This window comes from Lacerta agilis, chromosome 9 (genome assembly GCF_009819535.1).
Source record: "Lacerta agilis isolate rLacAgi1 chromosome 9, rLacAgi1.pri, whole genome shotgun sequence".
Classification (NCBI taxonomy): Eukaryota; Metazoa; Chordata; class Lepidosauria; order Squamata; family Lacertidae; genus Lacerta; species Lacerta agilis.
In genome coordinates this window covers 27,808,092-27,880,180 of record NC_046320.1, presented here as the reverse complement: position 1 = coordinate 27,880,180, position 72,089 = coordinate 27,808,092, and the positions used below count along the sequence as shown (strand labels likewise).

Below are 72,089 nucleotides of genomic sequence, written 5' to 3'. Positions count from 1 at the left end.
CAACCACCCCTGCCAAATAATTCAATGAAAACCCAGGCAGGGGTAAATACGTTTTAAACATCCCTTTAAATATGGCTTCAAAATGTGGCATGTACTATACAGGGGCAGTACACCTGGTTTCACTGCTTGAAGCAAAATGGGAAATGCAGACCACCTCTACCTCTGGGCCCCTCACCTCAGCTGGCACTGCTACTGCACTACTCAGCTCTGCCAGCAATGCCACCCTGCCCCCTCTGCCACCAGCGCTGGAGCCGATGTCCTTTTGATTGACTCCAGCAAAACTCACAACATCTTGCGAGATCTGGACATCCCGAATAGATTTAACAAACATGACGTAAAATTTAACCTCAGCTTTTATGTTTTCAGTAATGTCTCCCTACCCACGTTAGGTACTCCTAGACTACTGGTATAGTGGGTCCATTGTATTCACATACATCTCCCATGCTTGGGCCCCCTGAAGGGCTCTCACATATGGTGTTATATGTGTGATGGCAGGAAGGCAACCCCTTTTTCCTTTGTGCATGTAGGGCAGCCAGTTTCACCCACCTATGAACTAGCCTCCAAACAACTTGAATTGCTTCCTATAATCAGTGGATCCAACTTTGATTACTTAGAGCTCTAAAGGGAAGGCAGTTCCTCCTTCACACTATCCAAGAGATCTTTATCTTTGCTATGACGATATCCAAGGTTATTAAAACCAACCACCCTGAGCAAGTATAATGGGCAGTAAGGATGTTATTGTTTCCTTGACCTTGACTCATAGTATTTTATCCTACGTCAACACATTTTTAGTGCAGTGTTTCACTTGAAAAAATATAGAGGCAGTAAAGAGTACTAGATCTTACTAAAGGCATCTTAATGTACTAGCCAATAAAGTGAAAAACGTCACATTCCCATTTCTTACAAAGAATTCCTGTGGAACTGCAAAACAGAAGGCTTGTCCACACATACATTTCCTCTGCTTTTTCCAGGCACTGTCTGCAATTTAAAGCTCCATTTCCAAGCCCCCCCCCTTGTTGCTCTGGAGCTTTCCCTGTGAAAACCCCCTCTTTAAAGCTCAATCACAGCAAATGTCAATCGGTGAAAAATCTGAATTGATGTCTGCACCAATTCAGCTTTAAAGAGTGGGTTTCTGTGGAGACAGTTTGGGGCAAAAAGAAGAAGTTTGGACACAGAGAGTTAAAGCATGAACTTCTGTCTGGAAAGAATGGGGGGAAGGGAATGGTGCAATTTAGGGCCAACTAGACATGTTAAAATGTATGAAAGCAATTAGCATGCACATTTTTTAAAAAAATGTAAATAGCAGGCGAGGAGTAGCCTGACCCCCTCAGGACCTTGTGAGGAGGGGAAAATAGGAGGTTTCTCCCATGCAAATTGCCTTTCCTTCATGCCTGGGTCCCAATATGAATCAAGGCCAGTGCTAGCTATTTCTGAAAGAAAAATGGCAGACTCAGAGGCAAATCATGTGATTAACTTCATGTGTAGCTTGGCCCTCATTTTAGTTTCTGAAACAATCTTAGAGCATTTTCACACACAAGGCTTAAAGTCAAATTATGAAGTTTGTATTCTTCCTTGGGTTTTTTTAAAGGCAGGTTTATGGTTGCTAGAAAAAGAAGCACCTATTTCTGGATGTATATTTTACAAGAAATGGAGAAGACATAAAATTAGAGAGCAAAGGACAGTATTGCAACACACTAGGTGGTGCTGTAATCCTAATTGGAGTATTGTGAATGAAAATGTAGTATTATAATAAAAAAATTGGAAACACACCTGCTTAGTTTGCATTATATCATTACAAAATATTAGTGTCCCTTTAACTCAGTTTATTGGCAGTAATAGTAAGCATATACTTTGAACACTCAGAAAGCATGACAATAGGGTTCTAGGACATGGACTGAGATAATTCTTTGAATTTCTAGACTAGAGGGTTCACATAAAACAGTAGACTGTCACACACAACATAGAAAAAGAGTGTTGTTTGTTAAAATTATAAGGATGGTAAAGAGATGCCACAAAAATAGTGTAGAATATTTGGAGAAAATTCTACAATGTGGTCTTTTTCTACTTGAGGTGAGAAAAAGAAAACTCAGAAGTTTTCTCAAAAAAACATCATCTGAGAAATTTTGGCTCACTCTGAAAGAAAGATACTAGAATTCTGGCTCTGTTAATGAAGTTAATTAGTTAGGCTCAGGCTGGACTAAATAAGTTCTAAAACATAATTATATCTTGAAATTCACAACTGCAAAGATGTGATAAGTTAGATGGCTGTTTAAAAGATTAGACAAATTTCTGAAGGATATGTCTATGAATAGTAATTAGCCATGATGGCTAAATGAAGTCTCCAAGATATATTTCTCCAAGATATATTTCTCAGTACCAGATGCTGGACACAATCAACAGGATATGATCACCACCTTCATGACCTGCTTGTGACCTTGAAGAAGCATCTGGCTTGCTGCTGCTGGAAACTGAATGCTAGAATGGATAGACCTTAGTCCAATCCAGACAGTTATCTTTTTAAAATTACAGTACCTGGAATATTTATGCTCTTTATTACACTATATACAGTGTATGTTACAAGTCGTAACCCAACATCACTGAATTTTAAGGCCAAAATATTCTACTAAAAGGTTATCTCACGTTTTCTGGTAATCATGTCTACAATAATAAATTGCACTGGTCTTCCAGCATAGCAGCAGATGCTGAACAGAGATCTTTTTCAACAGTGTGTGAGAGTTCTAGATGGATGCAATGCCAATTGCCTGGAGAAAATCGAAAAAGCAGTGAGGTGCCAATGCAGATTTTTATTGTCTTCTCCATTTTGACACAGAGAGGGATAATTTGATTGGTCTAATGTTTTGGAAACTCATATGAAAAGTGGTGATCTTTTTCTGAACAAATTCTTCAATCATTTACAACTTGGAGGCAAGTGGGAGGCCAAAAGCTGTTTGCCAGGGATGAACACTCTCACCTGCACAATAACTCCATCAGGGCATTGTCCTTTTTCCACTTTGGCTCAGGCTTTCCTTGCTCATCCCACCTGATCTATTTGGCATGTGAAGGAAACATTCCCACTGAAGTAAAACATTTTATCATCCTCTGTATCCTTTAGCAGCTTCCTTATCACAGACCTCTTTGTCATATTGAGTTCTCTAGCAGCTGTGTTTATACATGGGCACATGATCATAGTGTGCACTCTGTTCTTTCTTTTAGATTTCACTCACAGCTTCATGTGAGGGAAAGGTATCATAGGGAGTGTAATGAACTTTTGTGATATGTGGTGGTGTGGGAGAGAATGGGATAAAGCTGGCATTCAGAGAGTGTGGAAATATTCAGTTTAGCTGACAGGCAGATATTTGTTAGTGATGTTTGAGGCACATGACATGCCTAAACATCAACAACTTTGATCAGGAAGGGGGATTGTTTTTCATATATTCTTTCCTTAAAAAGATACTAAACATATTAGAAACTATAGAAAGGCACTGAATGTTATGTAGAACAGAGGAAGTGTGTGAAAGAGCTTTGGCTGGTTTTGTTTTTTGTTCTCTTGTCTGCTGGAACATATAAAGGTGCAATATTATATAGAAATATGTGAGCTGTACGTCTGTAGCATATTCAGGTGCACATTGGAGAGATGCTCTAGTTTTTCTGTAGCAAACTATACTGGAAGTACAAAAAAGAGGAAAATAAAGGAAAGCTCATCATCCACACTTCCTTTATATGTTTTTCTTCTGAAGTCTCCTGAACAGTCATAGACAAACTGAATTAAACCTGAACTACTTCTGTTTCTCAAGTCTAGAGTCCACGAAATCCTTACGGATCAAAGGAAATGCAGCTTGGTGTAGAACTTCAAAACTGCTACATAGCTTTGCAGCCAGCCATTAAATCTGTGGCTAGCTGTTCTGTATTTTTCAGGCATGTCCAATGTAGTCACTGAAGCTGACAAAAATGCTTGGTCCCTCCTCTGCACCCAGAATGGAAATGAAGTGAGCTGCCAGAGGTGGGAATCTTGTACACAATAGGGATGGAGCACTCTCCCCCCCATCTCCTCTGGCTATTTATTTATTTATTTTGCAGGTTTGTAACTTTGGGATTATTTGCGAGACTGGTAGCAATACCTTGCCTACATTCCAGACAGTTGAAATTGTTAGGGTTGCCATATTTCAAAAAGTTGAAAAAGTTTTGGAGCTATTTTTGAGGAAATCAGCCAAAATCTACACTGCCGGTATGGGTTGCCATATGTCTGCATTTCCCCGGACATTTAAGTGATTTCTGCCCAGGCCCTGTTTCCAACTGCCTAATCCTGGGTACGTCCGGGAAATTCCGGACATATGACAACCCTATTAACACTTTGTGTTAGGGATTTTGGTTTTCCAACAACTCAGGATCATGACAAATGTATTAGAATGGGTTAGAACGTTTGAAGGACTTTTGACCTGCATAATGACATTGAGTCAATTTCCTGAAAGGCAGAGAGTCAAGGAGACTTTCTCATAGATAATAAATGTGATTCATATTAGCATGTTGCATTTTTCTTCCTCTTTATTTTAATGGGGACTTGATAAAAAGCAAGCATTTTAAACACTTACTTGAATAAAGCTTCCAGTCTTAAAAGTTAGGTTTTCTACTTCTTTGGTGTATAGAGGCTCTGTTTGCCTCTAGAGCTAGATGGTTTGTTATTTCAGCAGTCTTCAAACATGCAATAAATAAATTTCCACTGGGTTGGCACTTCCTTTTTTACTTCCTTGTTGCAAAGCTTGATTGTTCTTTGGAACTCTCCGGGGATTCCAAGGGCTTTCTCAAAATGACCAAAATGGTCAGAAGATTCAGTTATCAGATTCCTCGTGCCATTTTCACACAGAAAATTCAGCAAATGCAATTTGGTAGAACAATGGAGGTTTGGCCAAGCATTGCGATCGCAAGAAAGCCGAGGCGGAATAAAAACCAAACATTGATAGGCATATGCTCCTTCTGGGATTCATTACTCCTTTGGGCTAATGTGTGAACAAATGAAGGCTATTAATGACAGCTATTATGGCTTCTTCAGAAAATATCCCTTACCAATTCATAATAACAAAAGGTAAATAAATAATAAAATCAGTCTAGGCAATATCGTATAAAACAATACAAATAAACTAACCAGGTTTAATAACAGTCCTATTTAGGACTTCTCAAACTTCAGACTAACCTGGTATAAATCACCCTGTACCTTACACGCAGAAGTAGTTGTGCAGGTTTCTCTGTCCTTCATTGGTTCAATTCTCACAACAATACTCTGTATGTTTGTGGTTCTGTTCTTCATGCTCTGCAGGCTGCCATTGTTACAATATTCTGAAAAGTTGGAAATATGGTCACAAGTGGTTACACTCTTCTGCTGCATTAAACTATGGCAAATTCTAAATGAATAGTAAACAAGGTGTTTTCAGAAATTAAGCTATAATAAAGGTTCCTTTTGGGTTATTGCTCTGCTGTGCACAACAGCTGGCTTCAATGATATCTCAGCCCTCTTAGGCATCCCATTGAACAGGTGTTTATTATACAGCCAGTCTATATGTTGTGGCCTGAAGCAGCCTCACTATGGATGTTGCTCCACACTTGTAGCCATAAAATCAAGAGTTGCTCACTATCTAGGTTGGCCAGTTCTATGTCATTCCCACAATACTACTAGATATTGAAGGGATAGAAATTCTCTGCACACAGAAGGGAAAGTTACATGGAGCAGCTGACACAAGAAAGCTGTTTGAAGGAATTCCAGATACAGACCACACCTTAGGTAGCTGCCGAGAGGTGTTTGGCACTTCAAAGCTGAGAGTGATACTTACGTAGGAAAGAAAATGAAAACACAGACACACAATAACTACTATGGATGCTCCAGGAAAATGTCAATTCTGATATGAACAGATTCTGATCCGAAACTTCCATTGTTCTAGGCATGTTTTGTGACAGGAAACTTCATAAACGCAAGCAGTTTCTGGGCTCTGGGTGCAGTACTGCGCCTAAGATTTCAGATTAAAATTGCAACTGTTCCTCAGAAGTAAATCCCAACCAAGTTTAATGGGGCCTCCTCCCAAGTAAAATGTGTATGGATTGAGGACCTGAAAACTTTTTCCTTCTTCAGCAGCCGCAGCATGAAGGGGTGCAGCCGCCTGGCACCCCTGGGGGCGGGGCATCGTGACGCATGTGTCATGACATCATGACACACGCACATGCTGCGATGCCCCGCCCCCAGGGGTGCCTCTTCGCTTCCCGCCCCGGGCAGCCAAGGGGCTAGAAACGCCCCTGTGCAGAAGGGATCCTCTTAAGAATATTAGGGTGGTAGGCAGGGGAGGCATAGCTTTGTTTTTTGCAGTCTTCAGATGAGGACTAGACCATGTGAAAAATGAACATAATATTTTAGCTGCAGTTCATTCATTTTCAGCTTTGTATTCTTGTTATAAAAAAGTGCACCTAGACGTTTCGTTGTTGCGCCCATAACCTATGTTTAAAGTGCCATTTAGCTCCTAGCTTTCAAATCTGTTTCTAAAACTGGATATGAACTGACCTGATCTACACTCTCTGGTTTAATGTGTTCATTGGATTGGATTTCACACTTCTCTGAATTTTGCAATACAGTTCTAATCTCAAAAAATGTACTGAAATGCATTTAAAATATGCATATATAGATATATAGATAACATATATATTCAAATCAAACAATTTCAATATGCATTTTCATGCCACTGAAACATAGATTAATGGGGAAATGGGGAAAAATAGACTTATGAATCAATACATGGCAGAAAATGGAAATAGATTAATCTGCCCAACCCTAGCATCTACCAACAACAATCACATTTCCACGTTGTTATTTTCTCAAAGATGAGTGCAGAGGCCACTTGTGCTAGATAACAATGATGTAGTGAAGTAAGGCTGACAATAGATGCTACACACTGTTGCATTCAATTTCTTTCCTTATATTTTTACAAACTGGAAACAACTTTGGGAGACCATGGATTTAAATAGAAAAGCTCTTGGAAGGATTTTAAGTTAGACAGCAGCCCAAAGGATAGTGGTTAAGTAAGCTACCCTTCTCTGTTTGTAGCTTTTCAAGACTGCATTTGAAATTTAAAAAAAACCCTGAGAAAATTGTATACATAACATACAGCTTTTGTCTAACTGGTTCATTTAGTACCAATCTGATACTGTAATACTGAACAAGGATGTTAATTATTACAGTTACTACTCTCTGGCTTTGTTCAGCTCAGAAGATTTACAAAACTTGTATAGACACAGTAGCCCTTTTAAAAATGATTCCAAGGTAGCCTGAGCTTGTGTCTATTTTGTCTATAGTGCTGGTTGGCTGCTTAAGAATCAGTGTTTTTTTCCTGCAGTGATTATGGTGTAGAAATATGCAAGGGTTAAAAAAAAAATCCCCGTACATTATTTACTTGCTACAAAAAGCTGAAATTAATATTGTGACATTTAGCTCTGAGTACGTAAGGTCTAGTAAAGTAAATAACAAGACTGCTAGATTGAAATTTATAGCTGCATTAGGCCAAAACAATTAGAAGACTTGCCAGAAAGTGTCCTTGCTTGAGAGAGACTAGTGGCAGAAAAATTCTTGAGTGCTGCCTGCAAAATGTAATTGATTGTACAAACATATGCATCGTTGAAAGAGTCACAGAAAATGCATTTGCTTGTTGACATGAGCCGGTTCTTCCAAAACCTATTAACAGCTTAAAGAGTGTGTGTGTGTGCGTGTGTGTGTGTGCGCGCACACACACACACACACACACACACGTATGTATTTAACAGTGTTCAGAGCTGTTCTGTGCTGTTCTGTACTGTTCCATTGCTTTATGGTTTAGCAATCAGATTGTTGGGTTCGAATATGGGAAACACAGATTAAAAACCTTTATAGACACAATGAAGCATATTGGGTGGTACTGGACAACCACTAGCTCTCAACTTACCTTTGTTGTGAAGTGAAAATGCTGTTTTGTGCTTTTTGAACAATACAAACTTAACAAAGAAATTTTAAACTTCTGTTGTAAACAGTCTTAATCGTCAGGAAGTCAAGATTTTGGGAAACTGTCTATTTGCATTTCAGTGCTGTGGTGCAGTCAGTATTTGTTATGAAGCTGCATAAATTGCTTTGATAGTATTGCTTATTCTATTAGCCAAAGGCCTTAGATGTATTCTTTGTAAAAAAAAAAAAAAACATTTTTTTTCCATATCCATGTTCTAGAAGTAAGTACAGCATGTTGACTATATTCTGTTGCACCAAGCATGGAAAGGCTCATAGTTCTGTTGTAGGGCTTGGATTTTGCATGCAGAAGGTCCTGGGTGCAATCTGGGGCATCTGGTTAGGGCAGGAAATGCTCCTGTCTGGGAGCCTGAATAACTGCTGCCAGTCAACGTCGTCAGTGTAGAATTGATAGTACTGTGTTTAATGGACCAATTGTTTGCCCGGGAGTAATGCAGCTTCCTGTGTTCCCATGCAAGGGCAAAATAATGGAATGAACTATTTTAGGAATGTCTTCTTTGATTGTCATGCATAGAAGCAATGAGCAGAGCGGCTCAGACCCCCCAGAGCACATTACCCATTTTTTGCTCATTGTGCAGCCTTAGCAGAAGTGATTGAAAACCCCAACCCTCAATTATTATTCCCATGTCTGGGATTCAGATGCTCATCAAGAATCTGCCCTGGTGAGTAAAAGGGTGGAGGCAGTGCTTAATTTGCCTAACTACCAAGGACTTCTTGTGACCAGGAGGCTTTTGTTCATGGATCCTTCAGTGTATTTGTCTCTTAATTAGCCAAGGCCAATAGTTTCTGCAAGTCATTTATTTCCTTTTAATTGTGGGCAGAAATACAGCCTCACATTTTTAAAAGCTGGGAGCCAGGCTAGGAAGGAGAATATGGTTGTTAACAGAAATCAAAGGACACCTTTCATAAAACACCTTTGTCACCAAATGAGATGGATCCTATTAATATCATATTCAGGCACTGAAAATATTCCAGCACAGAGCTAAAAATAACTTGATGAATATGTAAATATTATATGTGTGATAGCTGTGCTTATCAACCACATACAAATGAAATATTGTTTATGGAGTTGAATTTATTTCTGAAGAATCACACTATAAAACAAAGGAGGCTTTGTCTTCAACTAGAACATTTAAAATATCATTTTGACTTCTTTCCAAGAATCATTTTCCCTTTCAGTTTGTACATGACAGTAACCAGCTCTATCCTTTCAGAGTTTTGAAGTGTAGCAATAGTTGAATTAATGTCAAAAACCTAGCATGAAAACAGCAAAAGAGACCTGGAAAAGATGTTTAAGACTGTTTGACACTTGGCCCTTTTTATAGCAATGTTTCTGGAACACAATTCGCCAATCCACGTAATGACCTGCACTGTTTCAGGGTGTTACAAGTTTCACTGAGTATATGAGAATACATGTATGGTTTCTTGGGAAAGCAAGTGCTAGCTTTTTACTTCTCAAAGAAGGAACATACTGAAGCAGAATTTAGTGAATGAGATGGTTCAGAAGTATGTATGTATTCCAATGACAGTGGTAAAAATGGAAACATCTGGATTTTTTCAAGTCTCTCTGAATGGCTGCATTTTTGTGTCTTCCACTAATACCAGAAAATGTGTGTGAAGTTTGTGAATGGGTTTCGACATGACAATGTGCACGGAGCTTTCCATATCTTCCATTATCAGAAATCCTGCATGTAACTTTACTTTTAAAGTCTATTTTAAATTGGCTTAGTAAGTGAGGCATCCATGTGAGAGCGTAGTTATAAGAAATCACCATTTGCCAGTAGTTCCCACAAAGCAATATCTGAGACACCACAGTCATTTCCTATCTCCAAGTATGGGTAAGACTGTGGTGTCTTTTATATGAATGTGTGGTTAATGCTGGCAAAATTTGCCTTTATTATGTTGACTGCTAACTCTATATTTAATGGAAACAGAAGACGATCAAGCCCAGAAAACAATGTACTATTTTACATATTAAATTTTCCTCCATGTTAGAAAAATGTTTTGTTTTTGTAATAGAAACACAATAACATTTTGGGCTGTGTATGCAGGGTACTGTTCTATGAAGTGGCCTTATAAGCTGTGCCCGTGTTTCGCTCTCTAAATATAATACTGTCAGTGTGCATGGTATGTTAAAGCTATATTATCTATATCTATCTATCTATCTATCTATCTATCTATCTATCTATCTATCTGTCATCATCATCATCCTCATCATCATCTATGCATTCTGAAGTTTGACACAGAATATAAGAGCAGAAAGAAAGGGGTAGCAAGGCCTTGGTGGTCTTTGAAGTTAGGGACAAAGGATTTGTACTGATCCAGGAGTGGAAAGGAAGCCAGTATGGGAATTTAAGGTGGGGCGTCACCTAGAGAACTCAGAGAGGTGAATGATTTTGGAGTTGAGTGCTGAATAAACATGACAAAGGCCAATTTGAGAAAGCCAGGGAAGTGAAGATTGAAGTAGTTTAGGTGAGACGATCAGGCTGTGGACAAGAGAAGGACCATAACCAAGTGGTAGAGCAACTGCTTTGCTTGCAGAAGATTTCTTGGAGGAAACTTATTTCAATCAGGTTTTTGATCCGTTTCAATCAGGTTTTTGGCACAGAAACTGCTTTGGTTGCCCTGTATGATGCCCTGTCTGGAGATAGGGGAAATGTATCCCTGTTAATTCTCATTGGTGTCTCAGTAGCTTTCAATACCATTTGTATTTTTCTGGAGTGGCTGTTAGGGGTAGTTGGTATCACTTTGTGGTGGTTCTGGTCCTACTTGGATGGTCGTTTCCAGCAGGTGATGCCTTCAAGGTTCAGTTTTATCCCCTGTGCTGCTAAGTGGGATAATCCTACTAGTCCAGGCCAACGCATTTCATCACCTCTATAATCATTTGTGGAGAAAAAGAGAGAGGATGAACAGGAAGAAGGAATGAGACACTGTATATTGTTTTTGAAAATCCTGAAGTCCTATGCTGTTGGCTTGGGTTAAAGGCGGTTCCTGGGTTTGAAAAGATGACAGTACAGTATATAAATTCTAGAGATTATTGAAAGAGTAAAAGGAGCAATGCTCAGTTTTGTAAATCCTTTTCCAAATGCAAGATGTTGGCCTTAATAGCATTTATTTTTCCTTTTCAGTATACTGACGGCTGAAAAAACTTTATTAATTTTCCTTTGTTAAAACAGGATTAATAGTATTGGACCCATATTTTTTATTACACGAAAACCTTGAAACATGTTCAGCACAATTTATAGTTAAGAGTCCCTAGAGTACAAACATAACATTGTTTTCAGTGATTTACACTGACATGGGAGGGAAATTAGGTCTTTCACTTAATTATGTGACGTTAGGCAGATTCTTAAACTAAATGGGAAGTGTTAAGAAATAAAGAGAATGGAAGAGAAAACATTTGTTTGAACGGTTCAAATAGCCAACATTCCCTGTTCCATACAATGTTAATAGTTCTCAATAGCCCATTTAAACTTTCTGCTTATTACCTAAAAAACTTGTGTAACAACAACCTATGGGTAAAAGAATCCAGAAGGAAATTTCAGTGATTGTTTATTTGGAGATCTGGTTCTAACATATACAAGATACTGATACAAAGGTTGCATGCCATACAAAATAAAGATAGTTGATATATATAGCAATATTTCCCCCCCAAGACAAACTAGAGATACGAGGATTTCCCCAGTTTCATTTGTTTTCATGTAGGTTGACTCTGTTCAGCTTCACCTTTCTTCTAATTTTATGTGAAGAATTTTGAATTTTAGAATTGGTAAATGTATGAATTGTCTCCACTTGTTTACAGTGTTTATATATGTTTGTCTCCAAGTAATCAATGCAAAGCAATAGTGGATGGTATCCTGTGGTGTCTGTCTGCTGACGGAAATAATCCACCAACCTTATTGATGAGAGAGGTGTTTTTCAGCTGTTCTCCCTCACCTCTGAATCTGCTTTAGGTTTCCAAACCTTTGCAGAAGATTTAGGGGGACATAGGGAACTGCAAGTGGGTGGGAGGTTAATCCAAAATGGTCACCTTCTCCCATTCCATCTATGGATGGACATGATTGGATACTGCCATGTTAGGGACACAGGTGGGCTTGCCAATCGAAAGGTTGGCAGTTCGAATCTGCATGACAGGGTGAACTCCCACTGCTCTGTCCCAGCTTCTGCCAACCCAGCAGTTCAAAAGCATACCAGTGCTAGTAAACAGGTACCACTGTGGCAGGAAGGTAAACACCATTTCCATGCACTCTGGCACTCGTCACGGTCCTCCGTGCACCAGAAGTGGTTTAGTCATGCTGGCTACATGACCTGGAAAGCTGTCTGGATGAATGCCGGTTCCCTCGGCCTGAAAAGCAAGATGAGTGCCACACCCCATAGTCGCCTTTGACTGGACTTAACTGTCCCGGGGTCCTTTACCTTTTTTTTTTTTTACCTTACTACCATGTTCTGAAACAGCAGTTTTATTTTTTTTAGAATTTGATTGTCTGCATGAGTCCATATCTGCAGCAGTTAAAAACCATGGGCCTATTGCAGCAAGTAAAACAAATCTGTACCCCTAATTACAACATTACAATATTAGCAAATATCTATATTTGCTAATATAGCAGTTCCTCCTTTGGGAGGAAGGTTCATATAAAAATATAGTAAGTGAATTATATATATTTATCAACAAGTAGAACTGGATCAGGGTGCAGGTATATGAAGGAAGGGTCACAGATGATGTGTTGACTATCCACAACTGGCGTTCCAGAACTACATTCTTCCTTCCGGTAACAGCTGTTGAAGTACTTTTGCTGTCAAAAGCTTACAGATTTTGTAATAGCATTTGGTGCCAAAATCTTAAGTTCTTGGATGTTCTCAATGATTTTTTTTTTAAATCAGCATTACTTATTTATAGACATTCCTGTTGTAAGGAACACTACAAACAAAATAGAAATATGCACATTCCTGTGTTCATGAAGATGCACAAATGCATTATCAAAAGGTTGCACACAGTATTTCAAATACTTTTGTGTGTGAATGACAGTGAAGGTATAGCAGATAGGAACAGAAAGACCGAGCAAGAGTAAACTGTATATACACAGGGATTTTTACAATGTCTGAAAGTCCTCTTTGAACTAACATTGGGTTAGTAATGCAATGATGCATCTCTTTCAGACACAGGAAACAGAGAAACTAAAATCTGAGAAAAATTCAGAAGAGAACGCAAGCACTACTTTCATAAAGTTATGAAAGTTTGCAGCCCATTTCTTGTACGAGTAGGCCTGTACAATTACTACCTTAACAGAGCTGAGCCACCAAAGTGTACTGAGGACACAAGTATAAATAATTCACTCTGACCCAGAGCCCACTGTGCAGTGCAATGTGCACATGGATTTCCAGCCAAGTGTGGGCTTACAAACTTCATATGCAGGCCCCTTTGAGTTTGTGGAGTTGCTTCCTTAATGGAAGTTACTGGCAATGCTTTTTGCCTACAAGGAATCTGTGGACCAGGTGATTATGTTACATTATGTAACCAGATGCATGAACGCTTCCTTTGGAAGATGTTTTGCATACATAATTGACAATTGAATTGTCTGTTTCATATGATACCCTAATGTTTTTGTGTTAAAAGATGCCCCATGACAGCATTAGATATATAGATGCTCAGAGTGCAAAATCTACCCAAAGATTCTTGGGGGGAATACTTCTAGGAAGAGAAGTAGAGCCAAGGGGGTGGCCCCCAATTTAAAAGGGGAGTGGTTTGCAAACCTTGCTCTGATGCTGTATCGCCAGACTCAAACCTGCATGCAATAGTGGTAGGGCAACAAACTGTTCTGTTAGTCCAAACCTACACTGAATGGCATTGAGGGAGGTTGGATCTCCTTTCCATTCCATATCGGGTCAGTGGTAGGTGTGCAGCAAGCTGTACGGCTAGCCTGAATCTTTGGAGTATAGTGTTGTAGGTAAGGCTGAGCAGTACAGAGAGAAAACATGTTAAGCATCTCCTTCCTACAGTTTGGGAGAGTGGGGTTTTGTCCTGTTGAAGTGTGCGAGTGTGTGGACTGCTCTGTTATTCTAGCACTCTATTCCCTTTCCCCCCCATCACCAATAGGGCACTGAGCTGTTTCAAATATTCTGTTCCTATGGGAGGATTTTGCACATGTGCAACCCCTATTGGGAAGGTGTTTTTTTCTGGGGAGGGGCGGTCTCTTTTTAAATAAGTATCATTGTCCTGCATACTTGGAGAGTCCTTTGAGTGTGTCTAATTTTGTCTCTGTATTTGGCCCCATTTCACTGATCGGCACAGGACAACCAAGTTTGCTCTTAGGGAGACTGGTGAATAGACTCTAAATAGCATAAGGCCAAACTCTGAAGTTTCATTGCTCAAAATATAACTTTTTATATGTTCAGTGTCATAATTATGTATTGCTGCCTCTAGCAGTCTTCATTTTATCTGGATTCCAGTAGAATACTTAAAGTTGTCATTCATCTCCCCCAACTGCAGCTATAGATATTAATTAATGAGATAGTACAGTGAACATGGTCAGCAGCATATAATACAATTTCATTTTATTTAAAACATATTTTGCATAATATAAAAATATTGATCACAGTGAGATTTAACAATTGTTACTGCTATAAACAAGAATGCAGTACAATATTTTTAATGGAAATAAATTATATAGTTATTATCTTTTTAAAAAAATCACAAGGAAGAAAATGTAGGCTGTTTGGTCATAAGAAAAAAAAAATCAAGTTCTTATTGAGTTCTTTATAATGAAGAAAATCCCAGGTTTTGTTTTCTACATTTGCTTTCCACATGTCTTAAGAGCACAAATGAGTCTGTGTCCAATAGTCCTATGATGTCTCTTTTGCACAGTAAATCCAAAATGTTAGCAGTCTTTTAAAGAAAAAAACAGGAAAAATGTACACCAATTTGTCAGATGCTATCTTCTTCACTAATTAATAAGTGGTCTTTTCCAATATGTTGGCACACAACGGCAAACTTCTTCACTGTAATAAAATCCAGGTTCACAGCGTTTCGTTCGAACTGTACATGGTGGTCTGTAGCAGCTGAAAGAAGTTGGGGGAAAAACAGTTGTAAAACTGACAGGAGAAATTATTCTGCCTATTCTGAAATCTACAATGTGCTCTTGGAAAAAACCCCCAATTAATCTATGCAAGGATGCTCTGTAAGGTGCGTGAATGCAAGTGGCTGGCAAATAGAACTGGATACTGTGGATACAGTTATATGTCTTAATAAGTGCTCTGCCCACAGCTGCTTCTCTCTCTCATGTAAGCTCTCCATAAATGGAAAAAACCACATAGAGAGGAGCAAGGAAGAGGCGGGTGTAGTTCTGTGAATTACAGTTTCTAGCATCCAATGACGGAATGGATTTACCAGGGCTCTCTTTTTACTTACAGTCATGTTGCTTTCGGAATAGGAATAGAACATATCAGATAAGCTGTTTCAGTGCTTTAAAAATAAACAAAACTCAGCTACTGTTCCACCCCACCCCACAACTGCCAATTTTCTGGCACCAGTGGAAATACATGGTGGTTTGCCCTGGTCTTTACTGAATTGTGAACTGTTGTGTTGTTGCTGTTCTAGTGTTGTTAGCCATGCTCCAAGGTGAAGTGTGGTGTCAATATGAGCCACCAAGACGAGGCAATCACGTATCTGCCTCACTGAGGTGGGTTCTGAAGCAAATACTTCTGTGCACAGCGCTAATAATTACATAGTTATAGCCACTTGATAATGAGTAACAACTTTCAAATATTTAAAAATGTTCTAGCTATTTATACAGCTACTAACTTTTTCTGGTACTGAGCTTCTACAGTAATTGCCTTATCTTCTAGTCTGAACAATTCGTCTGTAATGAACTATCTTACGGATCAGTTATCTTCTTTCTTTAAAAAAAAGCGCCAATAATTTCTCTCTGAAATAGTCTAATTTTAAAATGACTCAAGCCTGTTTTGCTCATGTAGAGTTCCTGTGACATCAGTGGAAGCAATGTGCAGGTTCAGAGGCTTATATGTATAACATTATGAATTGAAAATGGGATGGAAAGACATCAGTAATTTATAGCACTTCAGTCAGGGAAGTAAAAAAAGTATTTTACTAACCAACACTTCATGCTTAGAAGATAAATATTTTGCATCAGTGGATAATTTGTTTCTACAGGGATTGCAGGACAAAGGCTATAAACAAGTTTGTCATAGCATGATAATTTCTTATGGTTGTTTTTTAAACAGGTTGACCTAACATAACCTCACACTGATAGCGCCAAATAGCCTCTGGTGTGTAATGTAGACAAAGCACTAGTCTTTTGCTATTTCAAACACTGGCAGCAAATCAAGAGCGAAAAGTATACGTTTCAAGTTTCAACACAGCTATATTTTAAATTTGTTTTTAAAATTTGTTTTTATAAAAGATAGCTTAATGATCTCAATTAACATTCCTCCTGATTAATAGCTTATGCATTTCAGTTTACAAATAAAATATTAGATGTCTGTACAACAAAATCCATGGCGGGGGGCGGAGAGAGACTGCCTGGACAGAGAGAGGACACTTTCTTTTGTCTTTGTCCCTACATGCCTTTCCCTGCTCCAATCTAACTTGAAGCCAGAAAAGTGCTTCTTTATCTGGATTTTTAAAAGTAGATTTTCACACCTACCTCCATGGACCCAGCTCTGGGGACAACCCCCATTTCTTGAGCTGGAACTTCCCTGCTTGGGTTTGCTCTGAGAATGTGACTTTTAGAAGACATCTGAAGGCAGCCCTATATTGGGAATTTTTTAATGTCTTATGTTTTTATAACTTTTTATATGCTGTAAGCTGCCCAGAGTAGCTGGGTGGGGTATAAATAATAAAATAATAAAATTAATATTATTGTTGTACTCACAGAGCACATGCTCTTCAAGGCAAACCCACCCCACCTTGCTGTATTTCTTTTCCAGGCAAGTGCCCACCTGCTTTTAGTGGCAGAAGTATCCTAATTGTGTGTGGGGGTGGGGAACAGAGTGTTGAGGGCGTGCATCTCAAGGCACATGCCCTCTAAGTCTAATTCTATTCCCCCTTGACACCCTGAGCCACTTCCTTCCTTCAGCCTTCTATTGATTGTACATGCACATTACTGTCTAGCGCCAATATTCAGAGGCAACAAGAGGGTAGTGCACATGTGCAGTTCTGAACCCCTGTCTCTTTTTGAGGTGGTGACTTTTAAGTATGTAGGAACCTCTGCTGTCCTGTATTTCCCTCCAAGGAATATTGCAGGTGAGACACCTATTTTACTATCAAGACGGAGGCATTTTTAATATGTTTTCCTGAAAATAATCATTACATCCAATTATTGTAATTTTGCTAGTATAATTATTAGGATTTCCAAATGCAGCTAAGGATGGCACGTGCAGAGAAATGTGCGTTTCAATATGTACCAAAAGGTTGTGTTTAAAACAGGAGATTGTATTCTGTAAAAGCAAATTTGGAATTATATGTTTGTAACAGGATTATAGTTACACTGGAGCCTATTATTGCAACAAATTAGCACAGCTATGAGGAAATCTGCAAAGAATGAAGAAGAAACATCCTGGGCCGACCTGTTCCATCTTGTGGTGAGTTTTTTTAAAATAACTTGTCACACTTGTTCAACTCATTTGTATATAATACACAATTCTAAATCTCAAGTTACACAACACCTACTGGAAATTAAAAACAAAACTACCTGGTGCGCACATAATCCTAGAGAACATACTTAAAATTAGATTATAAAGGGAAATAATCCATATTGGATTAATTGTTCAACTTTGAGTTTATTCCTGTAATCCTCATAACCATAGTGTTAATAATAATATCATTTTTCTAGCAAGCCATTCTTTAATTTGCATAAGGAGAATAACCTTGCTGGGCTGGGTATGGCCTGTAGATTGTACATTGTCTAACTGCTCTCTGATGATTGTCAGAGCTGGAGACCATATGACGTTCCCCCTTGAAAAAGCTTCAAACTTGCTGTATAATCCTAATAATATACTTTTCTCCAGGTCCTAGATGACACTGTAAATAACAACTATTAGGTGATTTCCATAATTTTTTTTAGGGATAATATCTGAAATCAATGCTATCTGGTAGGTGCTGATAGAAAATGAGATGATTTAGTGGAGGAACAGCATTGTTAAGAGCTCTGCTTTTGCAAACATCTGTATCATCAATGATGCAGTTGTATAATATTCTCTAATATGGATTACATGGGCAATGTAAGCATACATGACTAGTGTCAAACACACTTTCTGTTCAGGCAGTCCATTCTGTATGACAAGTGACAGGTTTTATCTTCAGACTAGTAAAGTACTTTGCACTCTGTTTAACTCTGATAAGCATCAGACAACTGCCAGAGATCAAATATGTAGCATGATTATTAGAAAACTTGAGAAATTGTAACCAAAGTATTTCAGTTGTTTTACTTACCTGCATGTCTGGTGATTAAATCTTTTTCCTTTTAAGAAGCACTTGTTTGGAGATTCTACACATTCACAAATACACTTTGCAGAATTTAGTGGCTGGTGTTTAGGACATGTTCTTTTACATACACATTGGCACTTTTCTCCATCAAAATCCTTGCTGGGTCCACATGAGCTAGGCAGCAGTTTATTCTTACATGTACACTGGCATGATGTTCTATCCAGTTCTTTGTGAGGTCCACAGCTGGAAGGCCTCACTCCCCCTTTACAGACACACTGGCAGGTTTCTTCATCAAGCTCCTTATTAGGTCCACAGATATCATGGTATCCTTCAGCAGTGTCTATAAACACAGCAAACATTAGGAAAATAAATAAATTTTGCTTCAGGCATTGCAAAAAGTGAAACATATCTGCTAGTTTCACATTTTTCATACCCATGTCTAAATCACTGAATTTGTAATGTGGAGTGAACAAACATGGGTAAATTGTGCCATTTTCTACAAACAGCCAGTTATAAAGGATTAGAGAGTTCTTCATTTTAAAAAGTTTATGTGGATATAATTTTTATTTTGCTTGAATAATGCCACATTAAGCGAATGCAACTTCTGGAGCATATTTGCTTACCGGTATCCCCAAGGTAAGAAGAAAAACTGAAGTCATGCTGAGCCAGACATCTGCAAATCTGATTATTCCAGATGTGATTTTTTGGGCAAGTTTTGTTTGCCACATGACACCTAGGGATAAAATATTGCATTATGTAGTACACTGAAAATGCAAGACAAGGGTTTTTGTGCATGGGTCACAAATACTTCTGCGGACAAATGCAACCTGTTTTTCTTCCTTCCTCATAATACCAGAACCTGGGGTCATGTAATTAAGCTGAAGAGTGGGAGATTTGGGACAGACAAAAGGAAGTACTTCTCATAGTGCATAGTTGAACTCTACAAGAAATAGATAGGAACATCAGCTTGAATGGTTTTAAAGGAGTACTGGACAAATTCAGAAAAGGTAAGAGCTATCAATGGCTACTAGTATGAATCGGGATTTACTGAATTAGAATTTCCTATTCCAGCATGCATTTGTTATAAAGTAAAGTGGCTTTGTTCACTGCCATTTCATTTCCACCCAATACATGCCACATCCTAAAAACCCTTGCAAAGTCCAAAGGGCCATAGTGGAACATTGGGAAGTGGCAAATGCCTATTGCATCAATGAATCCAGTAAATCTGTGCTTTAAACTCAAATTTCATACATTAAAACACTCAGGGTAATGAGCTGTAACACATACAAAATGTCTCCTCTGGAAAATTCCCCACAAACCATTTTATGATTTTTGTGTGTTTTTCCCCATTCTTCTGTATACAACTCAGTACAGGGGCGTAGCAAGCCTCTGCGCTGCCTGGGGCAGCGGCAGCGCAGAGGCACCCCCTGGGGGAGGGGCACGACGCGTGCGCCGTGACGTCGTCGTGATGTCACGACGCACGTGGATGCCGCTGAAAGGGTAAAATTTCCCCTTTCCACGGCTTTTTTTCAGCCTGAGGGGCGGACCAGCGAGGAGGGGGCGTCACGCTTGTCCCTGGCATGACACACCCTCCTCGCTGGCCCGTCCCTCGGGCTGAAAAACAGCTATGGAAAGGGGGGGGAACGGGAAGCAGAGCAGGCACATTCAAGCGCCTGCTCTGCATCCCCCTTTCCATCGCTTTTTTTCGGCGGGGGGTGGGCCAGCGAGGAGGGGGTACCATGCCAGCGACAAGCATGACGCCCACCCCCCGCCGAAAAAACCGCTGGGGGGGAAGGGAAGCAGAGCAGGCGCGTTCAAGCACCTGCTTTGCTTCCCCCTTTCCCCCTTCCAGTGGCTTTTTTTCTGTGCAAGGGGCGGGCCAGCGAGGAGGGGGTGTTATGGCAGCGACAAGCGTGAAGCCCCCTCCTTGCTGGCCCACCCCTCGCACCGAAAAATAGCCGCTGGAAGGGGGGGAAAGGCGGCATGCCCCTGTTCAGGGCCCGCCCGGCGGGGCGGCCAAAGTGTCACCCCCCCTCCCCTGGAACCCGGGTCGGACCGCCCCCCGCCCCCTTCCTACACCCCTGACTCAGTATGTTTTGAAATAACAATTAAAAGAATTAATCAACCACAGTCTGAAAGAGCACACCTCAGACTTCAAATTGATTTATAACACTTTGAATTTACAAGCAATTCACAATAACTAAAATATGTTGTATCGTTGCTTAAAAGTTGAAAAATGAACTCCCCGCCACATCCTGTGTTCCTTATTCAGTATTCAACACTCTGGTAAATGGTTGTGGAAGATGATTCATAATTTAGGTTGAGAATACTTCTTAAAATAAAATAAAATCAAAACAATTGTTTATTTAATTTAAAAACTAGTTTGACTAAATATCTGAAGTGTTGCAGTCCTTTCATGCCTCAAACTGATAAACCACACTTATTGATTTTGATGTTGGGTTCACACTTTGATACATGAATCTGCATGATTTTTTGCATAAAGCTAATGATAGCATAAGCTTGTCTTTTGAATTATTATTTTTTTAAAAATCAACTAAATAACTTTTTCTTAAAATTTTGTATAGCTTTATAATACACACGTTTAAATTAAATACTGGTCACCAGTAACCTGCTTTGTATTCTAGAGTTTTTAAAAGAGTAAGAAATATGCAAATCTATACTTACTGTGTTTGTGTAACTGACAAGGACCGTCTAATGATTGAATGAACTTGTCTGTAGACATCAAGTTTGGACATGCATCGGCAGGATGTATGATTCACGAAACTGATTGTTACTGGTTTGGGACCATGAGACAGTGGCACAGTTATTTCAAACAACTAAACAAAAATAAAAGGGGAAAAAACAGGAAAAAAAGTTTTTATTAAAAGCAAAAATGAGAGTAATGTGTTTGCATGCTGCTTAAGGTTTTAAAATGCTTTTAACTGTTTTAGATTCCTTAAACTGTTTCAGAATGCTTCAATAAACCTGTGGATGTGTTTGATGCTCTGGGCTCCCAGTCTATAAATACAATAAGCAAATCTACCTCTCTTTTAAATCCAAGGCAGCGAATGTCTGGAGGTAGTTGGAGGATGGATGGCAGCTAACAGTTTGAGGTTGAATCCTGACAAGACAGAAATACTGTTCTTTGGGGACAGTTGGTGGGTGGGTGTGGGGGACTCCCTGGTCCTAAAGGACCAGGTGTGCAGCCTGGGAGCCATATTTGTTCATGGAGGTGAAGGTCAATTCTATGTCCAGGGCAGCTGTCTACCAGCTCTATCTGGTATGCAGGCTGAAACCCTACCTGCCCGTGGACGGTCTCACCAGAGTGATGCATGCTCGCTTGGACTATAGCAATGATGCTCTACATGGGGCTACCTTTGAAGGTGACCCGGAAACTACAACTAATTCAAAATGCGGCAGCTAGACTGGTGACTGGGAGTGGCTGGCGGGACCATACACAACACTGGTCCTAAATAATTTCCACTGGCTCCTAGTACGTTTCTGAGCACAATTCAAAGTGTTGATGCTGACCTTTAAAGCCCTGAATGGCCTTGGCCCAGTAAACCTGTGGCATCTCCACCCCCATTGTTCAGCCCAGGCACTGAGGTCCTCCTCCGAGGGTCTTCTGCTGGTTCCCTCACTGCGAGAAGCGAAATTACAGGGAACCAGGCAGAGGGCCTTCTTGGTAGTGGCTCCCTCCCTGTGGAATGCCATCCCTTCAGATGTCAAGGAGATAAAGAACTACACAACTTTTAGAAGATATCTGAAGGCAGCCCTGTACTGTGAGGTTTTTAATGTTTGATGTTTTATTATGTTTTTATACATGCTGTAGGTCACCCAGAGTGCCTGAAGAAGTGTGCATGCACACGAAAGCTCATACCAAGAACAAACTTAGTTGGTCTCTAAGGTGCTACTGGAAGGAATTTTTTATTTTGTTTTGACTATGGCAGACCAACATGGCTACCTACCTGTAACTGGGGCAACCCAGACAGATACATGGGGTATAAATAATAAAATTATTGTTTGTTGTTGTTAATTCTTTTGTGGTATGGATGAGAGGGGTAAGTTCGTTAATAAAGGTGGCAGAATAATTTGTGCATGGGGTTGCTTATAAAAGTGAGGCATATGCTAATGTAGCACCATTCACTTTAACTACTATTTCTTCAGTAAATAGGTCCTCTCCCTGCCCAAGAACTAATAGCAAGCATTCACTTATATGGGAGAAATTAAATGTATGTTGCTCTGCTTGAGCTAGAGCCCAGCCTAGTGAATTAATATGAACAGGACACTTCTAGTTGCAGAAGTGTGTTAAAAATTGGTCAATGTAATTGGCAGGCATTATAGAACCCATAAATACGGGTGTGGGGTGTGTTCTGACTTTTATTTGCCTGGTAAACTGAGTAACATCTTCTGCTTGCTGAATTTCAGGCTCCATTTCCCACTGATTTCAGGAACCCTAAACTGGAAGTTACAGTATTAGGTATGGCTGCCCAGAGCCCCATCTGCCCTTGACATAATGGTCTTATCCACATCTACCTTTCCACACACACTCCTCACTTTAAAGCTCTGTACCCAAGTGTCCCCCCCCTTTTTTTTTGCTCTGGAGCTTTCCCCATTAAAACCCACCATTTAAAGCTCAACGGGAGCAAATGTCAACCCCCCAAAAAACCTGAATTGATGTTTGCTCTGAAGGAAACAGGTTTTATCCCTTTTCAGTTGTTGTACTTAATTCCATTGTACTCGGTGGAAGCTGCTGAGAACTAAGCAAGTTCCTCTTTGCCCTGGGTCCCCGTTTTTTGGTCATACTAACACGGCTTTCTTCCTATTGCAAATAGCAAACATAAGGGCTGCAGCAAGAACAAAGTATAAAGTCTTCCTATGGTTCTGGTCTAGTTTGATTCCTCCCTGTGCCTATTTCTTAAAACACACACACACACACACAAAACCAGCCGTACAAGGTGAATGATGTAAATAATGTCACATTATTGGACATATTTGGACATTCTTCTCACAATTAATACTAACGTGGGGAAGTGGGACCATGCTGGGAAACTGTGCACAAAATGAAAACATACAGAAATAGAAGCCTGTATGTTTGAAGGCTTTCCCTTTCCTTCAAGTGTTTGCTTGGTCACATGGTAGCCAGGGGAAGGGGCTACTCAGTGTGGCCCTGCTTATTGCTTGTGTGTTAGTATTAACTAATAATAAAACTAGGCTCTCATTTGGTCCCAAAATAATGATATAGTGCTGGGAGATCGGGACAGAATGCTGGGATTCTTACAATATGAATGCATTTGTTGTAGAACTATATTTTACAATGTAAACAACAGAACAATGTATTCCTTTTAAAGCAGATCCAAATTTCAGTGAATATTTCAATCACATGCAGACACTGAGAGCTTAAAACAAACCCAGAACGTAGCTGAGGTAACAACCTACCGTTTTACTGATGAAGCTTGTGCTGATATTCATACACTGCAGCCCTTCACTATTGCAGCAACCTCCACATCTGTAGATGGACACACATGGAGGTTTAAAGAAGGTGTTTGTTGTTGCTCCATACTCTTTCCCCACATCTACACATACCTCACGTGGCATGCATTGAGTTTTTCTCCACTCATTATCAATACCTGCCAAGTTACAGGGAAAGCTCATAAGTTATAACACAGGTTTTCTTAATAGTTCAAAATCAGATTCCCCCGAAAGTAGTTAAAACTTGCTTATTACATGGACCATGTTTATATAGAAACTGAGTTCTGTAAAAACTAAACAAAACAGCAGCAGCAACAAAAAAATAAATAAATCAGAGTTCTTTAATGCTAGTTCTCTAACAGTAGTCTTATTACCAGGGCTTATCCACACTAACCTCCAGAGCTTTTCCCATGCAAACCCGCTGTTTAAAGCTGAATTGTGGAAAACCTGGATTGTCATTTGTTGTGCTTCAGCTTTAAAAGTGGGGTTTGTTTGTGGGGAAAACTCCGGGGTGAAAGAAGAGCGCTTGGAGATGGAGCTTTAGAGCATGGATCCATACCTGGAAACAGCAGGACAAAAGGTAAGTGGGGATAAGTCCTTAGGTACGCTTGAGCCACTGGTGCAAATGCTTTGTGGAGCAGGCTAGAATAGTCTCTAGAAAAGGCACTGGGGATCTAAGGCAGGGCAGAGCAAGCAGGGGGTGGGGCTTGCAGATGGATTTAGGGAAGAATAGGAAGAAGAAACAGGGGGGAGAGGTATGGCAGCCAGATACCAATGAAAGAGTATCAGAAGGCAAATCACATAAATTAAGGGGAGGCCAAAAAAAGAGGATTCTGAGAAGGAAAGAAAATCTGACAGATGGAATGGCAGAGAACAGAGGTAGATATGCCTTGGAGCATTAGAGGTGAGGAATCACCTACCGGCTTGAAATAACCAACCAGATATTTGCTTGGAGGTTTCTAGCACTTATAAGTGATTATTGAATGGTTCCTTAGCAAGGTTTCAATAGTTGTGAGAAAACCTAGCTGGAAAAAATCTACAGAAGAGAAGAAAACTGATGTTGCTTACCTTTAACGGATGTTGTTTGAGTGGTCATATATGTAGTCACAAAAAGGGGATCTGTGCAGAGCACCATCCTGGAACTTTCTAGAACTCAAGCCTGAGAGCTGATGCTCATGCCCCTAACCCTCAAAAGGGAGATATATCTCTTTTACATATGCCTGAAGGGGCAGTACGTGCACTTCTATTCAGTTTCTTCATGACTGTTGTGAGAATATCCCACCAAAAGAAAGGAGACACCTGCAGTGGGAAAGGAGGGTGGATTGTGACTTCACAGATGATCACTTGAAGAACATCAGTTACAGGTAAGCAACGTGTTTTTCTTCTTCATAGACTCTGTGCAGCTACACATATGGAAGACTAGCAGCCAACATACATGGAAGGAAGTGCTGGTGTTATTATGGGGGGGAGGGAGTTGTTCAGAAGAGCTCTCCCACAGATTGAGTGAGAGGTTATTTTCACTTTCAACACAATGCTTTATTAAAGTGGAAAGGTAGAACAATATAGCCACTTTACAGAGTTCTGGTGATATTGTTGGCATTCATCTGTCTCAAGAGACAACGGAGTGCACTTCTGGGGGTGAAGTCAAACTGCTAAGATAGCAGCACTGAAGTGACCTACCTGGGGCGCAAGCCTGGGCATTGTGGACGCGTGCCCTGGGCTGCCCAGATGACAAGACCCCTCTCTCGGCCTCGCTGATATAGTCCAAAGGAAAACAGGACAATATGCTTAGGACTAGCTTGGCTGCAAGTTGCCAGAAGGAGGCGTACAAGGCGCCATCCATCTTAATGTAATGAAAAAAGTTAGAAGCAGCATCTGGGGAAATGAACACTATTGGGAGGAAACACAAAAGGCCCCTTTCAGATTCTCATAGCAAGAAAAAAAAATGCTTATGTTGTTGTAAAAAGCAACTGTTCTGTCCAGACAGAAAACCAAAACCCCTCCAATCATCCATGTACAGACAAGACTGGAACAATTAATCCACAAGACTGGAACCATCAAGTCCCTTTGGAGAAGAAAATGTGAAACAATCTAAAGGAGGACAAACCACAAACTCTTCTCTGTCGCCATTCAAATAAGTTGAATCAAAATGCAGAGCACATTGTTCACCAAGTGTCCTTGCCAACATGTGTTCACCAAGAAAGATTCTTAAGAAGAACACATCCTGAAGCTGAAATGAATTCAGGGAAGCTCACAGCAGCAGAGTAAGAACTGAGGGAAACTCCAGGACTGGACACTGATACTGGGAATTGTAAACTGCTAAGACCTTTAAAGGAAAATGTAACAAATGAATGAGCAAACACTTAACATTACTTCTATAGGATGGTGTAATGAAGAACCCAGATGTTAAGACTAGCTAAAACCTGAACAGCAGGTTGAGCATATAATTTAAAGTATGATTAGTGGAGTTTGCAAAAGTAGTAAGAACTGAATCTATTTCATTGTACTGTATAGGATTTCCTCATCGAACAATATCATGGAGCATTTTTGAGATCCCTAAGAAAGCTGTATATTCAGGCTGTTAGGCTCATCATTAGTGCATTTTGGTGCACTAAGGTCAATGGGGATGCAGTTTGTCCTGTTGAGTGACACCGTACGTAGCACTCTTGGAATGATGCAAAAGTGCAGGAAGATTATATATAGAGAGGGAGGGGGGGTTCTTTCAGTGGTGGGGATCTTGATCTGCTCTGCTGCAGAATTAATGGTATTTAGAGATGGTGAAAAGGTCCACCAGGGGATAACCCTTGGGACTGAAGCAGATATGAAAGGTTCAAGGACTTGAACAAGTTTCTGTCAGCTTGTCTCTTTCCAATATTGGTTCCAATATTAATAGGGAATAGGGAATGATGATGTTGAAGCCAATATCATCGGTACTGGAAGTTTTTAGAATTGAAGGAATAAAAGAGGATACTGTTGCAGGAAGTGGCATTGATATTGAAGCTGAAGTTGTAGTCTTAGGGTCCAGAGTTAGGGTTCAAAATGAGATGGTCTGAACAAGAGCAGTCAACAGGTCAGTAGGAGTTTCAGCAAGGTCAAACTTAGAAGTGGTGCAGGGCTTGCCACTTGTGTTGAGGCAAGTGGTTTAGGATGATAGTAGTGTAATGCTGCTTTTCCTTTGATTCATGCACGGGAAAACTTTTTGGATGAAACCAAGCAGTCATTACTATGGTCTTAATTCTTTCCTTTTCAGTCTTTGTCCTTAAGTCTATTGGTAAGCAGAGACTAATGAACTGACACCTGGGTCAGATGGTTAGTAGGGACAGTGCATAAACTGAGATTGGGGACAGATATGTTGTCTCTATGTAGGAAGTCTTGGGTACCATACTTTTTGTGGTCTGCAAAGCTCATTCCACATAGATAAGAACAACAATTCCTATGAGCTTGCTTAGTGCAGTTTTGGCAATGAACAGGAGTCAACTGTTTAGCTTCATAAACAGATCAGATAGCAGTTATCATCCTGCTTTAAACAGCTTGCTATCAGAGGTGGGAATCTTCCTCCCACAATTTCAGCACTTCTTATGAGAGATCAGCTGCACCATAGGTGCATGGGGACAAAATGCAAGGGCAATACTACCAAATATAAATGTAGCTAGTGATTATTATGTTTTTAAAAAAAGCAAAAAGGAAGCTTCTTGATTAAAATAGGGTGAAAGGAAGGACTTACAGAATTCACTGAAGAGCAATTTCCTGAGAAAATTTTCCATTCTGTTGCCTTTGTGGTAGTCAAAAGAGAAATGGGTGGGAAGGCACATACTCAAGGCATGCATAATTAAAAAACATCTTCTGATGAATGGGTGGGGGTGGGCATGATACCAGCTTCTGGCCATGAACTCTAGAAAGTTTCCAAATGGTGCTCAGCTGCAGAACCCATATATGTGCCTGCACAGAGACTACAAAAAACAGGGCTGGAATGAAAGTACTATAGATCCAGACCTATTTCCAGATAAAGGCTTCCTTGTTGTAACTTTCCAGAAGTCTAAAGCTAGCTGTCCGAACTGGAATGGGGTGCTAAATCCTCCTCTTAGTCTAGGACTGGGATGCAAAACTAAGGCTGCAATTTTAACCCCTTAACATTGGACTGTGTGGGTGGGTGGTTGTACTGCATCAGCTGGCCTCTTACAAGTGCAACCTCCCACTTCTGTCCATGAAACATATGGGTGGGCGAAAAACCTGCTGGTAGTATCCCTGCCAGTGGGCCCAATTGCTGTGCCAGCCTGCAGCAATAGTGCCCTATCTGCCCGACCTATTTCCTTTAACTGCTACCACCAAGAACACACATGGCAGCGGCAGAAGGGAGATAGGATTGCTCTATTAAGTTGTTACATCCAGAGACTGCATCAGGAGTTACACCTGTCAAATCATGTGAATCAAATGACTCCTAGATATCAGTAGATAATACTTCCTGCTTCTTTGGTCTGAATAATTTGTCAGACAAACTGCCAGATGAGCATATCTGTACTTCACATTTGGTCTGCCTCCTTTTTCCTAGCTTAGATTTCCCTCCGTCTGCTGTGCCTAGATTGCTGATCTTGGTCTTGGGGAAAAACTGCACACCTCACTTATTTTTTTTACAATATACAGTATTTTTTCTGTATAAGATTGTTTTTGCAAAAAAAAAAAGAGTCAAAAACTGGGGGTTTTCTTATACACAGATGGTGACTGCTCAGGGTTTTTTTCTCCCCCCCAAAACTGAAAAATTTTGGGCGATCTTGGGTGTTGGTGGGCAATGCTTCTTCACTGCTGCCAACACATGCATGCACACTCCCCACTGCTGGGGGTTGCTACACTGGTGCTAGTGCTTTGAATATTTAATAAAATATCAAAGTTGTTCTATCTGATGTTTAAAATATTGATTTCTTGATTTTGGGTTAAAAAGGGGGGTAGCCATATACATATGAGCATTTTATACACATAAAAATATGGTAGCTCAAAAACCTGCAAACAGTTATGGAATTTCTTGTTATTAGTGAGGGTTTTTGGTTCTCAGTATGCTAAATTATGCTTTAACGTAACATTTTCGCAGTTTTGTTTTCAGAGTTTACATTTAATTTTTTTAAAAAACTGATTTACAGTATCTGGTGGACATTAAATTTTCAACACTTACTTTTCAAGATCTCGGGATTGTAATGAGCCGCAGCAAATTTTACTGGATTTGAATCCTCTGATCTTGCATCGAAGCTGGACTGTTCCCTATTGTGTTGCCAGCTCCCTTTCCTCAACTGACATTTGAACATTTTCCAGTATTCTGGATAAAGTACTGTCATGAGTTCATCCACACTGGATACAGACCGCAACTGCTCTTCCAACTCTTTACTTGCATGAGTCTGCTAAAAAAGAGCAAAAATAATTACTTCCCACATTATACAAATGTTTACATACATATTATATATATATATATATATATATATATATATATATATATATATATATATATATAATCAACAGCAAGTAAGGACGTCTCTTTCCCTATAGAGACTTCATTATCAAAAATGCATTCAAGTCTGTCTGTCTACCTATCTTCTTTGATTTCTTAAGGCTGTTATGAAAGTACAAGGAGGAAACAATATATTGACTTTGTTAGCCCAGTATATTGCCATTATTGGTCCAAACAAACTGCCATTGGGGACACTTACACATGAACACTAGTTTTAGGCAAACGTGAATAAACTACAAACACAGATTCAATATCACTTAGGCTGCAAGTCTATGCACCCTTATTTAGAAACAAGGCAGGAAATGCCAGCTAATCTTATAGAGCCTTCAATCATTGATTTTGTGTCCCACTATGACAATGATTTAGCATAAAGTAAAAACAGTGCACTTTAATCTGATGAAAATAAACATTTAAAAATTAACTAAGAACCAGAGAGAGGGGGGGGCAATGCAGTGAAAAAGGCAGCAAGCGGAGGAAGAACTAAAAGCAGTTGAATCATCTTTTCTGAATTTCATGGTTCCATTTTCTATAAGTCTATCATTGTATACTTTTAATACAGTGGTACCTCGGGTTACAAACACTTCAGGTTACAGACTCCTCTAACCTGGAAGTAGTATCTCGGGTTAATAACTTTGTTTTGGGATGGGAACAGAAATTGCGCACCGGAGGCGTGAGGCCCCATTAGCTAAAGTGGTACCTCAGGTTAAGAACGGACCTCCAGAACGAATTAAGTTCGTAACCAGAGGTACCACTGTGTATATATATAATAGTTTTTAAGAGTACACATTTACAATATACCTTCTGGATTATGTTTAAGCAGTCTTTTTGAATTTGCAGTATGTCATGCAATTAACGCGGGAGGGGGGGAATAAAATAATTAACAATATATACTTTTTTCAAGGTAATGGTCTGAAATATTTAATGCCTTCACCCTAAAGGAATTCCAATCACATATGAAATTCTCCTTTATTCTAACTTGTCATAATATAATAGCCCTGCTGGCTAATGAGCTTACAATGAGATTTTAGCTACTTCAGGTGCAAGTAAGATTATTTTGCATGAATAATTGGGTAAAGTATATTCATTGTATATATTGTTACTAAAAAAAACCCAACCAAAAATCCAGCAACTGTAAAAAAACAACCTCAGTTGCTTAATGAAATAAATGCTCAAGCATCTGTCCAACCTAGCAGTACAAACTAAATGTAGTTTATATTTTCACACCATGGCTTTATCTTTAAGTCATCCCTGGTGCCCATTATTAATTATAAAGGTCAAAATACTTAATACTTGGCTGAGCCTGCAACTCATAATTGATGGTGTGACATGCAATAATACAACTTAATGGGTTTATAGTGATCATAGTTGTCAGCACATTTCATTTTCAAGGATTTGTTGTGAGAGCTTTTAATGGAAAAATGATGTCTATAAACCTTTGTGTTCATTTACTTGTATGCAGGACAAATTGGTTAATGGAAATGTATTATTAAGAGGGGCCAAAAGATGTGTTTATATGGTTGGCAGCTGGTTAGCAGAGACAGAATTATAGCTGTTGGTGCTTGGTGTTTGTGGAGTCCACCAGAAGACGACAACAATGATGGAAGAAGGGCATTGGAGAAGAAAAGGAAGGCCTGAGAAACAGGCTTGTTTGCTGGCTTAGTCACAGACAAAGGGAGAACCTGTAATTCATGTGCTGAAAGGGAGCAGTACTGCACCACTGGCTTTGCACCTCCCATGCTACCCCAATTTTGAAACTGCAAAATTTTGACAATCATTTGATCCAATCATCATGTTATTAACTAATTTTATGTAACAATGCATTTTTAGAAATGGAATGTTTTCTGTGAAAAATGTTCTGCCACATATTATTCCCCAATTACAATTCAAAGCTCAAGCTATATGTCTGGTCTTCTGCTTGCCTATGGAGACACATACTAGGGAGGTAAAGTGCCTTGCAGCAGTGAGATGGAAGGCTATCAGTTACTTGACAGAAGGTGGAATGCAAGTGCTGTTTAAACCTTTAAATAGTGGCTTGTGTTAATAAAAGGGAAGCATCTGTTCTTCATCAATTAAAATATTATCTTTCATGTAGTTGTATTATATTTTCATTATGATAATATCCTTATTTACTATATAACATTTTAATTTGTGATAATTTAGTGGCCCACATCTCAAACGAATGTTGCTCATCTCACTTCTTACCACTGTTTATAATATGCTATAAATTAATAAGCAACATTCTTTCTCCGGCATGTGTTTGAATGGTAATAGCTAGAACTTTTGACTAAACAGAAGTAAACTATAGCCCAAATGTTTAACAAGAGATGATCAAAGTATGTGAAGTAAGCAAATATAAAGAGCAATTCTGAAGAAAATCCACCCCCGCCTTAGTCCATGAGCAACATGCAGTAAGTTCCAATGCAAATGCTGGACTTTATTCCAAAACAAATGGAATAATGTCATAAGGCATGGATTCAGAACTGTTAAACAATCCTTGTACAGTTTACAGATCTGAACAGAAATATTAATCGGAAGACCACCTACTTTGTCATGTTGCCTTGTTCTAACAAGTATTTCAAATTTAAGCATAGTAGGCCATGAAGAAAAAAACCTACATAAAAGATTGCCAAGTCAACAAATGGCTCAGTTCAAAAATAGTGAAAAGAATAGTCAATAATGGCAACATAAATTATGTCATTAACATCACTCCCAATGATTCAGTGCACAAATAACATCTCAAAAAGTAAGAAGGAATGTAAAGGTAGTGATAAGCCAAGCATAAACATAAAAAGGAAGACATTTTATTGGATTTGTGTTTTGCTGTAGAAGGCCCTATGTCTGTGGAAACACTGTGGGTTTCACAAGCCTGCAGGTCACCTTATAAATAATCAGGAATGGAACAGTGAAAAAATATTTTTGCCATTTCAATGACATTTTAACTTGCAATCCACAGACCATTTAGAACGGATCTGCCCCTCCCACACAAACTAGTATCAAAGACTCCCACAAGCAAAACCATGTATTTCACAAGTCAGTTCTGAAATGTGTACTTCTAGAAATGATCACGAGTGTTATTGGATTTTCTTTCTTCTTGTAAATGTACCATCTGCTGCAAATATTGAGACTGCTGCTTATATATACAGTCACTTTAAGATACCTTCACTCTGATGATACAAAGGCTATTAGATGAAGGAGAAAACTGGTTTTGACATAAGCATTTGTAATCTCCACACCATACAAGATCTGAACAAGGAGGCATGCAACCATGGCTTTCCAGCTGAAGGAAAACCAAGTGAATAAAATCTCTCTAAATGAGATTTTACAGCCTACATCTTTGCTAACCCAAATCTTATATAATACTTTTTGTAAGGAAATCAACTTCTTTCCTTTTAGGTCATTTGGAACCTTTTCTTTATCATACTGCCAATGGATGGAGACTTGTTTACTGTATAATCTGCATCAAGATCTTCACTTATTTGCAAAGCTAGGTGTCTGTGACTTATTCTAGCCTAAGTATTTTAATGGGGAACATTTGTTTTAAGATGGATGAGGGCAGATATAAAATCTAACAAAGTTTTAATGTGTTGGAGAAATAGCAATTTTGCAACAAGAGAGTAAGGCTCTCTCTTCTAAACCATCCTCTCCAACAGCACTGTCCTGTAATGGAAAGTGCTACATATCCTGCACACTGAAACATAAGCTAGACAATGTTTCTATTTACATTCCATTAACAGGTAGCTACAGTATTTAATAATAATATTTCAGTATTAAAAATTGTCACTCTAGTTGCAATCTTTACTTTTCAGTGTTCACAGAAGAATGTTTTCTGAAGAAAAAATGTGAGAAATTCAGTTTTATTTTACTATTTATTTCAGTTCAAATTACCAGTATTTTCACTGTAAAGGAACATGCAAAAGGTAAAATTGAAATATTTTAATATGTTTTATTTTTCTTTCACGGCTGACTCTAGTCTGACATTTTGATATTTCAAACAACATATCTTTCTTTATAATTCAGGGTTATAAGTATGATGGGTGTGTGCAGAGTTTCAGTCCAGAACTAATTCTGTTTAAGTGTTCCACTTAAATATGCTATAAGCTGCATGATTTATCAAATCCAGTATGTAAACAGAATAGTCTGGTCTTAAGTTGAGAACAGTTAAATATGGTTCATTTTGTAACATGTAAAAAAGTTCAAGAAGCAAATTAAGATGAAATATTTCCATGAGAATTTCTAACATTTTACACAGAGAGAAACTTCCAGGCAGACACTAGAAATATTATAAAAGGTCACTGTGTCAGTTGTTAATTTACCATGGCTAAAAAGTCCAATTCCAGATGTTAATAAGTTCTCACATTGAATATATTAAGTGGTCACTGTGCTTCCTGCATGTAATAACCAAAATGACTTAAGAAACAGCTGAATTCATTAAAAAAATTCTTCAGTTTTCCTTAATTAAAGCTCTGCCCATCATACAAACCAAAGAAAGTGTTAGTGGAACATTTTAATTGAACACCATGTTTACTTGCATACCCAAAATAAGAAAACTAAAGAGAACTAAGATGTGCTAATATCTTCAACCTAGTAGACCTAAATCAGAAATACAGCATTCCATTGTCCAAGCATAGTCACATCATATATTTCCCTCTCTATGTGGCTATGTAATTTCCCTACTTTATAGCTGAAAGGAAATCCTGCAAACGGTAAAGGTAAAGGTAAAGGGACCCCTGACCGTTAAGTCCAGTCACGGACGACTCAGGGGTTGCGGTGCTCACCTTGCTTTATTGGCTGAGGGAGCCGGCATACAGCTTCCGGGTCATGTGGCCAGCATGACTAAGCCACTTCTGGTGAACCAGAGCAGAGCACGGAAATGCCGTTTACCTTCCCACTGGAGTGGTACCTATTTATCTACTTGCACTTTGATATGCTTTCCAACTGCTAGGTTGGCAGGAGCAGGGACCGAGCAACGGGAGCTCACCCCGTTGCGGGGATTCAAACCGCCGACCTTCTGATCGGCAAGCCCTAGGCTCTGTGGTTTAGACCACAGCGCCAGCCGCATCCCTTCTGCAAACTGTAGAAGATAATTATTATAATCAGATGATATACAGGTAGCTCACATCTTATGCAGGGTTTACGTTTCTTGCCATTGCATGTATAAGCAAAACTGTGTAGTAGTAGTCGTAATAATAATAATAAATTATTTGTACCCTGCCCATCTGGATGGGTTTCCCCAGCCACCCTGGGCAGTTTCCAACAAATATTAAAATACATTAAAATGTCACATATTAAAAACTTCCCTAAACAGGGCTGCCGGAATACCCCCCGATAACATGTGAGACCAGCATAGAAAGATACCATCTGGATCCAGCCTTGAATACAAAGCTACTCAAAAAGAAAGTGTCACTCCTGGATCTTTTCAGCATTTCTTGAAAGTTTTATGGTGATTTTTTTTTTTTTACTTAGGATCATTCTGAACACAGAAAAAAGGTGCATTGCAGCATGGTGCCAGCGATTTTTTTTAAAAGCTACATTTGCCTCCAGGCTTCCTCCTGCAAACTTTGTTTGCACATTATTTTTCCTAAATGCACTCATATTCTTGTGATGTGTCTTTTGAAATAGGCATATCTACAAGAAGTAACTGGAACTGAGAGTATGGCCATATAAGGACATCTTTTAATCCTAATCTTCCTTCAATGTGCATTTCAAGGGGGAAAAAAATCTAGGATCACTTACTAATTGGAAATCTGATAGTGGTGTGCTGACAATAAGCACTGCATTGCATTTGGTCTTTATTATTTATTAATTTTATTAATTCTGTATGCCACCTTAAACCCACAGGTCTCAGGGCAGTTGACAGGACAGAATTTGGTAGTCTATGTTTCCTGTTTCGTTGTCTTCACCTGTTCTTCTAAACCCAGTCCAAACTGTTTGGCCCTGCTTTGTTCAAAGTATCATTTGCCAGTTTGGATGTAACAGCAGGCTGTCATGCATAATTAATTAATATTATTACCTGTACTTTCTTTTTAACCACCCTATTTCTGAAGATCACATGACCTTGTAAAGTATGAAAGCAACAATAAAACATACCCAAACAATACAACAAAGAATCTTAAGATGTCACCATATTAGCATAATATTAAAGATTCTATTTCTGGATTAGCATCATATTACTCACAGTAAGGATTATGGAAGGTGAGGTTGGTTTGTTAGTGGAAGAAGATCCATCTGGCCTCCTTCTTTGAGTTTGTTTTTTTTCCATTCTCTCTCCCTCCCACTTCCCAAAAGGGATCTTGTCCTGCAGGTCTCAGCCAAGGATGAGCAGTGAGCATGAGATGCTGGCCAACAAGATATCATAGAATCACAGAGCTGAAAGGTGCCCCGAGGATCATCTAGTCCAATCCCCTGCAATGCAGGAATATTTAGCTGGCCCATACAGGGATCGAGCCTGCGACCTTGGCAACATAAGTACCACACTCCAACCAACTGAACTAACTGGTAGGTATTCAATGGACCATAAGATGGAGCAGGCCAATTCGCAGGTGAAGCATATCCACTGGCTGAATTCAACAGCTTGAGTATATTGTGACCTTCAGGGCCACCTTAAGTGAGATTGATGTTTGTACCAGTGCTCATTTGGTATTTATCAGGAGTTAGAATCACAGAATTGTAGAGTTGGAGGGGACCTCAAGCGTCATCTACTCCAACCCCTTGCAATGCAGGAATCCTGCCCACAGCCATCCCTGGGGGGGGGGGGGCTTGAACCACCAACCTTCTGGTTAACAGCCAGATGCACTGACTCATTGCACTGCTGGATAAATAAATGGTTGTGCAGTACCATGTTGTGCTTATGTACTTGGAACTGAATGGATGCAAGTAGTTTGATACCTCCCCCCCCCCTGGTAAAATATTGCTCTGGTACAGAACTGGGTCGCTCTCAAGTGAGAGCTGGGAGAAGAGTATTAGATGGCCCAATGGGTATGGGGCATGAGCCCATTAGTGCTTTAGAGACGAGGAGAAAAACTTGCATCTGCATGCCTGGCAGCAATCCGTTGTATGTGGGTTGTAATCTTGTTGAGTATGAATGGTTTATTGTGTGAATAGGTAGTATTTGAGGTAGTGAATGACTGTAGTGGTTGTGTGGGATGGGTAGTAAGATTGGAATGGTAACTGTATGAATAATGTGTTTGATTTTAATTTCACATTAAACTGCCTTGTAAAAAGTTAAAGGGAAAGGGCGCCTTGACGGTTAAGTCCAGTAAAGGCGACTATGGGGTTGCGGCGCTCATCTTGCTTCAGGCCGAGTGAGCCGGCGTTTGCCCGCAGACAGCTTTCCGGGTCGTGTGGCCAGTATGACTAATCCATTTCTGGCGCAATGCAACACCGTGATAGAAGCCAGAGCATGCAGAAACACAGTTTATCTTCCTGCTGCAACGGTGCCTATTTATCTACTTGCATTGGTGTGCTTTCGAACTGCTAGGTTGGCAGAAGCTGGGACAGAGCAATGGAAACTCACCCTGTCATGCAGATTTGAACCACCAACCTTCTGATTGGCAAGTCCAAGAATCTCAGTGGTTTAGACCACAGCACAACCTGCGTGCCTTGTAATGCTCTCTGACCTTATTTGATATTGTGCTTATGTATAGGGATATTGCTTCTGTGTTTATGTTTTTTCTTATGTAAATCATTTGACATGGTTTTTATTGTACTTACATTTTTATGATTGCAAACCACTTCAAAATCTTCAGATAATATAAACTATCTATCTATCTATCTATCTATCTGTATGTGGGGGGAGAGAGAATTAAGTTAAATTAAGCTAATGCAGAGAGTCTAACCTCAGAAACTCAAAAGACAATATACTCTGAATAAATATGTCATTAAAAGAGGCTGGAAAGAGCACTGAGGGACCCAGTCATACCTCCAAAGTGAGGGAGTTCCAACCAAGCTATAGGTTGAATACACCTTCATGTGTCTTGAGAAGAAGCAGAAACAGATATGAATCACTTGAGTTTACGGTTCATTCTTAACTCTCTGAACTATAGAAATATTTGCATTCAAGCTTTCCTTTTGTGTCTGAATGCACTCTCTGTTTTATTCATCTTATGCCAATTGCAAGACCTCCTTGTACTTTATGCGTATTTTATGTATTCTGTAAATATAACAGGGTAACTTTTGAACATAAAGCTAAACCACCACTTGACACTATAGGAATGAGCTGAGTAAACCCTGTAGGCTTTCCTACTCCAGCACAGATGAGGGGAGGATATTTAAGTTTTTGCTTTTGTTGTTTATTGTGCAAACTGAGAGTGTTAACTGAGAGAGTGATGAGTGTTCACTACAATTTAGGGCAGAGGTTGTGAACCTGTGGCATTCCAGAGGCTGTCTCATTAGCCACAGCCATCATGGCTAATGGCCTCGTGTGATGGAAGTTGCAATCTAGCAACACCTAGAGGGCCACAGTTTAGCTGATCATGATTTAAGGAAACAAGTTGATCATGAAGTATGGTTTGAAGTTGGCTTCCTTCCTTAAACCTTCACCAGCCGGGTGTCCTCCAGATATTTTGGACTACAGCTCCCATCCACCATAGCTGGAACGCACCAGTTAAGACAAAGCAGAGTTTATCTGGCTTCAGACACAAAGAGTAACTGCAGTTAGTTGAAGACAGAAGCAAAAGCTTCCTATCTCCTTGCAGCAGTACCAGAGGAAGGGAGGGGGGAGCGCCTAAGTTTGGAAAACCTTGCATGTATGCTAAGCCATAGTTTAATATTACATGCAAACCAATATTAAGAACCATCTAATTTATTTGCTAAGCTACATACATTTCTATGGTATTTCCATATGACTAAGACTTCTTGTTGCTGTGAATGTCACTTCCACAAACCTACCGCATTCTAATTTCCCTTATTGAGTTTATTTTGATGAAAATATTTTGCATAGATGCAATGTACCCCTCTCAAAAAAATGAAGGTGAACTTGAAAACTGAGCAATTAATTATCATGTCAATAGTAAACTCCAAAAGGGATTAGATTTAGTGTTTTTTGGTAGATAAAATAAATAAATGTAAGGGAGAGGGGAAATGAAATACATATGGACACAAATGTATTTTGAAAATGCAACTTAGTAGCTAGAATGTAACATTTTGAAGATCAAAATATATTTCCTTAATGGTTTGCAACATCAAAACTGCAATGCACCAATATTTTCCTTTCTTTTCACAACAATCAGATATAGCCATTACTCAAAATATTTTGACAAAGAAGAAAGGAAGTCTCTATTACCATGAAAACAGATTTGGGTCAACTAGTATATTAGATTCATGCCACCTGCCTCCTGACATTTGCTTGGCATATATAATGAGTCCAGGAATTCTAGCTACCATGGCTGTTATGAAATACCAAAATAGATTATGGGTGCCGCAAAAATGATGTCTATAGTAAATGTAACAAAGCACTTGCTCTTTTTGTGCTTAGCTTATTCAGGAATTGTGGCAGAAGCATGCAGTGCATCATGTTGAATGAGAGCTGGTGAGTGCTTAGGGGCCTGTGCTATGAGATGGAAGCTTCTAGTGTCAATCTCAGGTCCACCATGAACTTGCTGGTTGTGCTTCATCATGTCTCACAGGCCTTACTTTATAAGAAAGAATAAAAGTAAGCAATCTTACAAGAGTGTTGCAAGTTTACTGTGATAATGCATGTGAAGTGCTTTGATCAATTATAATTATGTATATTTTTATGTATAAATATTAAGAGGATATACAATGCCTGTCTATAGAGGATTCCCCTAGGACTCAATAGAACCCTGTTGCCTGGGCTGTCCATTGACCAATGTATGCAAGAGACAGCTTCTAGGAATGGAAGCCCCTCATCTCTGCCATGCAAATTATTTGTGCTCCAGAGCAGAAGTAACTTGTAGAGTACAGAGAGGGACAGTTAGATGGATATTGGTGTTCATAGACATTTCATTCCCTGCAATGACATGGCTTGATATGCAGCAGAAGACAGAAAGAGAACCTTATGTGGATCCCCATGCAGAGGACTTGCACCTGTACTCAGAACTGATTGGGCCCTGACCCCTCCCAAAACTGAAAACACTATTGCAATGTGCACTGCAATGTATTTGATATGGGAAGTTAACTGACAGCTGTGTGGAAGGACTGGTGTATGCATATTTTGATTGGTGGGTGCAGGTTTAGAATTTTCAGTTGGATAGCATGATTGGCTGGGACTGGAGTGGAAGAGCCAGAATAAGTTTATGTAACAGGTGAGTGCTACTCAGCAGAGGGAGAGTTAGGGTTGTCGGTGCTTGGTGTTTGTGGAGTTGGCCAGAAGACAACATTGAAGGAAGAGGTTTGTTAAAGAAAAAGGAAGACTCGAGAGACAGACGGATTGGCTTGGTGGCTGAAGACTTGTTGAGTATGGCTGAATCATTTGGCTTAGGTTGAACAGACAAGATTTCTAGGGTAGTACAGGAAGACCCACCTGCACTTCAATAAGTCAGTAAAGGGTTTGGGGGAAAGTCTTCTGGCAAAGTCCTCACTTATAGTTTTGGTGAGGCTTAACTGAGATGGAGAGATTAAAACGGTAATTTGGCTAAAGGGTTTTAACAGGATAATCAATACCTTAAACTACCTTAGTTGTTTAACAATTTCTGAAAACAAGCATTCGGAACAACATGAAATATGAAAACAAAGGGATCATTTTAAAAATGTTTTTAAAACATGCAATAAAAATCACATCACTTAAGCACTTCTTAGAAAGTGCTTGATGTTTGGTACAGTCCCATGATTATATCTGTGATGTGCCTGCGCACTCCATTTGTGAATATCTTTCCAAAATTTGCAATTCAGAGATCAAATATAATGCTAGACTGATATTATTTTCACCATAACTAAATGAGAATGGAATTTTTCATATAGACTTCTAACCTTCCTTCCATTAAAGGACAAAGAAAAGATTCCTAAACAATGTTGTAGAACAGGGGTGGCCAACTCTCAAGAGACTGCGATCTACTTTCAGAATTAAAAACTGGCAGTGATCTATCCCTGTTTTTGGGGGGTTCAGCTCAAAATTGATGAGCTTTTTTTAGGGAGGAGAAAAGCCTGTATTTTTAGGGGTATTAAAAAAAGCTTTTGGGGGGGTGTTCCACTTTTGGTGGGGTTAAAAACAAGGGACAAAGGGGTGAAGTCACTCACAAAAAGATCGCTATGGATCAAAACAGCAGCACAGAGAAAGCTCCATCTTCCCTTACAGAGATCATACAACAATGGAGGGCAGGGCGAGGGGGCATGGCAGTTTTAGCGATGCTAAGGAAAGGGAGCCAGGGATCAACCACAATCTACCAAAACCTCATGGGGATCTAACAGTAGATCACAACCCACCTGTTAGACATCCCCGTGGTAGAAGAACAGGGAGAAGCAATAGAATAAATCTCTACAGAATGTCTGAGGGGATCATTTTTAGATAGGAGAAAGCATCGAGCTCCTAAAGAAGTAGGGCAGAGGTACTAAATAACAAAAGAGTGGGTTGCTTTTTTCTGATTTTTGGAAACGCTTCTACATCTACTCCTAGTGAAATAATAGGCTGTTTTTCCTATCTCTTTAGAAAGGTGGGAGTGGAGTGGGAGAAAGAATGGGAGAAATTCTCAGAGATGCAGGGATTTGGTGTGACATTTACCTTTTGTTGATGACGGAAGGTAGGTGAGGGGTGTGTTCTTTTAACAACAACAACAAGCTGCCCCCCCCAAACACCCCTTGCATAGATCTCTGTAGCCTCACTGGCTGCCACACTTCCTGGAATGCATTTCCCAATGGGGAAACTAATGGACAGCTAGAGAGGCTCCCCCTGGAACACCAATAGTGGGACAATTTTTCTTCTTCCTTTTCTTAAAAAAGAGAGAGAGGTCCATAGTTCTGCCAGGTGTGGGTGGTTATGTCCACAATCAGTACAATTTTCATAATAATTATTTTAAAAAATAATTAGAAATAAGATATTCACTGCCAAAACGAATGAGTGCCATTAAGAAACGATATCTATGTCAGTATCTTATCTTCCTTGTGACAAAGCAGAGTTCCATAGGATGACAGAAATCTACATTAAAATTCCAGACATTTCATCCCATATCTGGAAATAATTAGTTCACTCTATTTTCAGGCTGTTGACTGGATTTCTGTATCTCCAGTTATTTATAGGAGCTGAATGAAAACAAGACATATTATAGATAGTTTTAGGTTTCATGTTCACAAACTCTTATAATGTGAATAGGTCTCTCTATTTAAAATTCCTTTGTGTGGAGTATGAATTTTTGGTCTGTACAGACATGATATATTTATGTTTTTGAAACCCTGAATATGCTTGTAAGAGGCACCCGATATTTAAAGCACCCACAAGGAACTCAGAATGAACAATCCTATCCAAAGTTTGTGAACATGGTGTACTACATGGTAAAACTAGCTGTATACTTAATGAGGTGGGTTTTCAATGGTGCAATGACAGTGTCAAGATTCAGGGGTTTCTTAAAAAAAGGCGAAAACTTCTCAACAAAGCAAGGAAGTCTGCCAGCCACAATCAAAAGGACTTACAGCTACCCTCTGTAAGTCAAAATCATGCCACATGTTAATTTTTTAAGGGCGCTTAGAAAAAGTATATCTTATGCATAAGCACATGCAAATTCATGCATGTGAAAAAATGAGAGATTCTGTGCCTTTATAAGAGGACAGATCTCCAGATCTCTGTCCCTAGGTAAAGCACACAGCCCAAGGAAGAACTGGGTTACCAAACACCTTGGGAAAAAGGTTTTCTTATTAACGTGCCCCCACCTTTCTGCTTTAATTTCAGTTCATGATATCTAATATGTCAATAACAAGATACAATATTCAGAATGAGGTCCAACCAGTGAGTTTACAGCAAGGGGGAAAGTCAGAACTATGTAGCTCTAAACTTACATACATCACTAAAATCTCATTCCACCCACACTCCAGCAATTTAAGATAATGATTTATTGACTAAGACTTGTTGCTTAAGGAAAAGAAAACAAATTATGAAAACTAATGTACTAAGTTCAAATCTACCTCTTATTTTTCACATCTGTTGAGACAAAGGATAATTAATTTTAAAGTGAAAAAATCATAAAAGCCTGTTTTATAAATTCTGTTCTAGTTTTAGGAGCACTATAGTCACAAATGGCTGTTATGGGGGGAAATGTCTTTGGGAAAAGCTGATACAGTATAGGCTTTACTTTCCAGTGCAGTTTTTGGAACTTCCTATTCGGGACAAAATGTCTATCAAAGCTGAAAGGAACTGCTTGTCTGAGCTATATTTCAGTTGTTTTAGAAGTACACAGTACTGCTAAGTATAAACAGTCAGCTGACAAAACATATACAATGTGATATAAAGGAACTTAAAATCATAACATTTCAAAGCAACTTTTATTTATACTGAACATCTGGGTTGGGGTATGCAACCTGTTCAGCTCAGAGAACCATACTGGAAAAGTATCCTCAGTTGGGGGGGGGGGATGCAATTAATTTACACATCAAATTTCCATTAATGTGGTAAGGAAGAACTCACAAAGGGCTGGAATGTTACACATTCTTTTTAACCATTTGAGCAAAGCTAAAAATGACTATTTATTTCTATCCCAGCTTTCATTAAAAGAAACCCAAGGCAGCTAAATAGAAATAAAATAACATAGAAATTATATAAACTACTAAAACTCTGGAGAGTCACAGTAAAAGCAAAAAAAATCTGGCTATTCTATTGAAGCTGTGGTTTTCTTGGTATTATTGGGCTATATCAGCCCTAGCCAGCATGGCCTAACATCAGGGATGTTTGAAGCTGTAGTCAGCAACCTTATTTATTGTAAGCCACCTAGTGAACTTCATGTCATGAGGTGGTATGCAAACACCACAAATAATAAATGAGTATCTCTGATGGGTTACAGGTTCCCCTACCCCTACTCTTACAACTGAAGACCTTCTTAAAAGGGAAGGCTTTTGTACTGTGGTGGAAAGTCATCGTGGATGGGACAAGATGAACCTCCCTGGGCAAGATGCTCTAGAGCCTAGATACACCTCAGAATCCATAAAAGGCTCTATACCTTCCTCCAACCAAACAGGAGTTTGGGACAGATAAGAGGGTCTCTGCCAATGATCCTAATGCACAGGCAGAATAATACATTTCAGATACCAATCAGTTCATTGAGATTTCCACTAAATAATGAAAGTCATTGTATATGCGTGTATATAAATTTACATACTGCAAAATTAATAAGTTAAAGTGCTTAACTGGACAGGGCTGGGACAGTGTGGAAGGGAGACAGGGACCATGTCAGTGTAACAGCATGAATATTGCCAGCAGTCTGGCATTCCCAACTGTGCACCCAACCACATCTGTGGAGGTAGAAGTGATGCCAATGTTAAAAGGGAAGCTTTGTGCCCCACCACACACATTACTATTGGTTGCTTTGCACTCAAAAGCCCAAACTCAGTAGATTCTACAGTAGGTAGGTGTAAAAACAACAACAACAACAACAACAACAACAACACACCTGTCTACAATCCTAGAAAGATGCTGCCAACACTGAGCTAGACAGACCAATGGTCTGATTTGGTATAAGGCAAATCCAGTTATTTTATATTTTCAAACCTTCTTTGTAATCATGAGCACTAGATGCATACTTCTCTGAAGTAGAGTAGACATAGTTACATGTAAAGAATCTCACACTTCTGAGAATAATTGTCAGTCCGCAACAGCAGTATAGAGGGAGGAGTAGTAGGAGGAGGAGGATGAGTTTGGATTTGATACCCCGCCTTTCACTCCCTTTAAGGAGTCTCAAAGTGGCTAACAATCTCCTTTGCCTTCCTCCCCCACAACAAACACTCTGTGAGGTGAGTGAGGATGAGAGATTTCAGAGAAGTGTGACTAGCCCAAGGTCACCCAGCAGCTGCATGTGCAGGAGCAGGAAAGCGAACCTGGTTCACCAGATTACGAATCCACCACTCTTATCCACTACACCATGCTGGCTAGAGGAACACTGCACCTCCCTGAGCAAACTGAATCCTAACACAAAAGATGTACGCACTCCTGTTGGGGTTCTTATGCCCATGACCATCCATTTCCAATTCATACCTTGCTCTGTTTCTTAATCTATTCAAGGAGTCATCCTTGTAGCTGTGCGTCAACAACAATGATGCATATTACAAGTGGCTGCAGAACAAGAGGACATGATTCCGAAAATTGAGGCAGACCAAGTTATCACACAGTAGCTTTAATATTGGCTTCATTCAGTCCTAAATTAAGTTCAACTGTGTTGCTTTCTGTAACAACTAATGGGCTGTGTTTGACTTGTTGGTTATAAGTTAGGCAGTCTTGTAACAGCAAAAAACACATACCACCCATTACACTATATCCAACAAGAAGTTGTGTGTGTGTAGCAAAACAGAGAACTCTGTAACAATAATTACTATCTTAATTAATAGTTTAATTAATTAATTACTTAATTTAATACCTACAGTATTAAAAACTCCTGACATGATATAGCACATGGAAATTGTGTTAATAAGGATACCATTTTATGTTATGATAGTTTTTAGTTGTATACACAGAGATACCTTTGAATTTCAACAATTAGCAAACTATCCACACTGGTATAAGTGAAATATTACAGGACAACCTTGCTACTAAGGCATATCAGCTTCATTGTTCTAAACTATTTTGCCTTCTTTAGCCAATTGCCACCAGCTAGCTGCATCTGACCCTCTGTGCCTGACACCTGTTTTGGGAGCCTAACATTGCCCTATCAAGCCAAACTGGCAACCACCATGGTACTTTGCTGTGCTTTCTGCCAAGATAAATGCTGCACAGCACTATCATGACTGTGCTTGCAGCTCGCTCTCTCTCTCTCTCTCTCTCTCTTACACACACTTTTGGCCAACAGTTGGAAAGAAAGCCAGAATTGGCAGCCACCACTGCATTGTGCTGTGCTGTGCTATATCTTCTTGGACAAAGAAACACAGTGCAAAGCAGTAGAGGTTCCTAGCAATCTAGCAACACAGTTGATCCAAAAAAACTATCCAAACAGTTTTGGATCTCTCTCTCTCTCTGTGCCCTCCCCCTTCTCTGGAACCAAAACAGCAACTTCTCTTGCAACTGCTACATTCCAGAATGATGAAACGAGTAAAAAAGTTACACTATGACACAAATCAAGGATAAAGCCAAAATATCTGTTGAATATTTAGCCAAAAAACAAGAGGGAATTTCATTCTGAAATGTGTACAGAGGTGTCTGGAGTTATGAAGCAGTGTCCTGCTTTTTTACGGGATACCTTTTTTGTGGAATCACAAATATAGTACATAAAAAGCTTATGACAAAAACCGTCCCAACAGCTAGATTTAAGAATGTAAGAACCACCCTGCTGGATCAGACCAAGAGTCTATCTGGTCCACCATTCTGTTCCCAGGTACATGAGAGTTTAAAAATGCAAACATACGGTATATGTCATCTGCACTGCACACATCTATTAAAAGAAACACAGGTGTAACAACTAGTAATAGTGTTTCCCAAAACCATCTTTTGCTCTAAGATGAATCTCAAATGCAGCCATTATGTCTTGAATGGCCACCAGGGGGTACTCCTGTGGCAAAAGAGTATGAGTCAGGAAGTACTGTTTTAGCAGGTTTTTTGCATATGGACAGGGAAAGCCCTAGGTACCAAACTTCTGAAAGCTAATAAAGATGTGGCAACCTAGAAATGTTTTAAGTTGGAAATGCTATTTTAGGTAAAACCTGATGTGTGTGTGTGTGTGTGTGTGTACATGTTTGTATAAGTTATTGTGTAGGAAATACAAAATGTTGTACATCCTTTTGTGGCAGGAACCTGTCTATGTTATCTAATTATCTAATTCTGTAACTTCAATGTACAGTGGTATGCTCTGTAAATAAATAATAACCATAAAGAATAAGTTGGTGAGAGGAACAATTAGGGTGTTGCAACCGAAAACTGGTAATGGATGTTTCACAAGGGTTCATGAACGACAGAGAAGATGTAAGTGTGCAACTGATTCCAGAGCCGGAATTCTTGGTGGTTAACATTAATTAATTAATTAATTAATTAATGAGATTTTAGGAAAGTATTGTGTGGTCTAGACTGGGCAACACAGAAAAAAAAGTTCACATTTCCTGGGCTATAATGCAATGTGCAATTGCTCTGATAAGTGTAGCCTGATATTTTTACATTTAGTGAGTGGTGCAGCCTAGGAAAGGGATTGGACTTGAGCAGAGTCCCAGGCACCAGGCAGAAAGACCTGGAGTGCCACATTCCTAGTGTAGGGCTTTGTTGGACCAGATGACCTACACATTCCAAAGAAAATAAAGCAGAATATTGAAACTGATGGTGTAAATAAGAAATATGAATGCATAAGCATCTCTGCATGCACCCCAAAGTGGGGTTGATATTTGGCAAACACTGCATCTAATTGCTCAAAATGCACCTCCCCTGCAAGACGCCCTTGGTGGAAACTAATTTAAGTCGGTTAGTGGGCCCTTGGGAAGGGATCAGGGACAGGCAGAGCAAATGGTTGCAGGCATTTGAACAGAAGTTCTTCTAAATGCTCATAACATTCCAAAGCAAAGTAATATAATATAATTGCTCACATTGGGCATAGGACCCAAACGTTTCAGCTTCCGAGGGATCGTATTATAACAGAATCAATGAATATACTTAAAATAACTAAGAGCATAACTTGCCCCGTAATGTTTTAATGGAAGTTTGCTGGCATTTGAAACTGGGAGCCTCCACACTGGTTGTCTGCTCAGCAATGTTTGCATTTTCAAAGATTAACAGAAATAACAAATAGATTATCTGTATAGCATGCCAGAAACAAGCCTAATCAAGGCAGCTATTTTAAGCTCCCAGACAGAACGGCTGAGGGTGCACTTGAAGCTACGAACCTCCCCAACCACTGACAGAAATGGAGTTCTTGGACAGAGGAGTTTCACAGCCATGGGCCTCTTTGTTGCAGTGGTGGAAAGCTCCACCACCATTCCTCTGATGGCAGAAGACAATGAAAAGAGGAGTGCTGAGGGTGGATCCACAGAATCTAAATCCAGGGGCGTTCCTAGCCCCTTGGCTGCCCAGGGCGGGAAGCCAAGAGGCACCCCTGGGGCGGGGCATCGCGGCGCGTGCGTGCGTCATGACGTCATGACGCACGCGCGGCGACGGCCCGGCATCCCTGGGGGCGGGGCATCGCGTGTGTGTCATGACGCGTGCGCGCGCGGCGACGCCCCGCCCCCGGGGTATGCCAGGCAGGGGCTTGGGGGCCTCGGCGGGCTGCAAAGAGCCCCGAAGCCGCTGCCGTAGCGCAAAGGGGTGCCAGGTTGCGGCTTCAGGGCTCTTTGCAGCCCACCAAGGCTCCGGAAGCGGCGGCCCGGCATCCCCGGGGGCGGGGCATCGCTGCGCGTGCGTCATGACGCACGCACACGCGGCGACACCCCGCCCCCGGGGATGCCGGGCCGCCACTTCGGGAGCCCCGTCCGTGCAGCGCTGCTGCTCCCGGGGTGATGGAGGGAGCGGCGGCGCGCGGGAGTGGTGGGAGGGGCCGCCGCTTGTCACCCCACGCGCCGCCGCTGCCTCTGTCACCCCGGGAGCAGCAGCACCGCACACACCCGCCTAGGGGCGGGACGAGGGGCGGGACGAGGGGCGGCCCGCCCCCACCGCCCCCACCCTACGACGCCCCTGTCTAAATCCACCCCATTTCCCTGGCATCCCCAACATGGGATGAAAAGCTGCAGTGGCCCTGGAGCTAGTGCTTGTTATTTTCCCTTCCACTGAAGGTAAGTCAACCCTTACCTTCTGCCTTGACCAGTGCAAGACCAGAAAGGTTTAGGAACTGCCTGTCCCTGACCTCCATAGGATTACTCTGCCCTTTATTTATCACACAAGTTTATAAATGATTATACTTTACATCAAGAAACAGCCTAATAATACTACTTCTCAATCTTTATAATCTTTGTAGCAGATCCTTTACATCCCGGTCATCATCTGCTTGATTTACTTCCATCTGGACGTCGCTACAGGACTTCATATACAAAATCGGCCAGGCACAAGAATAGTTTTTTCCCTTGTGCCATTAAATTGTTAAACTCGTAGTTGTATAGCTTAAGGGGAGGTAAAATATGGGTGGGGTTTCTTTGCTTCTTTGTATTGTGAGAGGAACAGTGTCTGTATGTTTACATTCCAATGTAGCCGAAACAAATTCCAAGTATGTTGGAAAATGTACTTGGCCAATAGTAAATTATTCCTATTCCTATTCCTATAATGATAAGCGGAAAGAAGCAAAGGAAGGAACAGGTTATATCACATACGATCTGGCCTACTCACATGTGACTCCATTACTGCAAATTAAGATGTGTAAAATAAAAGCTACCTGATTATATTAAATATTAAGATATTTTTTTTAAAGTGCTAATAGAATGGTCTGTCTCTACAGTAACATCAAAATATGACCACCAAGGAAGAACCTTCAGGACTATTGGAATCGTGCTTGGTATGCCATACTGCATACCAAGACATGAGTTTGGCCAAACTGCGAGAGGCAGTGAAAGATAGGCGTGCCTGGCGTGCTCTGGTCCATGGGGTCACGAAGAGTCAGACACGACTGAACGACTGAACAACAACAACAACAACAACAACAACAACAACAACATGCCATACTGCAGGGACATTGCTTGTCCTGCTCCAACCTTATCAGTGACTTTCACATGTTGCTTTGCTCACAGATGTTGTTGCACTGGGGTTGGGTCCAAGGCTTCTAGCGCTGGCATTATGTTTCTTCATGGACGAGCAAGTTTCCTTAAGTGTAAGCCCATGCAAGGGCATGCTAATAGAGCATTTTCTAGAATGAGACTGCAGAGCACTCTAAATTCCATCATCCATTATAATCAGAAAAGCAGATCAGTTGGAAAGGGGTAGTATTTGTCTTAAGCCTCGTACACTGGGCCAGGTTTTCCTTTTCTGTATATGAAACCCATCATTCTGAGTTGTGAACAGGTGTACTCAGACATAATAAATTTAAAAGTGAAGTAAAATATATATTCCTAGCAGATGATGGTTCCCTCCTTCCAACTCCAAGTTTTTAGGATTTTGAAGGCAAGATGATCATAAATGTATGTACTTATTTATCTTCTATCAATTTATACCCTGCCATCATGTCTGCCACTGTTTACCCTAAGACAGGCAGAGATATCCTAAACCCTGGCTGGAGAGAGCAGAGCAGCAGATCAATTGACATATCATTAGCGCTGCCACTTACGCCAGGCAGGGTGAGCTGGTATATGTGCTGTGTCAGCTCCAGTCCAGGAACCTCTGTAATATTGGAGCCCACCCTACCACCACTAGAGGTCAGTGGAAAGACACCTCCATCAAACTCAACTCTGCCCAGGAGCAGATATCAGGGGGTTAAGAGAACTCTTTTAGTAAACACATGTCAAATATGGAGCATATTTACTCAAAAACAAATCACACAGAGTTCAAGAAGACTAATTTCCTGGAAAGTGTCTTGGACTGCAATATTAGCCTAACAAAATTAAGAACAATCCAAAGAAAAATAGATGCAAGATGCATAGAGGACAAGGTCAAAAATTGCCCCACTGTAATATAAGAATTACAAGTTGAATGACATGTTTGATTATATGTTTTATAATCTCTTTAAACCAAGGGTGGCTAACAGTTTTTGGCCTGAAGGCCACAATCACCCTTGGTCAATGGTCCTCATGCCAGTGGTGTGGGTGTAGCCACCCCACACTCGTTTTATGCACATACTTGTATGTACAAACACACAGGACTCACATAGCTCCCCACCCAGCTGACCCATGTGTCCAGTTATTTTTCTCAGCCTTTGATGTGTACACATCTATTCACACAATGGATCCCCTTCTCTACAGAGTGAGCCATAAAGACTCAGGACAATGCCAAATTGTGTGCCGTATGAAGGCATATGTCTGGAAACTGGCCAAGGGCTTCTGGAAACCAAAGCGTGGCTCACCACTATAAAATTCTGGCTCCGCCTACATTTCAAGTCTGATCTGTCTTCTTTAATTTTCCATATGCTGGTGGAATCCCTCCACTCCAAATGGTTAGCTCACATTGAGAGCAAAATCAGAACCTGTGGCCTATCACTCGAGTCGCTGCTTATGCTCCCACAATTGGAAGCATTCCAGACAATCAAGTGTAGAATTCTAGAGATTGAATTCCAAACCCTTAGCAGCATAGCCAATAAAATCTTTTCCCCATTAGGGTTAGGAATTCGACCCTCGTTTGGCCAGGATACTCCATTTTTACATCACCTTTGTGAGCCCCACCTACGCAGAGCTTTTCCCCTCACAAGATTTAGTGCTTAGCCGCCAGAAGTTTTGCAAGGTATATTCTTGAAAATCCCATATACTGAAATCTACTGCTCTTGTGGCACAAAACAGGTCAAATCCATCACATACATTTTATTTCATTGCTCATTTTATGCAACAAATGTATGATAAGTATCTGGCCCCCTTATTGAAGGAGGGGATCTATCGCACTGACTCTTCCAGGGTGTCCTGAATAATTGTAGGAATGACATTGTGGAAAACGTGCAAGATTTTTTGAGTGACCCATGAAATTACGCCACCATAGGTCCTAAGAGCTGCTTTTGTATCTCACGACGTCTGGACAGTTTTATCCTAAAGTATTTCCTACTATTGTTTTGCTACCTGTGCTGTGTTCTGATCCATGTATATGACACACTCTTATTATGCCAATAAAGGAGATTGATAGATTGACTCAGGACAATAGAAAAGACAGAACTCAAAATCAACAACTACCTACAGTTTCCCCCTCCCCTTAATACAGAACAGAGCTGGATGAAAGTTTCTTTAATTTATCCTAAAACCAATAGGAGTCATACACCCATGTAAATAAGCTAGAATGGGATTCTGCTTCAAAGGAATGGAACAACTTAAGGTGAGAAAGAAAACACACCGTGATTGGTCTGGAAACACCTGATGCTATGCCATTGTTGAAGCCAAGAAAACATGGACCTGATCATTTCCTGGATCAACCATCAGTGGAAGCTTCATGTCAAACTGATCTGTGCTTTTTTTAAGGAAGTATAAGGGGATGGAAGTATAAAAAATGAATAACAGCTGACAGGTTGGCTTGACACCAGTTGAGATACTCAACAGCAGGGAGCTAAGTGTCTCCTCTTCCACCTGTGCCCCACCATAGCCCCTATAAGAACTACTTGTGCTACCCAAGGTTTCCAAAAGTTAGAGGTTAAATAGGAAGGCATGACTGTTCTGATGCACAAGGAGCCACCTTTCTTCCACATGTCTTTGAAATGTTAGAAAAACCAACCAGTGTTATACTATTTTCATAAGTTTATGGCATAACACCTAGAAAAACAGGTCCATGATACCCATCCATCTTTGTATTAAAAAAGCTGCTGTCCATTTGAAGCTTCCTCAACACCTCCACTTTAAATCCTAATAGACAATGTAGAATCTATTAACACAAATGGAAACAAAATTTTCAGTCCTATTTCAACTAAAAATATGGCTTGAATGAGGAAAAACTAAAGAAATCACCATTTCAAACAACCAGACTCGGCTCTACTCATTTTTATCTGAACTGGAAAAAAACGACACCACAATGGCTGCTCACCAGGTCCCAGGGTGGGCTGCATTTGTAGCCCACCACCATCACCCACAGCTCCCTGAGGCATAATGCTCTCACATGGTGGCTAGCTGTTGAGGAATTACCCTGGCCGGCTGCAAGGGATGGTGTGAAAGCCGACCACCCTCAAAATTAAACTGCCCAATCATGGGCAGGTTGGGGGCGGAGTCTTGTGCAGTTTGTTTACACCTGTTGTTGGTCTTGCCTTTCACCCACCAGGGTGGGGAATAAGGTGTGTGGGTCCGCAATCGTACTTTCCTTGAAATGTTTACCTACAGTTTAGTTATTGAATCACATTTTAATTCCTTCAAGAATTTCCTTTTAGCATTCTCTCATCACACAGGGACCAATAAGCAGAATCGACAGGGACCAAATCCTTCCAATTGTTCTTACTTGAGCAGTTCTACTTAGGTCAATGACATTATTCATGTGCATGGACAGCTAAGGTAAGGGGGGGGGGTGTCCTATAAAAACTTGGAATGTGTGTTTAATTCCCTTCCCCTCCTCATGCATGCCTATACACACACACACACACACGGAGCACAGGTGCTCATCCCCAAAACAAAAATATATAACCTACTCAATATCCACTGTTCATTGTCTTTCCAGTCTCACATACTCTTCACTTCCTTCACTTTATTGTCCCAGGTTTCTCGCAGAGTCATGACACTTCAGTAAAACACAGAGCAGACTGTGGTGGAGTATCTACGGTGGTGGAGGGAGTTTAAGACTTCAAAGATGCAATAAATGCAGAAAGCACATACTTTGTTCCACACCATTCATCTTTCACCGAACTGTTTCCTGTGAGTGTATGCTCAATACACTGTAGAAACTATTATTACTGAACATAACTTGCAAACTAAAAGTGGTCACAATAATAAGAAACCAAGTTCATTCTTTGTCAACTGATTTGCATGAGGTAAAACTAATTGAGAAATATGTTTGCCTTTCAGTTTTGCTACAGTTTTGGCATGTATTAGCTTTAATCAAATTAAGGTGATTACCAATTAGAATTGTTCTGTGTTCACATATTAGAAATTGTGGGTGGGGGAGAGACACAGCAAGGCAGCTTTTATCCTACAGTGTGTGTGGATCAGCTGTTATATTTTAAAACTGTCAGCACCAGTCTGAAATGTCCAGATTGTTGTAGAAATAACCCATTAAAAGGGAGATGCAATGTGCAAAGAAACTTTCTTTTATAAACAGTTTTAGGTTTCCTTTGCAAAATATGGTATCCTTGCAATGTACATAATGCAGACAGAGGTAGACAACATATCTGTAACTGACATCTTCTATAAAAACTCTATGTATGCCCCTGTTTAAAGTTGATGCTGTCAAAAGAGAATTATCCAGGCAGCACCGTCAAACACAAAGGTCAAGTTAATTTCCTGAAACCACGTTGCTCTTTAGAAATTATGACTTTCATAAATACCACCACAGACCTTTAGAAAATGGAAAGACAATCTAATGCAATTATTTCTCTTTGTGGATTTACGCTGCAGTTGCACTGCCATGCACACCAGTCTTCCAAAAGCCCTTTAAAGATTTTAGCCAGCAGCTAGTCAGATCCCACTGGAAAGTTTCGAGAACACACACGTTTCACTCCAAGGACACAGACCTCCTCGCTTTCCACAGCTTTGCCCTTGATAAAGAAGCCAGGAATGCATACAGTCAGTGAACTACTTCTAGTAGGGGGGCACTAATACTGCATTCCCCAGACCAAGCCTGTCCTTTGACTAGTTTGTAAACTAACATGACTTCCCTGGGAAGCAATGGTGCTCTGAGTTCTTATCTGTCTGTAACAGTACTTAGAGCCCTATGCAAGCAAAAGATAACAGGGTAAACAACTAGGGTTACGGATCTCCACATCCTCGAGGGGCCGAATTGCTTTCTTTAATTCTGCATGATAGGAATCACCTTTATAAGCTCACTGCAAAGACAGGAATGACCAGAAGTCATTGTGTTCAAACCCATAGCCCAGAAGCAATTACTGTATTATTGTTTTATTTATTTATTAAATTTGTATACTGCCCTTCATCTGAAGATCCCAGGGCCCGGGGAACTCCTTCGAGAAAAATACAAAATGAGAACACAAAATACACAAGAAAACAAAAGCAACAACAAAAACAAACCAGTAACTCCCCCCCCCCTCCCACAAACACAATTAGAAAGCCATATAGGCTGCCTAAGACTTCAGAAGACAAAACTTTCATAGAATCCTTAAGGTTCTGCCTAAATGCAACAACCAACCCCGGACAAGTGATAAACACACATTGTATTGTATGTTAATCTGGAGAATTTCTGACCAGCCTAAAAATACCTACCCACCCCCTTGCATTGAAAGAGGGGTGGAGGGAGGTGGGAAGGCACCTTTCCCTCTCTGTTTCGAGCACCCTGGTTTTATGAGCGGCTGGTATGTATGCACTTCTCGAGGGGCGCTGCATCTGCACCAACCAAGCGCTCGGGGTCACATGACGCTCGGGGAGCCTGAGAGAAGCGAAGTCACGGCGGTCTGTGGCCGGGCCGGGAAGGGCTTGCTGCGCCCCCCCCCCACCCCCGCTTACCTTGGCATCCCCCACATCGGGCTCTTCTTCATAGTAGCCCTGCCCGGATTCATAGGCAGCGGCCGTCGCGGGCTCTCGAGCTCCCAGCAGCACCACCGCGCCAGCAGCCAGATAGCAACCCAGAGAGAAGAATCCCAGCAAGTGCATTGTGCAGAGGGCGGCGAGGCGGGAGCCGTGAAGGCAGCGCGTGGGCAACGCCGCGCGGCTCCGAGCGAGTCCCGGTGGCTCTCTCCGAGGCAGCAGCGAAGCGGCAACTTCCCCAGGATGGAGAAAGGAAAGGTGCGCAGGAGCCCCCCTCCCCTTCGCTGGCCCAGGCGCTCGCTCGCTCGCTCCTTCTCCGACGAGTTACTGGGAGTTTGTCAGGTTAAAATAAGGATAAAAAGTCACCAGGAAACCGGACATCCGAAGCGGGCTCCCTTAGGAGCACGAGGAGGTCGAAGGAGTTCCTGGGCCAGTTGAGAGTAGTAAGGGGGGGGAGGTTTCCTCTGCAGCCACCAGCCCCCCCGGGGGACTATATGCCAAGGAGGGGCGAAGGCGGTGAGGGGCAGCGGCTCGGCTCCGTCTCCTCGCCGCTTCCCCGGGCGTCTGTCAGTGGCAGCGGCGGCAGCAGCAGCAGCAGGGGCCGGGGAGCGGGAGCCTCCTCAGCGCGTGGAGCGGAGCTGGAGCGGCAGCAGCAGCAGCAGCAACCGCAGGGGGCGGGCATGGCTAAAGCGCCCTCTGCCTGTACCTTGGAGAGACTGAGTGGCTGGCCTGGCGAAGGAAGGAAAGGGAGGGAAGGAAGGAAGGAAGGAAAGGACGGAGGGCGCCCGGGACGTGTGTGTGTGTGTGTGTGTGTGTCCCTCCTTTTCCACCGCACACACCCCGCCACCGCCCGCTCAGCTCTTCTCTTCCTTCCTCCCCTTCGATTACATTTTTCCACAAGTAGCCGCTCGCCTCGCAAAAGCCCTTTCCAAGAAAGAAGACGTGGTGGAAATGTGAGACTGGAGGCGCGCGCGATTGCGCGCGCTGCTGGCCCCCCTCGGGAAAGCCAGCCGGAAAGCCACGCGCTGCCCTGGGGACGCGCGCGCGCTTCGTTCGAGCAACTGCGCCTCGCGCGGCGCTGCCCGAGGCGCCAGACCTGTTGCCTCGCTTTCCCGCGCTTTCGCAGAGCGGCGGGTGAACGCAGGGCTGGCTCTGGTCTGGTGTCTGCGGTGCCTTCTTCCACGCAAGATGCCGTGGAAGGCGTTTTGCAGCAATGATAAACAGACGAGCCGAGGTGGCTGAATGCATATCCCCCCCCCCCCAATCTGTGGGAGAAATAGTTGAAGGATGGGAGAAAACTATGGGGAGAAAACGCGCCAGCAGTTCCCCACTTACCGTCCAGAGAGAGGGCTGCGAGCCTAAATACTGTATTTCCTTGGTCTCCCATCCAAACTCTTGTCCTTCAAGTTTTTCTAGGCGCAACTGGCTGCTAGGCATCATGGCCCTAAACTACCCCTGATTTGCCACTAGCTGGTGACAACAAACGCAGAGCACTGTTCCGCTCATCATGTCCTGCTTGCGGGCTATTATTTGTTTATATCCCGCCTCCCCCCCCCCAAATAATCAAGGTGGCTCACAAAAGTGGAAACAAATACAGATTAAACAGGCAGAGCTAAAAACATATAAAAGGTTATTGTGAAAAAGTAATTGAGCTATTGATGGAATTAAAACAAAAGGTAAAAAAATGTATATTTAAAAAATCCCCAAAGAGCACACAACACACTATTAAGAGCCCTTTTATTGAAAGGAGTCAGTTCCCAAAAGCCTGCCTGAATAATAATAATAATAAGTCTTCATCTGTCAGCTGAAGGACAACAAGGCCAGTCTGAATTTCTTAAGAGGTAAAGGCAGGGGTGCCAACTTGAATAAAATATTGGGGAGGGGCCAGGTAAGCCCTGCCCACATGATACGGTGCATGCACACCATTTGAATGGCAATGTCCATAAAATTTGGGGTCCCTGACCCACTCAAATATTTTTTGGGGGGAGCTGAAGACCCCTCAGTCCCTAGGAGAACTCCAATGCAATTAGCCCTGAACCTATAGTAGAATCAAAAAGCATACAAACACCATCAACCTGTTATTTACTGTAATACTCCAGAAGGATGAAGCCCACAAAACATCTCATTACAAGATATGGAACTGCACATACACACTAGAAACAGCTTTGTTCCTGTGCATGAAAATTACAACCTAAATCACAATTTACTGAAACACTTGAAAAAAATTCTATGTACTGTACTTAACCAAGAATCTTAATTTTTTGGAATACACTAGCAGGGCAACATGTTTCAGGTGTCATAATTATATACCTATGGAGGTCCGTTCTTAACCTGAAACTGTTCTTAACCTGAAGCACCACTTTAGCTAATGAGACTTCCCGCTGCCGCTGCGCCACCAGAGCACAATTTCTGTTCTTATCCTGAAGCAAAGTTATTAACCTGAAGCGTTATTTCTGGGTTAGCGGAGTATGTAACCTGAAGCGTATGCAACATGAGGTACCACTGTACTCTAACCCGCCTCACCTATGAGCCAAAAGATTTGGAAAGCAGACTATTAGATCTGATATAAAAGCTACTAACCTTCCTTGATTATAAGGGTTTGTTCACCCATGTTTTGTTTAGTTCCAAGCTGAGCATTGCAATGCACCCTACGGTAGGGCTGCCCTACAGCTAGGACAAATTATGTTGCCTATCTCTAAAGGCAACTGAGTTTATGATTGTGCTCAACATAGCTCACAAGGCCACTGCAAGGTCTGCATAAACTTATTTTAAGAATGTAAGTGGGATTCAGCAACACACAGTCTCTGTGGTTGCTAAAACCAGATAAGCACATTTCTAAAAAGCACTGCATATGCTGTGATAACTACACTTAGCATAAGTGAGTCCTAAATAGAACATTTTCAAGAGTTCTGTCAATGGAATCTTTAAGTACTGCTACTAAAATCCAAGCCTTTTAATTGATGTGTTTTGTACAAGGTACATCTGTCAAGCACATTCCTCTGTGCTGTCTAGACATACCTGATATGGCCACATTTTGCACAAATGCATAAAGACAGAAAATAGTTGTTGAAACACAAGGCCATTTCAGAAGCAGGATGCATCAATGATAGGATATGTCAGATGGGCAAAGAAATAAGGAAACATGAGCTTGAAGGGAAGGGGTGGGATATGAAGAAATTTATTGACCTTAATGGCACAATTAGTACTGTGCTCTTGGACTTCCCACTGCAAAACACATGAGACTAAATACTGAAAGTATAAAAGTCTTAAAGAAGAAGCAGTTGGTGTTATTTTACTTTTGTTACACACAATAATGCTAGAGTCTCATTTGAGTTTCATAATGATTATCCTAACCCAGATAAGACAGCATGCTTACATTGTACCACATTGACTAGGATATTCTTGTTGACTGTTTTGATTGTATTTCCCCTTAGGGGACAACTTTAAACATTTCCTAAAGTTGTTCCCTAAGTGTTAAGGTACTTCTAGATCATGGGCAAGAAATCTCCAGCCTGCAGGCCAAACTTGGCCCATTAGGCCTTCTTCCCATTTGACCCACCATGCCATTTTCAGGATCTGGAATCTAGATAGGGGATCCTGAGAGTAAGTTGGGTTAATTCAAAATGCCTGACACCCAGCATTAATGTGTTTTCATGCTGACTGCTGCTAGTGCAGATGGCACAATATATTAACATCTATGGCCAATTTAACCTTCTCTGCCCCAACACTGATCATTATTCTTTAAGGCAGTTTCCTACATTGTTGCTAGCATTACTGAAGAAATTACCATTTGGAAACATTCTTTTGTAACTTTTTGAAAAGCAGCACTCTTCTTGAGGTTTACTACACAGAGTGCTAATCATCTGGGTAAGACAAGGTTTTTAAAGGTTCTATTTGAAAACTTTAAAGCAGAAACAGGCAACATATAGCCCCTGAGGTAATTTTATGTGGGCTGCAAGTTCTTGGTGGAATTCCATCTTTTAAAAATGTGTTTTTAGACATCATCGCTCAAAAATTTAACAATTTTTGACATCACAATTTCAAAGCGCCTTATGCAAAAAAGGGAAGTACAAAGAAGACTTAAATCATTTTTATCCTCTTTTATCCCTTATTTGCAGTTACATGCATAAAGAGTTTTCAAGGCTTAGTTCACATATTTAAAAGTGCAATAAAATACCGGAAAGCTGTCTGTGGACAAACACAGGCTCCCTCAGCCTGAAAACGAAATGAGCGCTGCAACCCCATAGTCGCCTTTGACTAGACTTAACCATCCAGAGGTCCTTTACCTTTTTAAAAAAATAAAAAATACCTTAAAATAAATATGATACACTCACCACGTCCTATAAAGCTTTCGGTGCCTGCAGTCTGGCAATGAGCTGTGATACACAAATTAATAATTTATCTGTTGTTCTACCCTTTGTACAAAACAAGTTGCCCACCTCTGCTTTTAAAATGTCTTCATTTTCAGAGTGGCCTTCAACAGTACCACTATAAGCAGGCTCCACAGGTTTGTGTGTGTTAGGCACTCAGCAATTAGAGATATCTAGGCCAGCTGAGGACAGAAGAGGACACTATCTGATCCAATTTTGCATTGTTTGTAACGAGTTGCAGGCAACTGATCCTGATTTTTCTATCACAGAGCAGGCTAAAACCTTGTTGCTTGCCAATATGGAAATGCCTGCAAATAAGGGGTTTTCCCTTAGAGAGGCAAGCATTGCACACATTTCAGTATGCTTCTTGAAAAGTTGGTTTAATTTCCTGAAAGTCACCTTTTTTTATTTAACATAGTGCTACAGCATAGAATCAGAACTCCTGAATAAATGCAATAAAATGAAAGCTTGATGTGTACCTCTTTTTACTGAAAGGACGTGTACAATCTCTGTCATGTATAATCAGAACCATACAGTGATATAAATAGCTCCAGATTCCACAGAGAAAATATTTGAAGTCAATATAACAACACATCTCCTATAACATTTTATAACTCTTGCCATGCTGTTCTTCAAACATACAAATTACTGACTTAAAAGTCCCCACCCCCACTAGCACTTCTAATATTGGAAAAACAGGACATTAAGCACAAATACCTTTAGAATATCTGCTTAATTATTAAGCATTGCGCTAAATCCAAACCTCAGGTCAGGAGACTGCAGCAGTTATTTTTCACTTTTCTCATTCCCTTTCCACTTTATAAACTATATTACATTGTTTGGTGGTATTGTAATCTAGTTTTATTTGTGTTTCTCACTATCCATAAGATTCATATTGGAAGACTTTTTGGATTAAGACTATCAAGGAAAGTAAAACTGGAATCCAAAGCCAGAACATGTATGCATGGAATGAAACATGAGCACAACTGGAGTTTTGATTGCAGTTTTGTCTACAGCAGCACTCAAAAGAGACCAGCCACTTTTAAAACTAAGCACTGTATTGTCTCCTGGACAATGGGAGTAACAGTAGGTGAAATGTAAAGACCAGGATGTGTGTCCATGAAAGAGAACCTTTTTATTATTGTGAGCTGCCCTGGACTTTCAGTGTGGAGGAAGAGCAGGTAATAAAATTGAAATAATAAATGATAACAATAAACCCTGTGCACAACTGGAGTTCTTCTTTCTGTTATCTTTTCTGCAGTTTACAGAAAGATAAGCAACATTCAACACTGAGCAGTAGTTTTCCTCTGCAAGAGCAGAATCACCCCTCAGGGGAAGTCTGGATGAACAGGTGAGGTTTAAGCAGATACCTAAATGACAATACTTTAGCTGCATATCTGATGTTCATTAGAAATGCATTTCAGACTGAAGGTGCCACCACACTAAAGGTCCTAGTCTAAGAAATATAAGATGAACTTTGGGAGCATACAGTGCTACTGAGAGTGTCTTTCCCAAGGACTGAAGTTAGTGGCCAAGGATAGATAATCTATAGTGTTTCTGGTGGTAACCTGAATCCAAGTTGTTCTGGGCTTTGTACTCCAATACCAAGATCTTAAACATGGCCTTGTAGCATACTGGCATCCGATACAGCTTTTTCAGCATACTGTAGTTGTTATGTTCTTTCAATACCACACCCCTTCAGTAGCCTTGCTGCTTCATTCTGCACTAGCTGCGGCTTCTGAACCAACCTGAAGGGAATCTCCATATAGAGCACATTGCAGTCATTCAATTGGGAGGCTACCAATGCCTGGCAAGCCAATGCTATCCTGAACCAGGAGCAGCCATAACTGTCACACCAGCTAGCAGAAGGCAGTTCTAGCCACTGAAGCCACTTGGGCCTACAGTCAGAAATATGGATGCAGGAGCAACCCTAAGCTATGTCCCTACCTACTGCTTCAGAGAAAGTGCAACTCCATGCAGAACATGCAACTGACCTATGTGCTAGACCTGGGGACTCCTCATCCCCAGAGCCTCCATCTTACCAAGATTCAAGCTCGGTTTATAGAATTAATTTATTTCAGGGATGTGTTTATTCTTTTAAAAGAAGCAAGTCTACACAGATCACTAATGATTCCACACCTTAGGCTTCTTAAAAATGTAATGAGCTAATACTCTGACTCCTGTTCTGTGGTTCACGGACAAAATACAAAAGGAATGGCAGGAAATAAGCTAACCGTTCTGCAAACGAAAACTTGAAATCTTATACAGTCTGTGCCAAAGTGGCTGAGCAGATTATGTCATCGCCTACATGACTATTGTCAATATTGGTTAATATAGTGTTTAGATTCTTAGAACAAAAAATTGACCCTATTTAACATTTCCTAAATCCTTTTTCCATGCTTGAGCTTATTGTTCACTTAATGTGAACAAATCAGTTAGAGGTAAATTGTACTGTCAAATGCATAGTGGGAATAGTCAATAGGCTTAAGTATGCTGGAGAGTAGAGTCCAGGACAAACTGGGATGCCATATGTGTGTGACTGGTTCTTTAAGTACAAGGTCCACATAGCTCTTGGTTGTGAGTATTGGAAGACCTTGCAGGCCAGTTTCCACCTGGCTGGGAAGCATGGGGCCCTCACTGACTCCAGCTACAAAAGTTGAGCATGCTGAACAGACTCTTGGACTGGGCTATTGTTTAGGAGGTTTGTTTGGACTGAGAAATATTTGTGTTTGTGTAAATTTTGGCAGAAAACAGAGTATAGAACATGAGTTAAAGGGGCATGACATTTTTATAATGTGGTGGAGCGGGAGCACTGCCCTCCATCTTTCAATTCAGTGCTGTTCCTGTCAATTTCACGTATTTGTGAGTAACTGTCCCTTTTAAGATTCTAGCCCCTTCAAAAATACAAAAGAAATTTGCAACACAAATTCATTATTAAAAGGGTTTTATCTTCACCTTAACGTCAGGTTAAAAGCAATGGGCTTGCTTTATAGCCCAAAGTTGAACTGCATCTGTTTACAGCGGACTTAATTTTAAAGGGATTTGAGATTAGGATTTAATATATAGTACAGTAGTACAAAAATACTGCTGTAAGAAAACACTGAAGGCATATGAAAGTGTTTTTCATTGATGTATATAGAGCTACATGAAGAAGGCATAAAATGACAAGGGTGTGTGGCCTAAAATGGAAATACATTTTGCTTTTTCATTATACCATGTATGGTAGTAATAGATTATATTTAGTAGTCCTACTGGGTAGTAGAGGGGAGGAAAACCTTAACGACTTTGCTCCACATTTCAAGGTCAGACAGAACTGTGAATGAAATACCAAGGGATTTTTTTCTTTAATAAATGTATTCCTTGCCTGTCCACTTACTGCCGAATTCAACACTGGAGGGGGGGGGGGAAACCGTACCTCCTGAGCTGTTTTGTTTGATGTGTGCACTGTGTTGTGATTATTAAAAACACTTTTAATTCTTTCAGGTTGGCTTGAAAACTTGACCTTATATGAGGTTCCTCTTCTCTGCCCTGAAGTGCTAAACTAAACTGTTGTAATTTTTACTGATATCAGCTTAATAGCTTTTAAAAAACAGTAGTAAAACAATGAAGAAGCAATAAAAAAATCGAAGAGGATATTTAAACTTTGCCCTTCTTGGAGAGAAGAAGGCAGAGTTGTTAACAGAGACAGAGAAGGAGGCTTACTGCGAAAATGGAGAAGTGGGATGGGTTTAATATTTTTCTCCAGTTTACCAATATAGTTTCTAGGGTGGCAAGATGCAAGAGGGGACAGTGCTGTTGTGCTTTTCGTAGTTATGTAGATGAAGGGAATTCAGGAGGTATAGCTTGTCATGCAGGCAAGATCTGCTGAAATCCCCCTTTTTACACAACTATAATAGATGTTGGAACCATGGGAGGTATTCAGCAAAGTTTTACCCAGAGCAGACCCATTATAATTAATGGACCTAACTTAGTCAAGTGCACTCATTTCAGTGGATGTACTCTGAGTAAACATAGTTCTCTTTTGCATCTGGTAAGCCTAAGTAACTTCTGCAATAACAAACTGATTCCAATTTCCTAGTTATCTGAAATCTATTAAAAACATGCAGGTCATGATAATGAAAACAGCATGGCAGCAGCCCTTTCTTTAAAAGCAGCCAGTTCCCATAAGCGGCTGGAACAAGAAGGTCTTCATCTGCTGGTGGAAGGACAAGGAGGGAGCCAGTTGAACTTCTCTAGGGAGTTCTAAAAGTCCAGGAGCAGCCAATGAGAAGGCCCTCTCCTGTGTCCCTACCTAGCTTGGCTGTGAGGGTGGCGGGACCAAGAGAAGGTCCGCTTCCAATCATCTCAGAACCCGGGCAAGTTTGTAAGAGGAAATACAGTCTTTCTGGTTAGGATATGAGCTGGCAATTAGTTATTAGTTGTGGGTATTGAGAATAAGCAGAGCAGTCTAGTTAAAGTTATTAATATATCGCTCACACTGGAGAAAGTGAATAATAATAAAAAGAAAATTATGTAATTACCTTTTAACTGGCTGGAAAGCTAAACACTGCTTATTGTTGTGGATACAGAGCTCTATTTAGAATACAGCACATTTTCTAGCTGTTACACTAACCAACAGGAAAATTGCTTCATCTTCTTCAGGGTTGTGTGTTTTGTGTTGTGTGTAATTAAAAACCTAATGAGAAACAGTGGTTTATTGCCTGACAAGAAATACAAGGTTGACTGATTTTACATGTCAGATGCTGACAAAGTGCAGTGGAGAAACTAAAGAAGATGGGTGGCTGGGAAGCAAGCTGTTGTACACCTAGGCATAAAATAAAACCAAACATAAATTATGGACTTTCCCTAGAATCTAATAAACCACTGGGACATAATCTTCATAGTTATATAGTCACCTATAGAACCCATTTGTTTTTGTGTCTAAAGTAACAACATGACTTAAAGTTCCATCCACAAATCATGAAAGACAGAATACTTTGGACTTAAGCCAATAATAATATCATTGGCTAGAGGGGCTAAGCAGAAATTCAGTGGGAGAATGCTAGGAGGTTAATGATAGACACTTCCCAACCCTCTTCAGAAGAGTATCACAAAAATGCATCAATAACTGAGGATCATGGGTGAAAATCATAATTTTTATTCCATTGACATTTTCAGCATTGACTTGATTAGGAAAAATTAGTAGAGAACGGTTTATACTTATTTATTTACTCATAAGTGTTTTGGATTGTGCATAAAACAAAATAAATTCAGTAAAAGGAAGGGTGTTTTTGCTTTGTAATGGCTGAAATACATTTATATGGAACAGTATCATCATCATTATCGAAGTATAATCAGTACTGCATTATGAATTACTATAAGACTCAAGTCCTAATGGGATTTTTTCAAGACTAGAAGGGTTTCACATACAGGCCGCAGTATTTAAATAGTTTAAATGAATTACATACTTAGAAGATTTCTCTATTGTGATCCAGTTGTATGTGTCTTTATTTTTTTCTTGATTTTTTTAAAAAACCAAATGTCACATGCTATTAATCACAAGGACTTGAGTCTCTCCAATAACCAGGAGGAGTCGATAGGATTGGCAGAAGGCCATTATAAACTGCAAAGCGATTAGTGAGGCCTTAGCTCTTAGGTAGACATATGTAATAGAAATTCTCACATAAGACTCAACTCAGTGGAACCATGGAACAATAAAAAGGCTACAGGGCCCATGGCCTCTGCTCTCTGATTCAGTAATGCAAAGATAAAATGGAATTCACCAGGACCTGTCAGCTTTGAAACATCTCAGTTCAACTTTATTTCACCAAAGATCAAGTAGAGAAGGCTAATCTAGTTTTCTAGACACTTAAATCTCATTTTCCCAGGCAGCTTTACACTCCTGGTTTGTTTAAATGTGCTTTAAACAGAATATTTTATATTCAAATGTGTTTTGTTGTTGTTGTTTTAAGAACAGCAAATACAATAGAACCAACCATATAGGTATAATAGTTATTGTGGCCACCAAATAAAGAAAAGGCTTCTTAGCAACTGCTGAAGATCCAGAATGAGATGACTATTTTATTAAAAAGATAATACAATTTTGGACTCACACTTAATCATGTTAATAGTTTCTGACCATTTTGGATTCCCATTAAATGAACGTTTTATATAGAAATATAGTATTTTGAAATCAGGCTTCCTTTTCAGATACGTGGAAATAATTTGTTTCAGCTAGTTAAAATTTGATTAGTGTCTTATATACAATTGGCCATTTCTTCTTTTATGTTTTGCTTTCATATGAATGGTATCATACTATTCAACTATCCATCAACGTGATACAGGAACAAAGATAAAATGTCAGATTTACTCTGCAAATTACATTGCTATTTTTTATATCTTATATTCTTAGAGGTATGCTTCATGCACATTCACAATATGAGTGTCTTTCTTTGCTTAGATGCTAGTGTGCTACATTAACAGGATTGTAGCAAGATGACCAATATGTCTTCTTTCCTTACATATTCATTTTAGCTCCATATATTTGTTTGCTTCTGGCATTAGCCAAAGATTTGCTATGCTAATAAATAAGTGCATTTTATGTGCTTCCACAAAGCAATGTTCTAATCATGACATCGGAACTACTGGCATTCCAATTTTCTTAGTACTGGCTTTGCAGTACACCAAAGCAAATCTTAGGATGACAAGCATGTAGTGTAATTAGGACTTAACATTTCCACGTGATTATTTTTTTGGGGGGGGGGAATATAAATCCTAAGCATCATTCAGAATCAGTGCAGTTGTTAGTTCTGTTGCATGGAAAATTCTAATTGAAGTATAAAGAGAAGACAGTGGGGCAGAAATTAAGTGCTGGTAATAAAAATAACAGAATGTTTGCTTTGCTTTTTAGGGTCTCAGGTTCAATCTCAAAAATTCTCTGTATAGCAAAATACCTCTGTTGGGGACCTTTTAGAAATGTTACCAGTCAGCTAGATAGTACTGGGCTGGATGAACCATAGATACCTGAAGGTAAGTACCACTGAACTCAGGGGGACTTCTCAGAAGAATGCACAACCACTGTATGGCTACATTCACATGAATCAATGGAAGTGGGATTGAGTAAAAAGGTCATTCAACAGGGTATGTCTTAGTGTTCATTTACATGAGTCACTTTCCCCCCTCCCAAAGGGCTAGTGTACAGCTATGCCCTGTAAGAATATCCCATTCCCCCCCTCTGCCCACTACTGTGCCTTCCATATTTTTTTTCTAAAAGACCTAATCATGGTATAGATAGAAGCTCTTGGGGAGGGAAGCGTTGGTTTGTGGTGGTCTAGTAGCCTCTGCAGAATAATCACAGTTTTCCTAGATAATGAGGTTAGCTGGACCTCTTATTGGGCAAAGATGGACCCAGAAACACCCACAGACAGTGAGCCTGTTCTTTCAGGAGAAGTATGACCCCATCCAAAGCAGATAATAGACCAATTATCCAGATTCAGGAACTACCCACCCAGAGTGCCTCCAGGATTCAGAGTCATATTTCACGTTGAAACATTTCTCTGCACCATAGTGCTGATTTACAAAAAATGTATTTCCCCACATTTACATGATGTGAAGGAAACCATAGTAGTGAAATGCCAGCTGCTGGTGCTGGCAAGTCATAATTCAAAATCAAGTTCAATCCTGTACACTGGGAAATTGTATATAGTGCTCTTCTCCCAACTTGGCACAGTTAGGCATTATAGTTTCAATTTCTTCCTACTAGAGAAGTTTGTTAAGTAAAGCCTATGCATGATGAGGCACATTGAAGGCTTGCTCTATTGTTACCAGAATGACTTTTCTTTACATGAGGAATTTATGTTCTTTACATGAAGCTGGGGAGCTAAGCCAAGAATCTAATGAAACCATGCCAATATTATAACCCACATCTTCCTTTTAAAAAAGTTCTTCTTTGACCTTGTTAAGCAGAAGACTTATGGAATGGCAGTGCATTCACTGGAAGTCAATTTAGCTGGGCAACTCCTTTGATCCACATCTTAGTTGGAGGCCTACTGCTGACCTCCAGAGCTTTCTTGCTTGGCTGTGTCTCTTTGCTGCCTGCTTCCTTCAAGCATGTGAACCAGTGAAATGTAGCTGCGGTGGTGAATCTTTGAATATAAAACAAGCCACACTGTTTATACACTTTGAACCATTTTCTCCAGCATGGCCTCATTTGAGTCAGCAGAATTGCTTTGGAACAAGAGGTCTGAGAATTGCTACCATTGACTTGGATGACTTCTATAGGGTTTGGTGCCTAAATGCAGCCTTATTTCGACGATAAATTGCCTTTAGCATTGCAATGGGGGTGGGTGAGAACAACATGTAGCATTTTCTTGAAACTTGTTTCCAGCAAAGTTAGCAAAGTCCGGGTTAGTCTCAAAGACATGTAACATAATAACCTAAGAAATAGCCTTCAAATCAGTTTTAGAATATTCTTTAGACAGAAAAAGTTCATGTAGCTATTTTTAAACTGCAGTGTCTGCTGCGAATGATCTTTGGAATATTATTGCAAGCCATTGGGGAGGTAGCCTTTGCCTTAATCCAAGCCATGTGTCAGTAATAAACAAACAGCTGACTTTTTATAGACGTTTTACAATATGTGTATTGACAGAAGGACATTCTATATTTCAGTAGAATAATTTATGCCCTGTTTTCACTGTTATAGCAGCACAGTTTCAGCACTTCCTCTCTAAGGACTACATTTAATTCCCAGTGAGGTCAATGGAACGACAAACTCCTGCATAAGGGTTTGGTAAATGCACAGTTTTACACATTTAATAGACCTGCTATTGCTGAAAGGGAGTCAAATAAACCCACTAGTCTTTATATGTACCATGTTTATGTTGTTGGAGTATCAGGGTCTCAACTGGCTTGCCTTAACTTAGTGTCCTTACCCAGATGTTGTTGAATTACAACTATCACCATTCCAAATGTTCAGAAATTGAAGTTGTTGTCCAGCAACATCTGGGAATAACCTAGAGACCCAAAAGAATTACTCTAAAGCTAGAGTGGATAAGACTACTTCAGACTAAAATGTGACTGGTTATGGTGTACCTGACAAATGACCTGCAGTATAATCTAAAGCAAAATAATCAAAGTTGGGTTTAGAATTGGTCTTAATGATTCAAAGTCCTCCAGAAAGCTCTTGAGTATTTTTGGAAAAAAATATGTTCGCAAATGCTAACATGATACTGGTTACTAAGAAAGAGTATTTTATGCTGTACGACTTTCACATTTTTTTTCTTTTATATCCTCAAATACTATTATTGATTTATTTATTATATTTCAACCCCACTCTTCATCCCAAAAGATCCCAGGCCTGTGAAAATCGAAATGCTTGAGCAATAAAGGTAAAAGTAAAGGTAAAGTGACCCCTGACCATTAGGTCCAGTCTCGCTTTACTGGCCGAGGGAGCTGGCGTACAGCACATGTGGTCATGTGGCCAGCATGACTAAGCCACTTCTGGCAAACCAGAGCAGTGCATGGAAACGCTGTTTACCTTCCTGCCAGAGTGGTGCTTATTTATCTACTTGTACTTCATGCTTTTGAACTGCTAGGGTGGCAGGAGCTTCAACAATACAGTAACATATTTAAAAATGTTTGAAGGCATTTAACTTATCTAGAAACATCTAAAAGCTATCACATACATTCACAGTTGTTACCTTTAAGGTTGCCATGGCCAGTATGTTTCAGTCATCAAATTATCTACCATAAATTAAATTCACAACCAGTGGATTGGGTGAACTGCAATATGACAATTTCCATGGGCCCGTCCACCCTTCTGCTTATCCTGTACCTAGAAAGCATGGGTCCAAAAGGTTTTCCACTTGTCTCATACTTTGTAGCCACGGGTCTGAATGGTTTTCCATTTGCCCTGCTGCTTTCCCTGGGGAAACATACTTTTTACCACTGAATCGGAGCAAATGTCAATCCTTGGAAAACCCAGCTGATGTTTGCTCTGATTCAGCAGCAAAGAGTGGGATTTCCCTGTGGACGAGCCTCATGTCCGAGACTCACCTTAAAAGAGATGTTTAGCTAATATGTGTTCATTTAAGCAGTCTTAAAGGCATACAGTTGCTTGAGATATATAGTGCAGTAAATGGGGAGAAGAGGCGCAAGTGGAATGAATTGTTTCAAGTGGAGAGTGGCTCATCCCCTGTGCAATGTCAGTAGGAACCCAGGAGGTTCATAAGGAGAAGTAGGCAATACAGCAGATAATGGAAGCCTAAGGCAGTAGCCGTCGAAAACTTATTTGTTCCACATTTCAGTTTTCTCTGGCATCATTTTATAAAGTTTTTAGCTGCAAGCACTGCATCTTCCATGGGAAGGATGTGTTCGCTCCTCCAGACACATCTGAAGATTGCTCCCTACTTTTGATGTTCCACAGGAAGCATTAGTAGAAGTGTTTGTGCTTCTTCTCTCCCTGCACTGAAAGAACATTACACAACATCTGAAACTGACTGAGATGAGTTTTCAAGCTGTTGTTAATATTTGTGGGGCGGGGGGGGGGGGGAACAAAGTTGCACATATACCATATATACTCAAGTATAAGCTGACTTTTTCAGCACATTTTTAATGCTGGAAAAAAACCCATAGCTTATACTCGAGTGAGGGTCCCTGGCAGAGGCTGTTGTCAGCGGTGGAGGAGGAATGAGCAGCCTGAAAGCAGTCCTTTTGGGCTGCTCCTTCCTACTCCTCCGCCCTTGCCACTGTCGGCTTATACTCGAGTCAATAAGTTTCCCCAGTTTTTTGTGGTGAAATTAGGTGCCTCAGCTTATATTCGGGTTGGCTTATACTCGAGTATATAGGTAATTTATTTTATAACCTTAGGACAAAACCACTTTATGGTGATGGCTGAGAACAGTGAATGACACACTCCATGTATCAGAGTAGCACAGGCATGATGAGTTCTCAACTCACTTCTGACTTTGACAATGCTCTCTGTGTCAGCCCAGAACTACATTCAAAAGCTGAACGCAGTACTATTTAATACATTTCTAGACCTAGAGCTTAATCTCAACTTGCTAAATGGAATTTGCTTTTAATTTACAATTTAAAAACTTGTGTGCTACTGTTTTACTGATATTTTATTATGGCGATATGTTAATTATTTCAAGTGATGTGCTAAACTGCCTTGGGAACATTATTGAAATGCATAGCTATCCTTCCTCCCTCCCTCCCTTCCTTCCTTCCTTTTCTCTATTTCACCTTGCTTTTTATTCCATCTAGTTTGGGGTGCCATTGCAGTGGTTGAAGACCAATGGGCCTTTATATAATGAAATTTGTACTCATACAAAGGGCTGCAGAATCTTGGGGAAATTATCATAGTTGGTTAACAACATTTCTGCTATATAATGCATATAGGACTCACATAGTTTCTTTGACCCTTCCAAATTGCCTATATAGGTACCTTGCAGCATTAAAGAAAATACACCACAACTAGAGTAATTTTCCTATTACTCTACAGCAATGATGGGACCTCTCAATGGTGCTGATGCAACCAACTTTATGGGTAATAATGTGTGTGTGTGTGTGTGTGAGAGAGAGAGAGAGAGAGAGAGAGAGAGAGAGAGAAGTAAAAAAAAATCTTGAACTTGTTATATATGTTGTCACAAAAGACAATAGAGTAGATTGGACAAATTGGACAAATACTCCACACATGCACTGGAACAATAGTTTCAATTCTGTTTCCTTTTGTATTAAAATTATTAAAAAAAAATACATTAATTTTAAAAGTGAGAGCGAGCAAAGTCAATCTTGAATAGCATGTGTTTTGCATCAAAATGGGAAGCTTGTCATATGTGACTAGGAAAGGGCCTGAATCAGAGCTAGTATTGATGGCTACAAGTAATAGGCTCCTGCATGCTATAATTAAGCAACCTCTGAATCTGAGTCAAAGTGATATGTAAGATAGGGGAGTGGGACTAAGAGCCTTGGTTTTTTTTTTACTGAACAACTCCAATGAGGTAGTGAATAAGGCTGCAGATCTATGTACATGTACTTGGGAGTAAATTATTTCAGGTAACAAACATAGGATTGCTCAGTAAGTTTGAATACCAAGAGTGAGAACTTTCAGAATGATAATTATATTAGTCTGTTGTAGAACAACAAAGAGTCTTGTGGCATCTCAAAGATTTCTAAATATATATGGAATGCTGTGTTTCACAGAACCCCCCCCCAAACCATATTGTAATCCAAATTGAGAAAAATAAAGGCATAGCTTTGTTTTAAGTTGGTAATATGCACAGAGACTTACTGGGCTGTCATCCACTTCTTCAGATGCAAGAGTAGACGCTATTACCACAACAAAGACAATCCAACCCGTGCTCACATGTAAAGAGTACATTTCAAATGATACTCTGCCTTGCATCTTCCAGCAGATGTGTTGAGGGTGATACGTGATAGTTTAGATGTCAGAGTACATAACTTTGCTTGTAAAAGGATAGCTGCAATTACTCAGATCAGGTTTTTCTTTCTTTTTATTGCTGCTTTTACAATTATCTCCCCAGGATAATGTGATTCCCGAGCTTCTAAAATGAGGCAATCACAGAGATTTTATAGACGACTCATTCTTCCTCTTTATTTATTATTGCCATTTCAAAATAAATGCTGCCTGCGATCCGAGAATGGACTGGGCTACTGCTTGATTACCTAACCCATCGGGGCCCTTGCCAACATTAATCAGCATATCATTTACCTCAGAGATCCGAAATGCTAAGCTAAACATGGCATTTATTTCCACATTACTGCATCTTGAAAGGCGCAAGAGCCTCTGTGAGGGGCTCTTAAAAAGGAGCGACGGGGAACAATCCTTGCTGAGATGCCGCAAAGCTGCAGAAGCACAGGCACGTGAATGATTACTCAAAAGGATCTGAAGTGGCCAAACTTTATGTACACACAAAGCGGGAGCATTTCTTGTTTCTGAGTCACAGGCCAGCAGGACCTTTAACCTCCACGCCATAGATCTCTTACCCAAGCAAATTACTT

General features: G+C 40.4%; 1 protein-coding gene across 2 annotated transcripts; it reads right to left on the bottom strand.

The window, feature by feature from the left end:
* Positions 1–14,561: 14,561 nt before the first annotated feature.
* Positions 14,562–55,065, bottom strand: VEGFC (vascular endothelial growth factor C). Of its 2 annotated transcripts, none has more exons than XM_033159984.1 (7): positions 54,697–55,065; positions 29,104–29,326; positions 23,907–24,097; positions 21,153–21,304; positions 19,091–19,200; positions 18,474–18,807; positions 14,562–15,082 (listed from the first exon to the last, which is right to left on the bottom strand). In XM_033159984.1, exons 1-7 carry the CDS (start codon positions 54,841–54,843, stop codon positions 14,968–14,970), a joined length of 1,272 nt encoding a protein of 423 aa, XP_033015875.1. In that variant the 5' UTR covers positions 54,844–55,065; the 3' UTR covers positions 14,562–14,967. The 2 variants fall into 2 exon arrangements, with proteins under 2 accessions (XP_033015875.1, XP_033015876.1); XM_033159985.1 differs by having other exon boundaries at positions 29,104–29,323.
* Positions 55,066–72,089: the final 17,024 nt, after the last annotated feature.

Excerpts from the sequence above, each read along its gene's own strand:
- VEGFC (XM_033159984.1), bottom strand. The coding sequence starts at position 54,843 with ATGCACTTGCTGGGATTCTTCTCTCTGGGTTGCTATCTGGCTGCTGGC. Across the intron at positions 29,327-54,696 it reads CCGATGTGGGGGATGCCAAG|CAGACTCATGCAAGTAAAGA; the intron begins GTAAGCGGGGGT and ends GCTCTTTTTTAG. Across the intron at positions 19,201-21,152 it reads TTGTCAGTTACACAAACACA|GTGTCATGTGGCAAACAAAA; the intron begins GTAAGTATAGAT and ends TTTTATCCCTAG.